General features: G+C 46.7%; 1 protein-coding gene across 1 annotated transcript; it reads right to left on the reverse strand.

Annotated features, from left to right (window-relative positions):
* Window positions 1-1,176: 1,176 nt before the first annotated feature.
* Window positions 1,177-39,257, reverse strand: ENTPD3 (ectonucleoside triphosphate diphosphohydrolase 3). The gene is made up of 11 exons (XM_049628957.1): window positions 39,188-39,257; window positions 38,189-38,240; window positions 32,665-32,792; window positions 24,852-24,969; window positions 16,016-16,166; window positions 13,296-13,455; window positions 12,074-12,307; window positions 5,725-5,997; window positions 5,440-5,550; window positions 4,743-4,880; window positions 1,177-2,502 (listed from the first exon to the last, which is right to left on the reverse strand). The coding sequence occupies exons 2-11, from the start codon at window positions 38,226-38,228 to the stop codon at window positions 2,266-2,268; spliced, it is 1,590 nt and encodes a 529-aa protein (XP_049484914.1). The 5' UTR covers window positions 38,229-38,240; window positions 39,188-39,257; the 3' UTR covers window positions 1,177-2,265.
* Window positions 39,258-71,841: the final 32,584 nt, after the last annotated feature.

Raw genomic sequence — 71,841 nt, forward strand, 5'->3', positions numbered from 1 at the left:
TTTAAAGAGTTCATGTGAGGAGAAAACGCCTACCTGGATAATCTCTCCGTTTTTAGGTTAACTGATTAGTGATTACATCTGCAAATCCCTTTGCCAGGTAACGACGTAATCTCCGGAGTACCACCAGAGGGCAAGGTGATGGGGGCCATGTGAGGCTTCTGCTTACCACAGTTCTTACTAGATAGGTTGTTACCTGTACTGCAGATTTCATGATGGTCCATCTGGTAAGAATTCTTTGATGCATGTCAGAAAGCCCAAAACACCTCATCAGCGTGTTCCAAAGCCAAAAACATTGTTCTCATGAAACCTTGGCCCTCTTCCCTGCACAGACATATCTGTTTTTTTCTTGCAAAATCTTGGTGATTTGGATGCTATTTTCATCTGATATCTCTAAACTTTATTGTCCACCCTTCACTCGTTTATGGAAATGACATCAATCAACAAATATGTTGAGTATAGTACATCCTTGGCACGTATCTAAATCCAAGCTCACGCCTGGCAAGGTGTTAGGCCCATCGTAAGTGGTTTTTGGATGTGTGTTGAATGAAGGAGGGAGTGATAAAGGGTGGGATTTGCCGTTCCGTAGCCTACTGTCTATTTTAGAAATAAGCCATGTGCACACATAAGATCAAGAATATAAACATTCACCTAACTAGTTTTTAAAAGGTGATCCAGGAGATAGATCATGTGTGTGTGTGTGTGTTTGTGTGTGTGTGTGTGTGTGTGTGTGTGTGTGTGTGTGTGTAGAGAAAGCTTTGTGGAAGAAGCAGAGCTAGAATTAGGCCTTGAGAAATATGCATTATTTGGACAGTTGGGGAGATGAACCACAGGCCAGGTGGGGCAAAGGTGGGGCACAGGCAAAGGTGCACTTTAGGAAGGAAGCAGCCATTCTGGGTAGGCATCAAGAACTGAGTGACGGGTTCTAACTTCCCCACTTTTGAGTGTCAAATAAGGTACAGAAACGTGTGACTCAAATATCTCAAGGAGCCAACGGCTTTTATCAAAGGGAAGCACTTTGACTTCTCGTGAATGAAGGTGACATTAAGGCATAATCTTCTTAGCTCAGGAAAGTCTATTCTTAAGCAAATTTTCCTCACTTTAAGAACTTCCTCTCATAAATGCCACCTTGGGTCCTTAGGAGAAAACAAAATACTGTTTGCAAGGTCACACACACGCTGCCAATAAAGAGTCCTTTATTCCACATGCAGCTAACAAACAACAATCTGGAATAACGTTGATTTTCAGTTTGTAGCCACTCGCTGGATTCTTTCTCATCCTCTATCGGAAGGAGATGTCCCTGCGGTCTCCTCTCCTTTCCCCAAAGTGAAGAAGGACGATGCTATCGCACAGAGGCCTGCCATCCAGGAAGGCGGTAAGCAAGGGGATCTTGGGACAGCGGCAAGTACCCGTGCCGGAATGGCGTATTGTAGCATACACACCATGACCCAGTGAGAAAACAGCCCGAAGCGAAAGCCTAGCAAAGGCAAAAAGATCTGGAACATGGTAGCCTCACTAGGAGTAAATGTTTTATAGGAGGACACAGCAACGTGAAGGGGAGGTGAGAATGAAGACACACACGGGCTGCAATCTACCAACCGGAGCCCTGAATGGGACTCCCACTGCGGTATCCTGGGAGACCTTCCGTGCGTCTCTGTCCTTTGGGTTCTGCCTGAATGACAGGGCCTGGCCATGGCCACTGTCCTCGGGGGAATGGAGTCTTCTCCCCCAGATGCTATTATGCTAGTAGACTGAGGGAGCTCAATGCTTATGGGATTGCTACGTTTTAGTTAAGAATCAACTGGAGGAAATCATAAAGCGTGTGAAATGCTATATGGTCAAATATCTATCTGTGTCAAATGCTTCATGGGTGCCTGCCAGCTTCCAAACTTGCCAGGAGGAATATGGCGTTTCTGTGAAAGGAGAAATGCAAACCGAGCCCTGAGGTCAATTCTTCAACATTAAACTGTCATAGTCTCAATTCACTGTTCCTCTAGGGCACTTGGAATAAAGAGCCTGACTTTGATGGCCTGTCTCTCCTCTGTTCCCCAGTAGGTCAACAATTGCGTGGTAGGGTCTTTGGAGGAATAAACAGTTGAGAGACTCCCCAAGAGGTGCTTTGGCATAAATTAGTTATCGGAGAGGCACGTAACCTAGGTATTTGACTTGAGTCGCATCTCCCGAAGATGGACATTTCGCCCGCGTTGTCTGTTGCTACCCAGGCTGGTTCCGGGCAGCCCTCAGGCTCCAGGAGCTGCTTCAGGAGGCTCACTCAGAATCCACTGTGTGGTCGAAGGCATGCTGGGAGCGCCTCTGCTTCCCGGATGAAGCGCACAGGTACACGAGGAACGTCAGACACAGCAAGGCCACTGCCGTGAAGAAGGCGAGGGTGCCCACAAAGGCAGGTGGGTCCATGGGCAGGCGGATCAGGGGGCTTTCGGCTGGGATCTGGTTGGTCAGGCTAAGCATGTAGCCCAAAGACCAGGCTATGCTGCTGTTCCCCACCTGTATGATAGAAAGATGGCTTCGTTCTCAGGACGGGGCTCGAGGCAGAAGTTACACACATACACCACTGTCATCCTCGTGAACCGCTCACCCGAAGCTGTGGCCTAGGGTCAAGGGACTTGCCCAAGTTCAGACACTGCAGAGACTGGGCTAGAACGCAGGTCACTGAGACCACAAAGGCTCAGGGCCCTACCCTCTCTGCACCGTGGAGAAAAGCCGTCAGCATCCTCCCAGCCTCGTCACAGCCAAGTGGAATGTCGGCACAGTTTATAACAGCAAGAGTGTTTCTACTGTTGGGTCCACAAGTGTCTGTGGCTAAAGAAAGAGGGTAATGAGCAGCTTACATAAATCTAGAACCAGTTTCTAAGCCCAGGGGGTCAGTTTAAACAAGCAGCACAGACTCTGGCCATTTCTTACATTAGTTCCATCAGTTTTCATTTCCATGTCTTCAGGCTGTTTTATTAGATACAAAAAAAGTCTAGAATTTACAGTCTTCAGAATGGACTCTGTATCATTATGTTGGAATCCTCTGTATCTTGAATGATCCTCTTAAAGACTATTTGGTCAGGTATTACAGAGCTCCACTGAAATTTGAAACAGTCAGTTCCACCCCTTTTCTTGGGGTAGTGTTTGCCTGATAGTTAAAGAAAACTTTTTAACTTTGAATCTCTCCATGTCCTTATGCTTAACGCCTAAGGGTTTTTCTTACAAACAACATATGCTTGATTTTTAAAAATCTGATCTGACAATATCTGTCTTTTCACCGGTAGGTTTAGTCCATTTATAATTATTTTGGTTATTGATATATTTGGGCTTCCGTCTAATGTCTTAGTTTTAAATTTTCAATCAGTGCTATTTTCCTATATTTATTTTTTCCATTCTTGCCTTAAAAATGTTATATATCTAAAGGCCTCCTTTACAAGATGAGCATTTTAGGCCACTGTTATGACCCCTTACCCTGCTCCCTTCACACTGGATATTAGCTATACTTGAATTTTGGGTTGTTATGGATGGTTTCTTCTCTTTTACTTTTCTTTGATGTAAGTTTTCTTTTTTTAAAAAAACTTCAAGGCACCATATCACTTATTCTGACTGCCTATATTTTTATAACATCCTCCTGGATTTATTTCTCTCCGTATTTATTTCCTCCACAAATATTTTGGATGTCTTTGTGTGGCAAATCTTTAAGTCTTTTTTATGCCTTTACATTTGAATGCTAATTTAACTATATATAAACTTCTTTATGAATAAAGGAAAGGGACTTGAAAGCTGGGATTCTGTATCCATCCAAACTGGTATTCAAGAGGAAGTCACTTTCCGTTCTCTTAATGTACTTTCCTGCTAATTAGATTCATTACAGGCAAAGCTTAGAGAGTGCATGCCATCAACAGTCCCTGTGTCTCCAGACAGCCTCATCTTTTGTGGGATGACTCAATTTTATTTATGTAAGAGTAGACAATCACAGGCCTCATGCTGGATATTGATTGGTTTATCCTAATTATCGCTAAAGCTAATATTGAACATACTGGCTTCAGGCTTTATATCAGCTATTCCTGAAATGAGAATATTTTCCCCAAACCTGAACATAGTGCTGCGTGGACATGTCAGCAAGGCTGAGTCCTGCCTGGAAACAAGGCCCGGAGGGTGACAGACCGAACAGTCACCTGGTAGCAGCTATGACTGCAGCTTCAGACCGTCCCCGGACACTTGACGTACATACGGTGACCTCAGGCACATTCCAAGAGAAATTCTTACTTACTGCTGCTATGAATCCCTAATACCCTCCGTTACCCTGACATCTGTGTAGAATGGAGAGCAGTTAGTTACTATCCTCTTTAAAAATTACTGTTATGTTTAAAGTTTCTTTTCAGTATGAAAGGTCTAATCCTTAACATATTTATTTATACGCTCGCCAAACATTTAAGTAAATACTTTCTAGGTTCTCAGTCCCGTGCTGAATGGTAGGAGTATGAAAAGAATGAAACAAGTCCTGCGCTCGCGGAGCTCAGGGTCCGTGGGCACCTGGCCTCTGACCGCTGCCTCGTCTGGAAGGGTCTCCAGCGACACCTCCTCTGAGTTCTCCACTGTCGTTTCTTTGGTCACGAGGGACCGAAGTCTCCTCAGCTTCCCTTCAGCAAACTGAAATCACCACTCCCCCTGTAAAGTCTACATTTCTTTCGCACGTCTACACACAAACCTTTTGAGAGCAAGGGGAGGAAACAACCCGTGCCTTGACTTACTTCTTTTTTAAAGTATATTTGGGGCCAGGTCTCCTCCGTGAATCTGTATCCATTCACCAGCAAGTGGTAGATATAGTGGGCGGAGAAGCAGTAGGAGCGGGCATATACCTCGTCAAACCTGGGCAGCAGCAGCGGGAGCTGAAAAGGAGGTTCCAAACAGATGAGGCAGGCGTGCTTGGAAAATGCATGCTCCAGAACACCGCGTTTTATTTAAAAAAAAAAAAAAAAAATTTTTTTAACGTTTATTTATTTTTGAGACAGAGAGAGACACAGCATGAACGGGGGAGGGGCAGAGAGAGAGGGAGACCCAGAATCGGAAGCAGGCTCCAGGCTCTGAGCCATCAGCCCAGAGCCCGACGCGGGGCTCGAACTCACGGAACATGAGATCGTGACCTGAGCTGAAGTCGGACGCTCAACCGACTGAGCCACCCGGGCGCCCCTCTCTTTCCTTTTTTTTAATGTTTATTTATTTATTTTTGAGAGAGAGACTGAGCGAGTAGGGGAGGGACAGAGAGGGGGGATAGGCAATCTGAAGCAGGCTCTGCGGAGCTGGAGAATCTGTGCTGTCAGCAGCAGAGCCTGACGCAGGGCTCGAACTCGTGAACCGTGGGATCATGACCTGAGCCAAAACCCAGAGTCTGGCACTTAACCGACGGAGCCACCCGGGCACCCTGCCCCTTTCTCTCTAAATACTGACCTGGCTCCAGCTCTCTGAGCAGAAATCCCAGCTGCTTGAGTTGAAGGCACTGAGGGAGAAGCTCCCTGAGAGATTGAAAGCGCTGGCTGTGTAGTAGAACCCTGCAAATGCCTGGAAGGATGTAACACAGAAGGAAGTTAGTTCTCAGAATGGGACACACCATGGAGCCTTCAGGCTAGGGGAATAAGAGAGGGGGAAGCAGGTCAACAGAAGAGAAACAGAAAGGTGAGAAGTAAATACTCACTGGGGGGAAAAAGGACGCTTTTGGGCGGGTTTTGCTCTTACCACAAATGTCCCTTTAACTTTTGGCTGATAGACCCCATCAAAGGAACAGGCTTCCTGGTCACGGCAAGCTGTGAAGTCAAACAGGGAAGCCACCTTTTCCCTACACAGCGATGGGTCCCCGGTTCCTCCAACAGTGATGATGTCGTCAGGGTTGTAACTGACAGGCCTCAGGTCTGCTGTGCACAGGCTGTCAAATATGTAGCTCCCGGTGAAGGTGGTGAGATAATTCCGAGGGTAGCAGGGGTTGATGAGATTGGTTTTGGTGGGAGAATCCTGCAGGTACAAGAGTGAGGTGTCAGAAACCACTTTTTGGTGGGGGGGGGGCAAGTGTTCCCCTCTTGCAAATTCTCACTATTGTTACCCTCCAGTGCCAAGAGAGAAATGGATGAAAACATGCCATTCTGGGTCAGCCCGTGCCTGAAGGCAACTCCCAGGTTGCCTCGATACGTCCAGTGGGGGTGGGTGAACAGTTAGCCCTGCACCAGCCACCACGCTGGGCTCTCGCTCACGTTACCGGACCCACGCCCCACGACAGTCCTGTGAAGCAGGTTTTAGGAAATCCATTTTGAGGAGAACACAAGACATGTTGAGATTAATTGATCATTTGGAACAGAATATGATCTATCCACCTGACAAAATGACCCAGAAGTTTGCAAATAAGTGTATTGTGAAAATGAGGGCTCCCTCCCCACCATGTCTAGCCACGAGATCCCCTCCTTAGAAGTAACTACTCTTGCCAGTTTTTGTGATTTCCTACCGGAGATTTTGTGTATACTTCTTGTACGCATACACAAATATCTTATCTTCTCCTCCCTCTTCCTTCTTCTAAAAACTATAAATGGTAGTACTCTATACACAGTTACACCCTTTGCTGTTCTTACTGAAAAACGTATCTTCAGATCTTCCCGTTCACTGTACATATAGAATGGCCTCTTCTTTTCAGTAGCTGCATAGCCCTCCGCTGTACAAATTACAATTTATTTAAGGTATCTCCTCTATGTGAACATTTAGATGGTTTCCGATCATTCTGCCATTATAAACAACGCTGCAACAAATATCCTTATTCATAAAAATCTTTGATCCACTTGTAATTTATTTGGCGTAAAGACTGTTGTAGAGACCTGACTTTACTTTTTCCAAATGACTATCCAATATTTTACTTACTGGTGAAAAATGCTCCGTTTTATCTTATGCTAAATTCCAAAATGTGTAGGGTTCTATTTATGGACTCTCTTTTCTAGGGAATTGTATTTGAACTTTGCCCAATTTCAAAACCACTCATTTTGACTCAGTCACATTTTGGCTTCAGACAATGTTTATTCCAACTCCTTTAATTTACTGATGAGGAAATTGAGGCACGTATCAAGGTAATGCAATCATTTAACAAAGGTCAGCGACAGGACTTCACACAAAATCCTACAGAAGTCCAACACTCATCCAGTATAACTCTAATGAGTGTCCTCCAGAAAGATCTTACTATGACTGAATCTGTGAAGGCAGCAAATAGGTTCCTCTCTGCTTCAATGGTATGAAAAAAAATCCATGGTTTCCAAAAATTGTTATGTGTAATTTGTAACATGTCGCACCAGGGTCACTCTGTGGTGGAAATACTATTTTAAAGGGAAAAAGAAAAGAAAAGAAACTAATACCCGGTTATTTAATTTCCCCCTCCAAATCTGACATGCTTTTAAGATACTTAAAATAAAATACATTATTTCTGGCGTGGCCTGGACAAGAAGCAAGATATAAATTGTTTCTGGCTTGGAACATACAAGCAGCTCAGGAAAGATGATTTCTGTGCTCTTTTTGGAGTTCGAATTATTTGTTATGCCTTCTTTAAATATAATTTGCCAATGGGCCAAGCTGTTCAGGCCCTCAACATGGAACAAATCTCGCCTGAACTTAGTATTTGCAGGACATTGGCACTAAAGGGTCAATCATTAGGCTTGAGAGCAAAAAAGGCCACTGGAAAACTATAGCATAACTTGATCTTAGGGTAAATCCTATGAAAAGTGGAAAAACAGTGATAGGAACTATTCTTAATATTGATAGAAACTATTAAAAAACACATAGGAAACTAATTTAAAAGGAAGGTACAGGACCCATAATGAAAACGATAGGTTTTACTGAAGGATGCAAACCAAGAACTAAATAATTGGAACAATATTTTGTAATTCTACACAGAAATTCCTAGTATCATTAATAAGCCAGTATTTTACCAAACTAATTTGCAGTCAATGCAACTGCAATCATAATCTCAATGAAAAAAAAGTTCCTCTTTGTTGCCACTTTAAACGATTTTGAAGCTTAAAATAAATGTCTGAGGGGCGCCTGGGTGGCTCAGTTGGTTGGGTGGCCGACTTCGGCTCAGGTCATGATCTCGCGGTCCGTGAGTTCGAGCCCCGCATCAGGCTCTGGGCTGATGGCTCAGAGCCTGGAGCCTGCTTCCGATTCTGTGTCTCCCTCTCTCTCTGCCCCTTCCCCGTTCATGCTCTGTCTCTCTCTGTCTCAAAAATAAATAAAAAACCTTAAAAAAAATTAAAAAAATAAAATAAAATAAATGTCTGAGAGTAGAAAAACAAACTTTTGCAACTAGAATAACATGATACTGGCTCAAGAACGGAAAAACAGGTGAATATAATAGGGAATTCAGAAGCAGATCCTCATTATCCAAGGACTTATTAATGGAATGGCTCAGGATCCCTAAAATTCTCAGATTGCAAAAGGTCATCACAACATTGTTGGTGGGAATCCGGATGGTTTTGTGTTGGAAGATTGCCTATTTATCCACTTATATGAGAAATATACTTCGATTTTATCCTCTGGAAGTAAAATCAGTAGTTCATAAGGTTACGTGCACAAGAAGGTTTACGGTGTTATTGTTGCTGCAGCAAAACAGGACATAGCCTGTTGTCCATCAGGATCGGAATGGTTGACAAATTGTGAAATCTTAAAGGATCAAGAAAATAAGTTAGATATTGATCTGGAAAGTCTAGAATAACAATGTATCAAGCTGTGAACAGTGAAGACATTAGGTGACCAGCATTGGAAAGTCATTTTGACTTCAATGCGTTTTTTGCATGCTTTGACAGTTTCACAATAAAAATGCACTTTCTTTTATAAGCAAATGACCTATCTCGTTTTTCTTTTTAAATAATGGTGCCTGGAATATTATGCGTCCATAAAAATAGTAAGTTCAGAGGCTACTGAGCAACACAGGCGATTGTTCATGATATATTGTTAGGTAAAAGAAAAAGCTGGAGGGGCGCCTGGTGGCTCAGTCGGTTAAGCGTCCGACCCGATTTCGGCCCAGGTCATGAGCTCATGGTTTGTGAGATCAAGCCCCGTGTCGGGCTCTGTGCTGACAGCTCAGAGCCTGAAGCCTGTTTCAGATTCTGTGTCTCCCTCTCTCTGACCCTCCCCCGTTCATGCTGTGTCTCTCTCTGTCTCAAAAATAAATAAACGTTAAAAAAATTGTTTTTTAAAAACAGAAGAAAACGTCTTAAAGAGGGGAAGAAAGCAAGCGAATGCGCGTCCTTAGCATCTACAAATGCTGTCACCCTGGGGCCACTGGAGGCTTGTTCATATGACAACAGGCTGCAAAGTATGGCTCCGGGTACCATCCACACCAGACTGGGACACATGAGGAAACCAGATCCAGACCTGGTGGAATTTACTCAGCCAGTGTTCATGATGTAATAATCTTTGTGAACCTTCTAGGCCGGGGCTTGGCAACATGTATTTGGCACATGGAAGTACTGGCCAGGCAGGTCGGGACGTGCATTTGTGGGTGATCGTCAGCGCACTTGGATCCTTTCCCTCACCTGAGTCAGAGGGCTTTGCGGGCAGAGCCACCTTCTCAGGCATCCGGAGCCTACCAGGCAAGTTGGAGAGCTGCCCCTGTCCCTCTGAACGGACTGTCCACATTAGAGGGTGGGATCGCCCACCTCTGCCCCCAGGCCAGGCTCACACCTTGAGACCTACGTTCTCAAACCCAAGTGAGATCTCAGACAGGTGGAGTATTGGCTTCTCTACTGTAGGTTCTTGGATACGTGGATAATCATTCTTTTTTTTTATTTTTTTATTGTTTATTTTTGAGAGGAGGGGAGGGACGGGGGGGGGGGGAGGGGAGAGAATCCCAAGCAGGCTCTGCGCTGTCAGCACAGAGCTGGACGGACATGGGGCTCGATCTCACAAACCATGAGATCATGACCTAAGCCAAAATCAAGAGTCAGATGCTTAACTGCCTGAGCCACCCGGGTACCCCGACATAGATAATCATTCTTTTTTTTTTTTTTTTTTAATTTTTAATGTTTATTTAGTTTTGAGAAAGAGAGAATGAGCAGGGGGAGGAGCAGAGAGAGAAGGAGACACAGAATCCGAAGCAGGCTCCAGGCTCTGAGCTGTCGGCATGGAACCCGATGCAGGGCTCGAACCCACGAGCAGCGAGATCATGACCTGAGCCGAAGTGGGACGTTCAACCGACTGAGCCACCCAGGTGCCCCAATAATCACTCTTTAATAAACTTTGTAAAAATAAACACATGCACACATTTTCCTCAGGGCCAGTCGAATTTAAGAGGTTAGCTTCTCTGACCTTCACTCCCTCTGGGAAAAGGATGATTTCACCTGCCCCCTCTCCTGTTTCGAGTTCAGAGGAGCCCCCTGCCCTCTGCCCCCACTAGGGTCAGAACTGGAGGGAGAGGCATTAAGCATTGCCAGAAATAAAAGGAGATGGAGAAAAGAGGTGTTTCCAGAGTTTCTCTCCTGGACAGAAGAGCATGTTGGCTGAAGTACGTTAGCAAGCGATCAGGGATGAGTAGAGGTCATGGAGACCTTGCTAGGGAGGATCGATCCGGTTCCCTGTGGGGCTCCCTTTGGCCAAGTGGGGGTGGTGTGAGTCTGGGGTGGGCACTGGGTCTCCCGAGCCCCAAGGGCTGCCTGCAGGGTCCCCCACTCTGTCCTCCCCAGGCAGTGTGCAGCCTCTCCCAACAAGGCCTGTCACATTCATGTGTACCGGGGCTCCAGCCTTTCCTGCGAGGCTCAAAGTTTTGGGGAGCGGCCGGATCCGGAGGTGAATTCTCACGCACATCCCTGCATGACTACTCAGTAAATGCAGGGGTCTGAAGATGTCAGTTTTGCCGATGGCACTTTGCTGAGCCAGCCCATTGTTCCCTCAGGCTAGTGGCTGGTGGGGGGGGGGGGGCACTGCTTCCTTCCTCAGCTGCCCAAGTAGGCGGGAGGGGTGGGGATTAACCAAGGGTGCTGTGTCCACTATGTTCACAGGCTGACCCAGCCCTTGTCCCCTGCCCCTGGGTCTCACCAGAAGCCAGGATCTGTGGCCTCTGGCTGGCCTCATGCCCCTCTAGGTGGTCAAAGTCCCTTTCTTTCATTTTCATTTTCCCTGCTCAGCCATGCGTGGTTGAGACTGATGTCCCCCGAGCACTGGAATTTGGGGTCTAGGGTATCCCTGGAGTCAGTGCTGACTGACACACACACCACACTAACACTGAGTTTTTATTAACGACAACCTCGGGGCGCCTGGGTGGCTCCATCGGTTGGGCGTCCGACTTCGGCTCAGGTCATGATCTCACCATCCATGGGTTCGAGCCCCGCGTCGGGCTCTGTGCTGACCGCTCGGAGCCTGGAGCTTGCTTCAGATTCTGTGTCTCCCTCTCTCTCTTCCCCTCCCCCACTCAAGCTCTGTCTCTGTCTCTCTCAAAAAAATAAACATTAAAGAAATAATAATTATATATTAATGACAAGCTTCCAGTTGATGCCTGAAGAAGCCGTCTGGGCCAAGGGACAGTTACCGTGTCAATTACTGACCAATGTGATGGCATTCGGTTACTCCCAAATCCCACCATACAAAGGGCATCAAACCTACCTAATATAGGCCCATCTAAAAGGAGGCCGCACCCGGGGAGGGCTCAGTCCTCTCCCCTGTCAGCAAGTATTTCTCTTGGGACCACTTTCATTATCTTGTCAGCACTCGGGGGAGTCACAAGATTCTCAGGTTTATTTAGCTGTTGGTTTCAAGCCGCTTGTGTCCGCAAAGGGATCCCAGGTCTTGCATCGTTTGCCAAACATCTGGTGCCCTGTAATTTCCCTAGACTTCGGACTCAAATACACTGGAAGTGATCAGTACAACACAGGGAGCGGGCGAGCAAGCTTGGACCCCCGTGAGTGAACTGGCAAACTGGTCTTGTTTCCGATCCCATCAGAAGATGGATGGGCAGACCCCAGAAGGCGCCCTCCCCTCCAGACCCCCAAAGGAACGCCTGCTGCCCGCCCCTCCCCTTCCCCTCCACCCGCCCTCCCCACCCCCCCATCCCCCCCGGCTCAGGTACCTGAAGAAGTATGGCCAGAAACCTCTTCTCAGCCTCATTGCGGCCGTAGCACTGGAAGCTATGTGTGTAGAGCGAGTACACATAGCCGTAGAGGGACACTTTCATGATATGGCTGCTGTTCAGCCCCACCTTGTCTCCGGCCGCGAAGGATATTTGGGTAGAGGCACCGCCTAAATCCAGGGCACCTGTGGTCTCCACTCCATTCGGATGCACCCACATATGCCACAGGTTCTTCTGCACGGTGGGGAAAGGAAACAAGAGAAAAGGCCAGAGGCACCATCTCTGTTTGCCCGGGACTCTCCACCCAAGGCCCAGCTCTTTTTGCTAAGAAGTCTGACATGAGCATCTGGAGGCCAAAACGCTCTTTTATTTCAAGGGTGGCGAACTCAAATGCTTCCAGGGGCTAGACAGGCAACATGAACGAACGAGGTAGGTTAGGTGGGGACGACAGGGAAGGTTAGGTGGGGGACTGTGGCAAACTGGGGACCGCACGAGCCACGTTCTGTTCCGGTCTAGCCACACTCTTCCGGTTGGTTATTGCCAACGTGAGCCCACTGGGACCAGTGCTTCCAGCTTTTGCGGGTTGTGGGGGTCAGGGAAAGCTAGAAATGTGCATTTGTATGTGACATTTCTTTGTGTGTGTGTGTGTGTGTGAGTGTGACATTTCTAAAATATGAACTGTTGGCAATTAACTAAAATTTAAGAATATATTTGAGGGGGAACAAGATAGGTGTTGGACTGGATACGGCTCATGTCCTCTGTAACATGGTGATTGTCCCTGGGGGTCGGCTTTCCTTTGCACAAGGGGCAGGGCAGGGTAAGGGACCCGGGGACACAGGATGGTTTGGGAAGCAGACTGCCTGAGGGCTCTGGAAGTTCCAGAGGGCTGTGGAGCTTCTTAGAAGAGTCATTCTCCAGCTACCCTTCAAAACACCCATAGCCTTTAGATTTAGATCCCCCCACCTCCAATTTCTTATCAGCTAGTAAAGTGATGATATTCCCTCTCCCCTGTGCATTTGGTCCTATTTACGATGCAGTGTTTTTGCCCCAGCTCTATGTGTATTTTCTTAGCTACTGGCTCATCGTTGTTTCCTCAATGCAGTAGATGATAGGGATGACACAGGACAGATGCCCCTGTCAGCATGCACCTCTGCTTAAGTGACCACCCACAGGGGACGGGATAGATAGCAAAATTAAAAACCATGCATTTGTTTTCACACACCTCCAGGAAATTTCCCATTAAATAGTTGGCTGTAATCCATCCATATATCCCTTCCTCTTGCCCAGAAATGATTTGAGCACCCCTAAAATCAAAGGGCTGGGACTTGAAGTAGTTTTGGATGCTGGCAAGGACTTCATTAGCTGCTGTTTCATTTTGTAACCTATGCAAGGCACAGAACACAAAAGGCTGAGTGCCTGGACAAGAGAGTCTTCAAATAATGTCACTCAGGTGAAAAGGCAAACCTCCCCACCCCTCTGCTGGCAGGGATGATTTTCCAGATGTGTGCAAAACTGGCAACGTTTCGCAAGTCAAAACCTCCCAGGCAACCAAGGAAGATGCCCTTGTTACCTGTCACACCGCCAAGCAGACAGCTTTACGTAAAAACACCCCTTGTTCTCTCCTCCCCTACCTGTTCCTGTCTCGTTCGCTAGCAACCAGCTGGTCAAAAGGGCCTTCTGCTTAATCACCATTGCTCTGTCTCAGATCAGCACAGGAAAGGGGGTTGGTGAAGGCATAGGGGTGGCATAAGGAATCCGCCGGGGGCATCATATAGAGGAGCCCTCATCAGGCCAGAAGGAAGGGGGATCTTTAGGAGGAGGGGGGAAAGAAAGAGGGTTAGGCATTCAGCAGTCTCTGCTTTGCTCTCAGGGAAGGCTTCATCATGAGGGTATATAACGGCTATCATGGCCGTCATTGGATTGGAATCCATCAGTGCGCTGACCCACGGGAAAGTGGAAACATAGTATTCTAATATCACCCATGACGGGGCATTATACTATTGTTCATTGGCTGCCATTTTACCTTATGGAAGCACATTCACTTGGGAGGGTACCTCCCCTTTCATCACGGGGTTAAGAAAACCAGGGCACTGGCTCACTATTGGCTCAAGGAGGAGAAAGAGCCATGCCACAAGCTGAGGTCCATTCTAATTCAGCCACAAGTGATCACTGTTTGCAAAATAATCCAAGAATCTTCCTAGTTTTATCAGTTCCCCTCCCAGAGGATTCTCATTAAATGCTTTTTTTTTTTTTATAGTTGACTTTTCTCTCAATGGAAACATCAGCTAGATCCTCAGAAGGAATGGATTACCATCAGAAAGTTTTACAAGGAGGAGTTAATATTTAATTTATTCAAATGGGACATTCACTGTTTTCCCAAGTGGCGAACTTCCTATTCCACGGTTTTTGTCAGGGCCTGTAAGTCACAGAGTCTTCTAATTATTCCTCACTGAGAGGAGTGGGAGAAAAAGCAACTAAGAGAAAGTCGGATGCTTTGTTTCCATAAAAAAGGAAAAGGCAGAAGGAAGGCATTTCTGTATCATTTCTTTCAGGTAAACGCAATCATTTTGAAACACCCTGCAGATTCCAAGCGGGGCAAAGACATGCAACTTTCTCCCACGTTCTGTTCGGTCAACGAGGATAGAGGGATAGAAACAAGGAGAGGAAAACCTCAAGGAACAGGCCCAATCCAACCGAGTGATTTCTTTTAATCATCATGTTGAAGTGGCCCTGTTTGTTTGTTTCGGCGTATCTTCTTTATGCCCACACATACAATTTTATGTTACTGGCACCACAGACAAAGTGGCTTTGAAGCAATATGAGGGTCATCTTTGGGGGATAAAGCCTTATTTTCAAAGTTCAGAGCAGGCTTTACCCTGGGTAGATTTAAGTTTGATTTTTTAAAAAAAAACTATTTTTCTTGGGGCGCCTGGGTGGCTCAGTCGCTTGAGTGTCTGGGTCTTAATTTCGGCTCAGGTCATGATCTCAAGGTTCGTGAGTTTGAGCCCCACATCAGGCTCTGTGCTGACCATGCAGAGCCTACTTGAGATCCTCTGTCTCCCTCTCTCTCTGCCTTTCCCCTGTGAGCTCTCTCTCTCAAAAATAAATAGACATTAAAGAAAAAGAAATATATTCTCTTAAAAAATAAAAATAAAAACTATTTTTCCTTTATTTCAAGGTCAAGGAGCTACAATAATGGGGGAAAAAAAGAGAGATCGAAAGGGCACTTGAACACAATGCAACTGGGCTAAAAGTCATGGCTACAAATCTAGAAGGAACTGCTAAATTGAATGAAATGAGCTGTTTGTTTCCTGATAGCTGCAAAGGCTTTGCCTGAGGTGAAGTGCAGAAATTCCACTGATTTTTTTAGAGGGAGGAGAGGGGCAGAGAATCCTAAGCAGACTCCACATCAGTGTGGAGCCTGACATGGGGCTCGATCTCACAACCGTGAGATCGTGAGCGGAGCTGAAATCAAGAGTCGGACGCTTAACTGACTGAACCACCCAGGCGCCCCAGTGAAAAACCACTCTTGTAAAGCAGATTGCAGCGAGATCGTGTAGGTGAGTAGACGCCACGTAACTATGGGTGGCACTCAGGATGGCTGCTAGCACACCGGGGTCAGAAGACCAGGCATCCAAAACAGTTTTTACTTTTCTAAAAAACTAGAGGTATACCCCATGGGATTTTACGTCACCTGCCTTTTTTTTCCCCAGAGTTCTCGGGAAAATCACCAAGGTGGAGGGAATCCATTTTAGAGCAGTTTCTTTCTGGGTATTAAAATAAAGACTAAAAGCGTCCCAACTTTTAAAGGCTAAATTTATGGCAGAATATGGGCTTCTTTCTTTCGGATCTGTCCCCAGGCAGAGAGTTACATTCTTGGCAAGGCTCCACACATTCTTGATTTCGGTCAGATGGGCTCCGTGGGGCCACCCCAGCCCTTACCTCAGCAAGCGCATCCCCGCCGTGGCCCCCAGGTAAATGCGGGTGGATCTATGGAGGTGGGCTGGAATCTGCCCCTGGACTTTTTGCATGCAGTCCTCAAAGGCTTTGGGCACATCTTGGGGGTGTTTCCCATAGCTGGAGATCCCAGAGCCTGAGGAGCAAGCAGTCAGCACTTCTTAGCATTCCCAGGAACCAACAAGAGCAACACAACTTCGAAATAAACACCAAATCGGCTTTGGGAATCAGTGGGCTCGAGTGGGGGGATGTGCTGAGTCCCGTGTAGTCACACTGAAGTGTCAACTCCCCAAATACGGAAGGAAGGAATTACAAAAGTGAAAAAATGAAACAGGAGCCGCTTAAGAAAAAGGTCTCATTACGGAAATTTCAAACATCAATAAAAGTAGGGAAGAAGGTATAATGGACCCCCTTGTACCCACCTCCCAGCTCTCACAATGATCACCTCTGGTGTCGTCTGTTCTCTCTCCCCACAGAGCGAACTGCAGAGATGGTATCATTTCATTCTTTTTTTTTTAAATTTTTTTTTAACGTTTATTTATTCTTGAGACAGAGAGAGACAGAGCATGAACGGGGGAGGGGCAGAGAGAGAGGGAGACACAGAATCGGAAGCAGGCTCCAGGCTCTGAGCCATCAGCCCAGAGCCCGACGTGGGGCTCGAACTCACGGACCGCGAGATCGTGACCTGAGCCGAAGTCGGACGCTTAACCGACTGAGCCACCCAGGCACCCCTCATTTCATTCTTGAAATACTTCACTATGTTTCACTAAAATATACAAATAATTCTTCTTCTTCTTTTTGTTCAGCAATAATCATATCTGCTTTTTGCCTCTCTAGTCTCCTTTCACACGACCTGCCTTTTGGAAAGTGTACTTGTGTTTTGGTTTGTTTAAAGATTTTATTTAAAAAAAAAATTTTTTTTTTAACGTTTATTTATTCTTGAGACAGAGAGAGACAGAGCATGAACGGGGGAGGGGCAGAGAGAGAGGGAGACACAGAATCGGAAGCAGGCTCCAGGCTCCGAGCCGTCAGCCCAGAGCCCGACGCGGGGCTCGAACCCGCGGACCGCGAGATCGTGACCTGAGCCGAAGTCGGACGCCTAACCGACTGAGCCACCCAGGCGCCCCAATTTAAAAAATTTTTAATGTGTATTTGTTTTTGAGGGAGAGACAGAGCATGAGTGGGGGAGGGACAGAGAGAGAGGGAGACACAGAATCTGAACCAGGGTCCAGGCTCTGAGCCGTCAGCTGTCAAACTCGGGAACAGAGAGATCATGACCTGAGCCAATGTCAGATGCTCAACTGACTGAGCTACCCAGGCGCCCCTAAAGATTTCATTTTTAAGTGATCTCTACATACAACACAGGGCTCGAACCTACAACTCCAAGATCAAGAGTCACATGCTCCACTGACTGAGCCAGCCAGGTGCTCTAGTAAATTCACTTCTTCACAGAACTTCCCCCCAATTGGTGCTGAGACACACAGTAAAAGGTGGGACAGGAAAAGTGAAACAAAAATTCAAATCTATTCCATGCATGCAAACATAGAGGGGAAAAAAGGAATCTTGTCATGATTTATCTTCAGGAAACGTTGTGGCATAACTATATGTGACTTAAGATGTTATCCTAAACATTAAATATGAAAGAGTACCAAAAAGTCCACGTTTATCGATGTCGACAAGAAATAACACAGCTAGAGAGACCTATAACTCAAACAAACCCATGACAGGGTTCCTCGGCTTGGTCAGAAATCTCCATGAAGCTGAAATGAACGATCACAGAAAGAATTGAAAGTAGTTAGGCAAGAATTCTTTTAAAGCAGCGTGAGCCCCTGCCTGCTATGACGCCTGTAGAAATGAACACAACCAAATTCTAGTTAAGGTGCCCGTTTTCTCCTTTTCCCTCCCTCTCTCCCTCCCCCCACCTCTCTCTTTTTCTCTCCCAGTTTGTTTGAATTCGAGTCCAAATAAATTCCATCCATTCCAGTTGGCTTGTGTGTCTCTTGAGTCTCTCTTTTTTTTTTTTTTTTTTTTTTTAAATTTTTTTTTAACTATTTATTCCTGAGACAGAGAGAGACAGAGCACGAGCAGGGGAGGGTCAGAGAGAGGGAGACACAGAATCTGAAACAGGCTCCAGGCTCTGAGCTGTCAGCCCAGAGCCCGACGCGGGGCTCGAACTCACGGACCGCGAGATCATGACCTGAGCTGAAGTCAGACACTCAACCGACTGAGCCACCCAGGCACCCCTTGAGTCTCTCTTTTTTAAAAGATTATTTATTTATTTTGAGAGAGAGAGAGAGAGAGAGAGAGAGAGCGTGCACGCATGCACAAGTGGAGGAGGGGAAGAGAGGGAGAGGGGGAGAGAGAGAGAGAATCCCAAGCAGGCTCTGCACAGCCAGGGCACAGCCCCATGCAGGGCTCAAACCCATGAACCCCGAGATCATGACCTGAGCCGCAATCAGACGCTTAACCGACCGAGCCGCCCAAGGTGCCTGGGCTCTACTTTCAAAATACCTCTCAGATCTGAGCACTTCCTCCCCTCCCTCCCCAGCACTGTTCTAGATCAGTTTCTGCACGTTGCCACTACCCCCGTTTGGGGCCGGACAGTTCTTTGCTGTGGGGCCGTCCTGCGCACTGCGCAATGTTTAGCCGCATCCCTGGCCACCACTAGATGCCAGAAGTATCCCCAACCCCAGTGGGGACAACCAAAAATGTCCCCAGACATTGTTAAATGTTCTCTGGGGAGCAAACTCGCCCCACGCTGACAAGTACAGTCTCCGCCAGACCACCATCACGTCATAACTTCATGACATCATAACTCCATGACGTCATAATAGCCCTGGTGACCCTGCTTCCGGTCGCAGCCTCTGACTCTATGTTCTACATCCAGAATGCTCCGTGAAACGTAGAGGTCATATCCATGTTAGTCCCCTGACCAGAATCTCCTAGTGGCCTCCCAGGATACTCCGAGGAAGCCGCATCTGAGCCTCACTGCAGCTCAGGGCCTCCACGAGCTGGCCTTGGCCGAAGTTCTGGCCTCATTTCTCACCTTCCGTCCTCCTATTCATCCTGCCCCAGCCACACTGGCCCCTCTGCCTTTCCTAGAAAATGCCGAGCGGCTTCCACCCCTGGCCTTCTCCCTTGCCGGGCCCTCTGTTGAGCACATTCTTCCCTCAAAAATGTGTACGGCTCACACTTTGCCTCTGCGTAACTGTCCCCTCCTTTGTCCTTCCCTGATGATCCTGTCAAAAACAGCAGGACCGCTCTCTGTCCGCCTACCTCGCTGCTTTCTCCGTACAGCACTTCTCTCTGACGTGTTTCATACCCATTTATTTCTGATCTATCGCCTCGATTCGAATGCAAGTTCCACAACAGCACAGACTGTATATTTTATTTACCTATTTATCTTTTATTTTTAATTTATTGTTATCTATTTTTTTTCAAGTTTTTATGTTTATTTTTGAGAGACAGAGAGTGCGTGAGCAGGGGAGGGGGAGAGAGAGGGAGACACAGAATCGGAAGCAGGCTCCAGGCTCTGAGCTGTCAGCACAGAACCCGACGCGGGGCGTGAACTCATGAACGGTGAGATCATGACTTGAGCCGAAGTTGGATGCTTAACCGACTTGAGCCGCCCAGGCGCCCCTATTTTTTATTTACTTTTAAATAAGCTCTGTGCCCAACGTGGGGCTTGAACTCATGACCCCAAGATCAAGAGTCAGATGCTCCACCGACTGAGCCAGCCCGGTGCCCCTGTATATTTCAGTTTGGAATCCCCAGTGTCAAGAACAGTTACCAGCAAACAGTTGGCACTCAATACATATTTATGAAATAAATGAATCAATCAATCAGTCAATGAGATTTTCAAACCAGTATGAAACTCTATACTAAGGGGATCATGCAGTTCAATCTGGATCGGCCAGAGCTGGTCTCTGGAAAGGGACTGGTTAGGAACCTTGCTGGAATGTCAAAACTTGGGGTATCTGAGCATGTCACCTGAGACCTATTTGCATAAGGTCCCATAAGCCTCCTAGAGGGAAGACGGGATTGGGCTCATGGGCTCATGGGCTCATGGGATCCTGGGATTCACAACCCTAAGAAAGGAGGGTTGGAACTGCTATTCCAGTCTGGAGAAAGGCGGCTGGACAGATGACACAAAACTTACTCGAGGATATGTACCCAAGCAAAGGATGCTTTCAAAACTGTAATGGCCAGGTCCCCAAAGGAACTCCTTAAGGCATTTCAATGGAGGAGATGGCTACACTTAGGCCCCAGTAGAGTTCAAGCACTGGTTTAAAGGGAACACGTGAATGTCCTTTTGTGGGAGGAGATAGCAGCAGGCTTGAGAACCGCACACCGCAAAAGACAGGAGGGGCGTGTAGGGGACCGGTGCCCTCCAGGGAATGGCTTTACGACAAGCAGCCAGAGCTTCAGACACCAGCATGGGGACCAGCAGCTCAGGCAGCACCCGGTGAACTCAGGAAAACAGCGGCAAGTGAGGAGTGATGATACGCACCAGGTCCCTCCTCGCCCACAAGAAAGAAATCTCCAAGAGCCTGGGTATCCGGGAAACACTGCAGGGCAAGCAAGCGTTCACCACCCCCTCAGACTGGCCAAGGCAGGGGAGCCCTGGGAAATTTGCAACTGGGAAACCAGAAACCCAAATTATCCTTGGAGAAGCCACGTGTCTTCAAGGCGATGGCACTTGCCAAACTTCAAGTCTGTATTTTGCGATTTAGTTTGTGGTCTTCTGGTCATTTGGAGTATATATATGGATCCCCGAGGCTACTACGATCAAAGGGAAGACTCATTTATGGATATGGTGTGGGTTCCATGACCCTGCCCCTCCCCTAAATCACATCCTGGGTGGCCAAGGGCCCCTCCCATGAAGGTCACATCTCCCCCTACAGCCAGAAGATCATCAGGACTGACTTGGCTGAATTGCTCTCCGGGTCTAAAGACAGATCTGGGACAGACTAACTTCGTGGCAAGAATATCCAGGAGCTCTAAACCGTGCCATGAATAATAACAGCTAACACTTACTAAGTGCTTACCACGTGCCACACATTTGCTACCTGCTTTGCACATATCACGTCATTGAATCTTCAAATGATTCCCAGGGGATGGGCGTTACTACTCTCATGCTTCGTATTTTAGAGATGAAGAGGTCAAAACTCAGAGAGGTCAGAAACATCCCAGAACTCACACGGGAGGGATGAGGTGAAGTCTTAACGACTACCCTACCCGACCCTCTCTTTTCTGGAAGTGGCTGGTGTCACCTTTCAAAATGAACATCCGGCTGCCCTCTTTCACGCTTGAAGGGGAGGAGATGGCTCAGAAGTGAGGACAGCAGAGAGGGGATCTCCGGCTGAGCTCCGAGCAAGGCCGTGGCCACCCGTGTCTTGTGGATAACAACGCAATCGGTACTCAGAAAACATCCAAGTGCCCCGTTGTGAGAGAGGCCAGGCAGACGCCCCTTCAAATAAAGGCTTAGGGTCTCCGCTGTCAGCTCCTTCATGGTTTGCCTTGGCTGCAGACAGCTGCCTGGCTCAACATCTTGCTCTTCCCAGGATGCCGCCATCCGACAACTGAGGGCAACCGGGGTGTCGCAGCCCAGCCAATTTGGGCCATGCAAGATAACTGATCGCCCGGAGCTCCGTCAGGCCCACGTGGCAGTACGACTTCTCTTTCTGGCCAGTCCTCCTCCTTCCCCCTTCCCCCCACAGGTATGGATCTCTCACAATTACCTTGCATCCCAAACTCTGTCTCAATATCCGCTCATCGACAACCTAACCTGGACACCTAGGTACCGGGGTAGGTGAGCTCCTGGCTGCCCTCCATTGAAAGGCAGATGATCAGAATTCACCCTGTTATTCAAAGATCTCTGTTAGTCTCCCTGTGGGAAAGGCTAATTCTGCTTCCCAGCTTTTTCAATGCCATGACCCCCAGAGATGATTATCTTTGGGCAGATCATGGAGGCAAATGAAGGAGGCTGCTTGGGGCCGGGGGAACCGGTCCAGGGTCTCTAACCTGTTGTCCGTGGGCTGAGGGTATACCTCAGTAACACATTCAGGATGTGTTAACATCCTGGTCAGGAAGCTCCAGGCCAAGTCAGAGATCATGATGCTCTGAAGAGGGTGGTTTTTAGAAAGGCACACACATAAAGGATGGATCACTGGGTTCTACTCCTGAAACCAATACTACACTGTGTTTGAATTTAAATACATAATTTATTTAAACAATAAGTTATTTAAATAAATACATTTAAAAGAATAAAAAGGCACACACAGACACACACTCACTAACTGGGGTTGGTTATGTGTACCAAAGACTTAATTGTGGGGTACGTGAGTGGCTCAGTTGGTGAAGTGTCTGACTCTGGGTTTCAGCTCAAGTCATGATCTCACGGTTTGTGGGTTCGAGCCCCACACTGGGCTCTGCACTGACAGTGTGGAGCCTGCTCAGGTTTCTCTGTCTCCCTCTCTCCCCGCCCCTCCCCCCACTCGTTCTCTCTTTCTCCCCCCCCCTTCTCAAAAATAAATAAACCTTGGGCGCCTGGGTGGCTCAGTCGGTTAAGCAGCCGACTTCGGCTCAGGTCATGATCTCGCGGTCCGTGAGTTCGAGCCCCGCGTCGGGCTCTGTGCTGACAGCTCAGAGCCTGGAGCCTGTTTCAGATTCTGTATCTCCCTCTCTCTGACCCTCCCCCATTCATGCTTTGTCTCTCTCTGTCTCAAAAATAAATAAATGTTAAAAAAAAAAATTAAAAAAAAAAATAAATAAACCTTAAATATAAAAGACAAGATTATAAAACTTTCACTGAAGGATATCTTTATGATCTCAGGCTAAAGGATTTCTTAAATACACAAGAGCAAAACCATAAAAGAGAAGACTGATAATTGTGCCTACATAAAAAGAACTCCTATTCACCAAAAGACACAATGAAGAGACTTAAAAAGACAAATCATTAGCTGTGAGGAAATATGAGAACAACATAATAATGATGCTAGCTGGGCACTCATATTCACAATATGTATAAAGAACTCCGGGGGCGCCTGGGTGGCTCAGTCGGTTAAGTGACCGACTTTAGCTCAGGTCATGGTCTTACGGTTCATGGCTTTGAGCCCCACGATGGGCTCTATGCTGACAGCTCAGAGCCTGGATCCTGCTTCGGATTCTGTGTCTCCCTCTCTCTACGCCCCTCCCCCACTCACGCTCTGTCTCTCTCAAAATAAATAAACCTTAAAAAAAAAAAAAGAACCCCAATAAGTCAATGAGAAAAAGTCAATAGGAATTTCACAAAACCAGAAATGGTCATGTGACATATAAATATAAAATACATAAGCATATTTATAACTTATAATGTTATAAGTAAATTAAAATATAAACATACTCGGGGCGCCTGGGTGGCGCAGTCGGTTAAGCGTCCGACTTCAGCCAGGTCACGATCTCGCGGTCTGTGAGTTCGAGCCCCGCGTCAGGCTCTGGGCTGATGGCTCGGAGCCTGGAGCCTGTTTCCGATTCTGTGTCTCCCTCTCTCTCTCTGACCCTCCCCCGTTCATGCTCTGTCTCTCTCTGTCCCAAAAAAAAAAAAAAAAAAAAAATATATAAACATACTCAAACTTATCCCTTCCATAATCATGGAAACACAAATGCCCATCAATAGGGAAGAACGTATGAGCTTCCTCTCCTCCCTATTAACACACATGGATCTTAAAAACCCGATGTCCATAAACGAAACAAATTACAGAAGAATAAATGTTGACTCCATTTATGTGTATACATGTTTGATCCCGCTTTCAAAAACAGGAAAAACTAAACGCATAAGGATGAAACTGTAAGAAGGACCAAGGAAACAGTGAATGTAAAATTCAGGCTATGTTGTGGAGGGTCATTAAAGATGCCGAGAATGTTCTGTCTCAAGGGTGGGCATCTCTCAGGCCAAATCCAGTTCATCACCTTTTTTTTTTTTTTTTGTACAGCCCGTGGGCTAAGACCGTTTTTACAATTTTAAATACTAGGGAAAAAATTAAAAGACTATGTTGTGACACTTGAAAACTATATGAAATTCAAAATTTCAGGGTCTATAAATCAAGCTTTACTGGACCCGAGCCATGGCCGTCTGGTTATGCCTTGTCCATCTATCTCTACCACCGCCAACCCCCACCCTGACATACATGGCCAATTAGAATACAATTCCCCTACTGGAATACAATTTTCCACGACTCCCTCATGTTTCTGCATGTCCTACGAGCAGAAGCCCCGACTGCCTTTGCTCCGGATTATACTTTCAAGGCTCAGAAGATAGAGACAGTGTTTGCCCCCAGATCAAGAGGCAGGCATTATAAATGTCTCAGATTCCCTAATCTCGGGGTTCCTCTTCTGTAATACGACCCACCGTGCGAGCAGATACTATCTGGCCCTCCTTACATCACCTGGTGCAAAGTGAAACTCAGAGAACCAGCACAAGAAAATGCTGATACTCTGCCTACTGTTATTACTGTGAGTAAGAAACCATCCTTTGTTCTGACCCAGGAGACTTGTGCCTTCCGTCAGCATTCAAGCAAGTGTGGCAGGGTAAGATCTCACACCACGCACCGCCATGTTTTAGACATGAGAAAACTGAAGCCCAGAGGAAGGGGGTGACTGGCCCAAGGTCACTGCATGGATGGGGAGTGCCACTACCATTGGATGACATATGTTCCTGACGCCCAGTGCAGTGCTCATTCCTGCCTCCAGGCAGCTTCTTGGGATCCCTCCAGGCCTCCGAAGGCCCTTAGGACTCTCCCTTGCTTCCCTTTGGGCCTCCCGCACACAGTCCGGGCCTTACCTTTCACACTACACTTGAAGGTTTGACTGACCACTCCAGTATTATTCTCCTTCTCCGCTGGCCACTGATAGACGTAGACGGTGGTTCTGGAAGACCCGGCATCGAGCACGATTCCATACTGAACAAAAGGGGGAAGGGAGAGTCAGAAATGGGCTGGGCCTCTCTGAGGACTCTTTTCCAATGGGCCACCGAGAACCCCGAATACTCCCCAGAGGGTAATCCACACTGCTTCATTTGGGGAGGGGCTGACCAAGGGAAAAAACCGAGTTTCTCCAAACCAACTTTGTCTCCTTGGGCTGTGGGGGAAGGGGATGGGGATGGGGTGGGTCAGGTGTTCTGGGGCATGGTTCTCACTCTTGGCCCACATTAGAATCACTTGGGGAGTTTTGGAAACTCCCAGGGCCAAGGCCACATCCCAGACCCATTAAATCAGAATCTCCGGGAGTGGACCCAGGCATCCGCAGTTTCTAAAGCTCCCTTGGTGATTCCAATATGCAGCCAAGGTTGAAAATTAATACTCCGAGGATCTTACTTGTTCCCTGATTCTTCCTCTTCCAGACCTCTGAGGTGGGGGACAGAAGCCACCTGGGCCTCAGGAGGGAAATGAAAATAGTCGCCTGCTGCCCTCTGTTCTTCAAACTTCCAGGCCAATAAGCCTGAAGTAACTATAGGAAATTCTCACAAGGGTGACACACGTCAATACCCGCACTGGCCTGCAGAATGAAGGTATTCACAATTAAGGAGAAAAACCCCAAAATGCCAACTAACGCTGACATACTGTCCCCCTTTGGTAACACGGTACATGGACAGACAGGGGGGTCTGCCAGAGCAGTGCCAGGACTAGCTGTGCTCAGGAGAGCAGGCTAGGAGTCCTGGACCATGTCCCCACCTTGAGGCAGGCACCAGGAAGCTTCCTCCCCTGAGGGTGTGGCCCAGCCCAGGCCCTGGACCAAGCCTGAGCAGGAAAGGGCATGCGTTAGCAGCCTACGGGGATTGGAATGAGTAATGCTGACCTAGGTCAGTATGTGCGTGGGCCCGGAGTCAGCCCAGGGCAGTGGAGGCTTCTGGAGCTTTTCTCCAATTCCACTGCTGTTGGGTTAAGCTAGCTGGTCTCAGGGAGGAAGATGAATTTGGGTTCTGGAAGCAGGTCGAACTCAGACGGATGCTTGCTTGCTTTGCGACCCTAGGTAGCAAGAGGCCTAACGTCTCTGGGTTTCCTCATGGGCAGACAACTTAACTTGCAGAAGTAAACAGACCCTATGCCTAACACTCGTGGCTGCTCAATAAACACAGGCGATATGGAAAGATCAACAAAGCAAAATAAACAAAACCACAAAGACCAGAGGAAAGAGAAGTAAATAACACCCCTCAAATCCCACCATTGTTATAACACCTTGTTATATATCTTTTCTAATGGCCGCCTGTGCATACAGCTACATATATGAAAATGCGGTCAGACATATGTTTTCAATTCAACCCAGGATTACACTGCACGTAGACTTTTCCAACGCTCTGTTCTTACATAAAAAGTGTATCGTGTACATCTCTCGCCGCCAATAAAAATACTGATATCGCTTTCAATACATTCCCCACCTCTTCCGTGAGATGTACAACAATCCATTTAACCAATTCCCTGATGCTAGCCATTTGGGAGAGCTCCAGCTTTCTACTGTCAACAAACGCTTGTTTCATTTGAAACAAGGGGACCGAATAAAAACGGGTGGCCCTAGCTCCTCAATCGCAGCTTTCCCATTATATTGAGACGGAACATCCTGCGTCCGTCGGTATTTGAACTTAGACACCCTACTAATCTCAGCCTTCAGTCTGACGAATGCTGACGGGGATCCTGACATGACACCCCCCGGGGGAACAAGGAAGGCATTGTTCACAGCCTGCTCACCCGGAGATTAACGCACAGGTGGCACTGAAGGAAACCGGGCACTCAAGCGATCTGAGCCTGCCTACCAGTCCGCTTTCTCTCCTCCCTCCTGCTGCCGACCCCCCACCAGCCCAGCACCGGCCCCTGGCCCCTCCACACTGGGTCCTGACTACAGGAGGGAGCACACGTGAGCAACCACTCTGCAGGGTCCCCACCCTTCCCAGATCTGCTGGATCCCAGCTCTTCACAAAGAGTACGTTTTCCCTATGAAGGAGGCTTGGGGCTGCTGTGCCAAGCTCAGGAAGGAGGAAGAAGGGCCACTTTCACGTTCATTGTCATCCCAGCTGGCATCCAATGTTCACCAAGGTGGGAGCAGCTGGCCCTCCCCTCGGGCACCTGCCGGATGTGCTGACAGGGACCAGCCCTGAGCCCGGGGCTACTCCTGAGGACTAGGTATCCACCCCACCACTGTTCGCTGACGTTTTCCAAAGTGGAAAAGTTGGTCTTTTCGAGAGCTCCCTTACCTAAATCAGCGGAACTCAATGTGGTTTGATGGCGTGGGTGGGATGGGGACTGATTTCATTCAGTTCAGCTGGGCAGTGAGTGACCCCCTGTCCAACGCAGTGTCAGAAAAGAACGTGGCTTGAACGTAGAACCGGAGACACACTCAGTGGGTTAACCGAAAGGAAACAGTCTTCCGGGAGAAGCCCATGATCCAAAACTTAAGGGATGTGTGAGCTTCTAACAAAAGCAAAAGTCGTAAGAACAGTTTTCTTAGATTTGTTATTAGCACTGTCATCATCATCCATGGCCATCACCATCATCATCCCTCTTGGCATAATAAGAGGGATCCTAGCAGTAATACACATTTGTGGAGCACTTCTAATATGCCAGGCATTGCCCAAAGTGCTTTAGTGTTGCATCTACAGGGCAGGTGTGGTCATCCTTCCCACTCGACACATGGGGAAACCGAGGCTCACAGAGGTAAATCATTGCCCACAGTCACAGACTTGGGCCCGAGCTTGGTTCTAACTGGCCATCAGACCTCTACACACAGCCCCCATGCTTTCACTGAGTTCCAAGGAAACCAGGTCTAACAGGGTTGACTGTTTAGTAATGAGGTGCCTAGGGTGCCTCAGTAGGGAGTCGGTCGAGCACCCAATTTTGGCCCAGGTCCTGATCTCACAGTCTGTGAGTTCGGGCCCCGCCTTGGACTCTCTGCCGTCAGCTCAGAGCCTGCTTCAGATCCTCTTCCCCCCTCCTCTCTCTGCCCCTCTCCCACTCACATGCACACTCTCTCTCTCTCTGTCTCTCAAAAAAAAAAAAAAAAGATGCCTGGTGCGTAGAGCAGACTTTCTTTGTTCAGACAAAAAGTCCCTCAAAAGCAAGCTTGTAGCTAAGTAGTGTGCAGATCTGACTACAGAGGAGGTGGACCGATGTGATGAAGAAGCCACATCTGTCTGGAAAGGAAGAAACTAATTATCCAACTTTCGCTCTCTAAGGGGTAACCAGGGAGGGCCACAAGGCACCAGAGATCCCGGCTGATGACTGATAACCAATGAGGGTTACAAGGGAATGTTTGTTTGTTTGTTTTTGAGAGACAGACCGAGAATGCAAGTGGTGAAGGATAGAGAGAAAGAGAGAGGGAGAGAGAGAATCCCAAGCGGATTCTGCACTGTCAGCGCAGACCCAGGGCGGGGCTTACACCCACACAGCATGAGATCATGACCTAAGCCAAAATCAAGAGTCGGACGCTTAACCGACAGAGCCACACAGGTGCCCCTACAAGGGAATGGTTTTAGCACAGCCTGGTCTCGTGGTTGTGCTTTGGAGAATAGCGGCCAAGCACGGGAGTGTGACTCAATACGGCGATCTCATGGGACCTGAGCGGGACTACGTAGGCCCCTCTTGGACACTGATGTCCTGTGGCCGCAAGGGGCAGCGGCAATGGGGTACTGATCATCCTGGACTGAGAAACTCCAGGGCTTCTAGACAGTTGTGATTGGGGCTGGGGAGGGAGAAGTCTCGAGAGGAAGAGATTGGACTTCATGAGAAGGAAGCAGGTGGGGGGCCGAGTGAAAAACAGAAGTGATGCCACCATGTTTACCCTTCAGGCTGGTGGAGCAGGTTGGACCAGCAACAATGAAAATGGCACTGGGCACGCGTTGACCCTTGACTGAGTTTTGATACTTCTGCTCTTAAACTCCGATAGACCACGGTTAGGTAAGCCAAGGTTGCATGTAATAGCCAGCTATCATGACCTTTCATTAGGGTCTTAAGGAAAATTCCAGCCCCCCCCCACCCCCCACAGGCCATTGTGGAGCCGGCTCTCGTAACCAGCTGTCATTTTTACACAGAGGCAAAACAACGTTCAAGGTTATGAAAACACAAACATCACAACATAAAAGCCCTTGAATTCATTCAGCTTCACTTCCACAACTGCCCTTCCCACCCCTGGCACACACCGAAGAGCCAAACACAAGAGGCTTGTCCTCAACCTGAGAAGGGCTGCATGTGGAATGTTCTTTCAGGTGGCCGTTCTGCTCCCGGTACCCCCGGCTCAGAACATCTGTCTTTTCTCACATTTAATCCACCCAGCTAAGCAGAAGGAGTCCTCTGAGTCAACATTCCAGGGTTATACAACCTCTTGTCCCCTGCAACTGTGACTGGGGCCTGGCAGCGCGATTCTGAGCAGATTACAGATCCCCTCTTTGAACGAACTGTCTGCTAATTGGCGAGCGTGGTGCTTCTGGTCCTTCTAAACCCTCGTCCGAGGCCCTATTTTCTGTTCTCTTTTGTTTCTTAGGTCCCACGTCTGCCGTTTCCAGTGTGAGCAACGGTGAGAAGCGACCCACCCTCTCTGCTCCTCTGTTCTCACCCGTGAGTAATCATATCCACGTGGAATAGTCCTGGAGGGTTCCCTGCCCACACTCCTCAGGCCTTACCGCTGTGCTGTCCAACCATGCGCTTTCCACGCGTCTAAAGCCTTTCTCTAGTGGCCGAACCCCCCTGAGCATGCAGCGTGCCAGAGATACGAGGGGGTTAGCGTCTCCCAGGGAGCAGCCACTCCGCCAATGACTAGTGGAAGTCATGTCCTTGAGTCATGTCCATGTCGTGTAAGTATGTCCTTGAGTGGGATACCCGTGAAGCGGGTGTTCCAGATGCCCTTTGGTAGAGGACTCACCTGGGGATGAGTTTTACACTGGCTCCCAGACTGAGAGTCCTCCCCAGGACTGAGCCCCCACTGCCCACGGTGGTAACCTGCTGGGTGGCAGGCCCTCCAGGGGCCGCCTTCCCTCCTGTCTCACCTCCCACCCCCTACCTGTGTTTCCTCGGGTCATTCCCAGATGGCCTGCTTTCACTCACATCTTTGATCAGGGGAACCCACCTGACCCAGGAGCCTGAGACATGTGTGGTCCTCGCTTTCAATGGTAGCCTCCTTACTGCCCTGGGGTCTACTTTTCTCTACTCAGTTTCCTCTTCTACTCTTCTAATCCCTCCACGCCTCTCCAGTATGAACAGAGGACTTCCCTCTTACCTCCTAGAACAAGTGGAAGCTAGCGGCTGTCAACTGCCTTAACCAAACCATCCCAAACTTCTGCAGGGCCTGAGGGAAAATTTTTTAAATGAAGACTTTTACTCTCCCTCCAAACTTCCACCCGTCCTCACCCCACACCCCTGGCAAATCCACAGAGCAAAGAGCCTCACGCACCTGTATGCTGACTATAGAAGGTGGGACAGCTCCGACCCCATATCCACGCCCTGTCTACACTTCCTGCAAATGGCTGCCCCTTTGCCACCCCTCAGATCACTGGTGAGGCTGGTCCTCAGGAGGAGGTCCACACAGACCCTGGCTTCTGGAGTCTCAGGCACCATAGCACATTCTAGAAGGGGACGCATGACTCTGGGTGGGCACATTCCCTTGCGCCATGGAGAGAGATAAACCCGGAATACAGCTAGAGCTGGTTCCTCTGAAATATGGGGTGTAAGAGTGGTTCCTGGGGTTTAAGAGTGGCATTAGTCTTGCCCCCAATTGGGGGTACTTCCATCCCCCCGTTCAGCAAGCCTTCCTGCATCTACACCCACCCTCCCCCACCCATCCCTCCTGTGCAAAGGAGGATAAGTTCTCTAGTCAAGGTCAGTACCTCCTCCTGGGTCCCTCATTCTGAACTTAGGATCAGGGAGAGGAGGGAGGTAGTGAAGAAAGCCCTGGCCTTGGGAACAGGAGGGACAAGGTTTCAGTTCCCGTCCTGCCATCCACTGGCCAAACCCATGGTTCCTCACTTGCAAAGTGGGGGTGACAATGCTTGCTTTGTCCCCCTGCTGTCGCTGCCACAAGGGTTACATGAGATAATTCAGGGAAAAGTGCTCACCAAGCTGAAAAGTTTACAAAGCATAAGGAGATGGTGATTCTCCTGGTTGCAATCCTGATTTTATGCAGTTTAGAGAGGAAGACAGTGCCCAGAGGTTGGGAAAATGGCTTCTCTTGGCCTTGGCTATTGTCTTTAGACAACCAGATAATTTGGTTTTCTCTCGTCACTGGACAGTTGCATAAGGTTTTTTTTTTTTTTTCTTCATGTTATTCATGGGGGCCTGAGATCTTTTTAAGTTTATTTATTTTGAGAGAGAGAGAGAAAGAATGAGCAGGGGAGAAGCAGAGAGAATCCCAAGCAGGCTTCATGCTGTCAGCGCAGAGCCCAACTCGGGGCTTGATCTCATGAACCGTGAGATCATGACCTGAGCTGAAATCAAGAGTCGGTTGCTTAACCGACTGAGCCACCCAGGCGCCCCTGGAGTGGGGGGGGGGGGGGGACTGAGATTCTTAAGTAAAATGTCTTATAAAAGAACCAAATGCCATCATCTAAAGGAGTTTTACTTTGATCCTTCAGAAGAGCAGCCTCAGAATGGTGGGTCTAACTCACCCACACAGCCGAGGCAATATTAGTTTCTTTTTTATCTTGTAAAATTAAAAAAAAACTTCTATTTCAAATACAGCCTTTGAATAGTCACTAAGAGCAGGAAGATGTAGACAGGATTCTTGAGATCAAGGGTAAAGGCTAAATGAGATTCAAATAACAGTTGGTTTTCTTGGCTCCTATGGCCCTATAGCTAAGAAGGGTTTGTACATTTTTAAAGAGTCATAGGAAAGAAACAAACAAAAAAAGATACGTGACAGAGACTATAATGACCTTTAAAGTCTAAATATGTAGTACTTAGCTCTTTACAGAAAAATTTTGCCAACCTCTACCCAAAATGACTGAAGGACTCTTTTCCCCTTCGTCTGACAGTCTTGCACAGGATCACCTCCCATCACCCTTACATCCAAGGCTGGGGTGATGTATATGGTTCTCAGACTTTCAGACATCATTTGAGAGGTCATTTGGGCACTTATCAAAAGGGCTAAGAGTAGCCTCTGAAACTGAGCACGGGTCCTGAGTAATTTTTCAAGGGGAAGAGTCAGAGGGATCATGGCACACTTTTAGACTCAAGAGAGGTTGCACAAATACAGCTCAAGGGGACCTTTTCAAGTCATTGATGTCTTGTTTACCAGATCAGGCCAGAAGAGGAGGCTGGGTCTCCCTGTCTTCACTCATGGTCAGGGTTGTGTGGTCTTGGGAAATGTACAAGCTGCTAGATCTCTGGCAGCCTTCTGGAATCCTTGGCTACAAGGTCTAGCTTGGGCTCCAACAGTCAGGAGTCAAAGCAAGGCCACACGGTCCTTGGAGAAGGGTCACCATTATCAATCTGTAGTGTCAAACAGCACAAAGCCAGTATGTCCAGAGCTTCTCCCCTGGGTCTTATGTCAAGGATCCTTGGGCTCTTCCTTGGGTCTTCCCCCACTGGAGATGGGGTAAAGGGTTTTCTTCTAACTCACGGCCTTAGAATACCTGACGTCATAGCCCATCCCTTCAGTGCCAATCCCTTCACACTTACCTTCAGTCCTGGAAGGAGGACCTCTTTCTGGTGAAACTGGATGAGTGTGATGGTCACAAGCACCACAACACTCAAAATCAAGACCACCAAGGCGATGATGGCTGGGGTTCGGGAGAGGGCCTTGAGGCCTAAAATGGAAAGACCCAGAAGACACATGAGGGGAAAGTAGGAACAAGGCACTGGCCTTCTTTGTAGCATCCAAGGACTGGGTGCACGACTGCATGCCTACAGCACTTCCTCTGGCTTTAGTAAGGCCAAGACTTTTTGAGGCAGAGGAGTGATTGGGCTCCAAAGCCCATTTATCTTTTCTCCAGAAAGGGAACTAAAACGCCATTTGCAGAGAAGGGGTGCGTGGTTTAGTTTCCTGGTATCTCCCGAAACGTGTTATGCATATTATCGGTCAGCCCTGAGATGCTTTACAATAACATTTACTTCAATGTAGATGAAAAAATATGGGTTTTCTATTAATGCCAGCGGTATAATATTTCATTTAAAAATAACATCAGACAAAGAGAAGTGAATACTACGCTTCAGATATAGTCAATGATTATCAGGCTCAGTACTCAGTGACATACTGTCAAGGAAACAGTAACATGTATGTATTTCTGAAATATTTGAGTTTCCAGTAAGACGTCAACCTCAGCCATTTTTCCTGTGTCTTCAGTGAAGGTATAGGGTCTCCCCTACATTCACAAAGAATCACTAGACCCACGTGTTCACTCCCAAAGGGGTCATGTCATCTCTGGTACTCGTAGTTTATTCACAACATGGAAACTATACTCATTTAAAAGCAAAACAAAACAAAACAAAAAGAAGCAGCATATGAATCATCTTCATCTAAATACATAGCCTCTGAATAAAGATAATTATATCTGTATTGTATAAAGGTACATGATTACCATAATGGACTAATGATTAACTAATATTGCTTAACTAGATCACTTAAAAAATGTTTTTCATGCTTTATTTATTTTTGAGGCAGATCGTGAGCTGGGCAGGGGCAGAGAGAGGGGGGAGACACAGAATCCAAAGCCAGCTCCAGCACAGAGCCTGACGCGGGGCTCGAACCCACAAACCATGAGATCATGACCTGAGCTGAAACTGGATGCTTAACCAACTGAGCCAACCAGGCGCCCCACTTAACTAGATCATGTTGAGCAGATATTTACTTGGGTCGTAAGAAACCAGTATGGGCTAATGGAAATTTCATAAATGCAGTAGCAACAGATTTTTTTTTTTTTTTAAAGAAAGAAACAAATACTGTTCTGTACCGAAATGATTCCATTCACGGGAAGTTCTAAAACAGGCAGGTGACTAAGATGAGAACAGTGACAGTCTAGAGGGCTGGGGCAGGGGTTCCCCGGGAAGGAACACAGGAGCACTGTCTGGGGTAATAGAAATGCCCCATATCTTCACAGAATTGTGGAGTATATGGGTGCGTGCTTTTGTCAAAATTCATCAAAACTTTCAAAGTCCTTTGAGGAAAATGTGAAAATTAAAGTAACCAGCTCCACACTTTACACACTGTATGTTAGCCAATTTGACAATAAGTTATATTAAATAAATAAATAAATAAATAAATAAGTAAGTAAGTAAACCCTTCTGGGGGGAAATTTAAAAAAAAAAGCTTTAAGAAAAATAAAAGACTGACAGAATTCCTCAGGGCAGAAAATAAACAAACAAAACAAACAAATAAATAAAGTAAACCACTCCTTAGGTATAATTTCCCTTAAAAAAAAATTTTTTTTCAATAAATTGCCCCATCCTGGGGTGCCTGGGAGTCTCAATTGGTTTGATTCTTGATTTTGGCTCAGGTCATGATCTCACGGTTCATGGGTTCGAACCCTGTGTCAGACTCTGTGCTGACAATGTGGAGTCTGCTTGGGATTCTCCCCCCCCCCCCCCTCCCCCCCCCCCCCCCCCCCCCCTGCTTGTGTTCTTTCTCTCTCTCAAAATAAATAAATAAACATGACAAAAATTAAAAAAAGAAATTGTCCCATCCTAAAAACATCCCCTTTTGGAAGACAAGGGTACCCAATTTAGGGGCACAACTTAAGATCTATCCATTTCACTGTATATAAATTATACTTATTTTTTTTTAAACATAAAAAGGCATTCAATTAAAATATTGACTTGGGGATGCAAGCTGGTGCAGCCACTCTGGAAAACAGTATGGAGGTTCCTCAAAAAATTAAAAAAAGAACTACCCTACGACCCAGCAATTGCACTACTAGGCATTTATCCAAGGGATCCAGGTGTGCTGTTTCAAAGGGACACGTGCACCCCCATGTTTATAGCAGCACTATCGACAACAGCCAAAGTATGGAAAGAGCCCAAATGTCCATCGATGGATGAAAGGATAAAGAAGATGTGGCATATATATACAGTGGAGTATTACTCAGCGATCAGAATGAAATCTTGCCATTTGCAACTATGTGGATGGAACTAGAGGGTATTATGCTAAGCGAAATTAGTCAGAGAAAGACAAATATCGTATGACTTCACATATATGAGGACTTTAAGAGACAAAATAGATGAACATAAAGGAAGGGAAGCAAAAATAATATAAAAACAGGGAGGGGGACAAAACAGAGGAGACTCTTCAATATGGAGAACAAACAGAGGGCTACTGGAGGGGTTGTGGGAGGGGGGATGGGCTAAATGGGTCAGGGGCATTAAGGAATCCACTCCTGAAATCACTGTTGCACTATATGCTAACTAATTTGGATGTAAATTAAAAAAAATAAAATTAAAAAAAATATTCACTAAATAATAGTCTTGGTAAAACTACTATGACATAAATGTCAATGGTGATACCCAATTGGCTGAAATATGATAAACACTAGCATCACAGAAGGATCACTGGATTCAGATAATCCCAATATGTCTCTTATCAATTGGGCATTCTATTTATTTATTTATTTAATTTTTATTTTTTTTAACATCGTCAAGTTAGCTAACATACAGTGTATACAGTGTGCTCTTGGTTTTGGGGGTAGAGTCCCATGATTCATCGCTACATACAACACCCAGTGCTCATCCCAACAAGTGCCCTCCTCAATGCCCATCCCCCATTTTCCCCTCTCCCTGACCCCCCATCAACCCTCAGTTTGTTCTCTGTATTTAAGAGTCTCTTATGGTTTGCCTCCCTCCCTCTCTGTGTGTAACTATTTTTACCCCTTCCCATCCCCCGTGGTCTTCTGTTAAGTTTCTCAAGTTCCCCACGAGTGAAAATATATGGTATCTGTCGTTCTCTGACTTATTTCACTTTGCATAACACCCTCCAGTTGCATCCATGTTGTTGCAAATGGCCAGATTTCATTCTTTCTCATTGCCAAGCAGTATTCCATTGTATATATAAACCACATCTTCTTTATCCATCCATGTGTTGATAGACATTTGGGCTCTTTCTGTAATCTGGCTATTGTTGAAAGTGCTGCTGTAAACATCACCAATTGGGCATTTAAACGTAGATGAATTAATCGGGGCACCTGGGTGGCTCAGTCGGTTAAGCATCCAACTTTGGTTCACGTCATGATCTCACGGTTCCTGGGTTCGAGCCTCGTGTGGAGCTCTGTGCTGACAGCTGCTTCGGCTGCTTCGGATTCTGTGTCTCCCTCTCTCTCTGCCCCTCCCCTGTCCGTGCTCTGTCTCTCTCTGTCTCTCAAAAATAAATAACCATTAAAAAAAAATAAATGTAGACGAATTAAAATAAAATTAAAAACTCAGTTCCTCTGTCTCACTAGCTACATTTCAAGTGTTCTATAGCCACATGTGTTCCTATTCTAGAACATTTACTTGTAGATCATATAACCTAGGCTTTGCTTCTTCGTTGTTTCTAGGAGACATTTTTCTGGCAAGAAAAAAAGGCATGTGTATAAAACTGTATAGAATTAGGTTCGGTCTCAATATCCGATTATATCACAGTACTGAGTAGCTGGCAAGGCCAGTCACGTAGTGCATCTCTGTAGCTCAGAACAGCCAACTCTCTTCGCCCTTTCTGATTTCCCTGAGGTACAGACACTTCCTGTTACTCAAGATGGTCACCCAACACCTAATTCTCCTACCTTGTCACTGGGAGTGTAGACCGGCACACCATCAACGGAGCGTGGTTTGTCAATGTTTATCAAAGTTCCAGAGGTGTGTGCCATCTGACTTGCAATCCCACTTCTGGGAATTTATGCCACGGAACCAGCCCCGTGCATGCAAAACGACTTATACCTAAAGTTACTCACTGCAGAATTGTATGTGACAGCAACTGGAGGGAGGCCAGCCACTGTGAAGTTGACCTTCAGAGCCTCTAAATGGGTCCCAGATCACTTTTCTGTGATTCCAGATAAAAGTACATGAACTAGCCAGAAACCAGTTTATCCGCGGACATAAGAGTCTGCATCAACATTTAAAGAATATGTCACATGTCAGTGTCAGCTTTACAGGTTTAAGGCACTTTCCGCCCCCCTAACAAGACACGGGAGAACTTTAATTTGCTAAATTAAACAGTGCAACAAGTTAGCCTGATGTGTGGTATTACAGCATATGTGTTAAAATTTGAAAGCATTTTGGGGGAAAACCTGGAAATCAAAGTAAATTAGCTCTTTAGGTACAATTTCCTTCTACAGAAAAAGGTTTGTATAAACTGCTTCTACTATCCTAAAATCATATCGTTTTGGAAGACAAGAATGCCCAGTCTCGGGACGCAACTAAGGATAATCTGTCCAGGGCAGGGAGGGGGGTGATACGTGAGCAGTGGCTGACCACACTGGACTCCCCAGTCCTTCGCCTCAGCAGTTTTCAGGTAAAAAGCTATGATCACCCTTAAGCAGACCTTTGCCCCAGCAGAAAAGCGTATCACAAGGCAAAATGGACCAGACCAGGTCTCATTCATTTAGGGGATACAGCCCAGAGCTGTGCTGTCATTAGGAGTGAACAAACCCCGTAATTACAAGGTGTCTACCTGAGAGTAGAGAGGCCAGACCCTTCTGGGCTTCTACACGAACAACCGCAAAACATACTCCAGAGGCAGGCAGGCAGGGCAAGCTTGCAAGCGGGTGTGTGAGAGTTCTGCACATGTGCCTCCGGTGTCAGGGGTAACAACGCTGACCTAGGGTGGGGTGGGGAGCGCCGGGTGCCGTAGGTGCTGTGCCAGCAGCAACACTTGGGTGGAAGTACAGGAGTGATCTGAGTACCTCGCAACTCATCACAGAATCAACAATACTCTCAGGCAAACCTTCACACACAGGTTGGTAAGGGAAACCACAAAGGGCCAAATTAGTGGATTATGCAACCCGGAAACACCATTTAAGCAAAACATGCACGTTACGTTAGTCCTCGTTTTGTGTTAACTTTGATGGAAAGCCTTACTTCCACCTGAGGCATGCCTGGTGGTGAAAGCCTGGCGAGCAACTGAGGCTCAAACCAAAGACCTTAAAGTCATTGGCAGGGGACAGGCGTTAAAACACTGTGGGCTGAAGCCGGGATTGTGCCTTGTCAATATCACACTTGCTGCCTGTTCGGAGATACTAACCTGCTTGCTCACAGGGTTGGCGGGTCAGCACAGTGAACATCTTTCCTCCCAACTGTAGGTGAGAGAACACAGAATGACAGTGTGTCCGTGGACCCTGACTTCAGTTCCCCAAACGTGCAGTGTCAAACCCAATTTGGGGGCGCCACTAAAGAACATCTGTCCGGGGGGCGGGAGGGGGGTGATGTGGAAGCCACTCAGCTGCCTCTTAATCCTGTTTTTCAGATAAAAAGGCTATGATTACCTTTAGCAAAGGAATCTCACTGGTCCCAGCAGAAAAGCCCATCACAAAGCAAAACCCGCTTTCCAACCCACTTCACTTCTTCCAAATCAAAACCTTCCGGGGGACACATACACCTAAGATCTTCGGCCCCAGACCCAAAGCTCGGCTGAAATTCTAGCGTCCCCTCCCCAGACGCGAGGAAAAGACCGGGTCTGCCCAAATTTTAAACTGAAAATCTTCAGAGAAGAAGTCAATCACTTCCTGCAGATTTTTCCACCTGCGCACACCGCCCTGGGCAGAACGAATCTTCCACCTACTGGTAACATTCACAGGGCTGAGGCAGGGCTCTCCAACTCACAGCAGCAGGGCAGGTTCCTGTGGGGGTCGGCGACCCGTGAACTTGGAGTCGCCCCTGGAAGCCCCGGGAGGTTTATTTTTAGCTGCCGGCTGGAACCAACTGCAAGGGGATCCAGGGCCCCCCGGCTCCGGCGCCCCAGGATCTGGGAGGCCCCGCTCTGGAACTGCGTCTCCGCGCAGCCAGGCTCTCTGCGCGCCGGCGCATCTCCGGGCCCACAGATGCGCTCGGGGAAGACGCGGCCACCTCTCCCCGCTTGGCACGGACCCCTCCCCGCCGCCCGAAGGTTGGGGCGCGCGTCCTACGGTCCCTCCCTCCCTGCCTCTGCGGAATCCGATTTCGCCTCCTTCCCTCCCAGCGCCCAGCGCCACGAAGCTTCCAGCGCCTCCCTCGGCGGCGGGGGCGCGGGGTCCCCGGTCCTCACCTGCGCGCGGACGCTCGGCGGAGGGCGAGCTGCGCTGCCGCAGTGGCCGCCGGCCGCCAGCTCGCGGGAGGCTCTGCGGCGGCGGGGGAGGCGGGGGAGGCGGGGCTGCGCGGGCCGGGGGCGGGGCCGCCGCGGCCCGGCGCCGCCCCCTCGGCGGGGTCAAGGCCCAGCACCTTTCGTACACACTTCTTCCAGTGCCCTCCGTCCCCGCCCCGCCAGCGCTACCTGGAGAAGGTGAGGAGGGTGTCGACTGCCCGACTCCCTCTTCCGTCAACGTCAGGGCCAAGAACGCTTGGACCTCTCTTTCGGTTTCCTCCACCCTCACCCCAAGCCCAAGTGGAGGGGGAGTGGGGCCACGGAAAACGCCTCGCGGGTGCGCACAGGTGAGCCCTGTGCCCCATCTCTCCGTGCAGTGGAAGCCGGTAAACACCCGTAGTGTTGAGCGTGAGGCCAGCAGGCACCCTGGTCCCTGAGTCACTTGGGCCAGGAGAGGAAAGTAATACAGAGACGTTTCCTGGCATGTATTTTAGAAGAACTAGGGTGACCCTGCCCAAGGACCCCCTCACTGGTTACTCAGCAATGCTCTACCCCACCGCAGTTCATTTCTTCCTTTCTTATCTATCTGTTTTTCCTACCTCATTTTATATGGGTATCATTAGGTTATGATTCAGGGCAAGCTCTTCCTGGAAGAGGCCAAACAGGACAGAAATGCAGCGATTCAAATGTCCCAGGAGTCTGTTTTTAATGCAGCAGCAGGCAGACTTTTGGCTCTACTCAGCGACCTCAAGGACTCTTGGAATGATCCAGCAAAAGGGTTAAGTGGGCTTCTGTTTGACCCCTCCTAGTGGCTCCAGACTACCTGGAAGGAAGAGCTAAGGTCTGGGCTGTGTCTGCCTGTTCTCCTGGAGAGCTAGACCCTATGTGCCACTAGGTTTCCTGTCCTGTGCAGATGGGGCCAAACCCACTATTATGGGGCCCTTTAGAGAAGAATGCCCTCATTTGAGACCTCTGAGCCCAGAGACAAGGGCTCCAAGCTAGGCGTGTGCATTTGTGTGTGTGTGTGTGTGTGTGTGTGTGTGTGTGTAGGAGCATCCGTCACTCTGAGTTGTTTGAAATGGGCCCTTCTGGGAGATTTGTAGAGGGTCTTCGAAGCGGATGTCAGACAATCAGTGAATGCTTGTTGAATTACAAGACTTACTTTCTTTGAAAGCTTTGTGCCAATGAGAGACAAGACACACGACTGAGAGCTGATCTCTGCACCCGGGGGCCGTAAACCCACAAACAGCTGCTGATGCTGCACTGACACCTGAGGTCAGTGACTTTGGGCTATGGAGTGAATGACTGACCTTAAGATCCTCAGTGATTCCCCAGGAGCTGAGAGAAGGTTCCTGGGCCTAAAGGGCTTTGAAATACGGTTGGTGCTCGTTCTAAAGATAACAGAGACCTGTCCGTGTTGCCAGCTTTCCTCTTTGCTTCCCTCAATTTAGAGGCTTTGGAAATGTGAGCACCAACCTCCTTTGAGGGCCCAATGGTCTCCTTTATTTTCCAAATGTCCCTGGAAACTCTGCTCCTGGCACTGTCTCAAATTCCTTTGCAGGTCCCAAACTACTCCTAGTCATTCAGAGGCACTTCTCCACCAACCTTCCACGTGTAAGAACACACACACACACACACACACACACACACACACACACACTTCCCTATCAACCCTCCACAGGTGCATACACATTCATACATATGTAAACCGTTATGGGTTTTCCTGATTATAAAGTAATACAGATGTGCACTACCAGATATCAAACCATAACATAAAGCTACAGTAATTAAAGCAGGTGGTTTGGGTACAAGAATATATCAAGAGATCTAAAGAACAAAAGAGATAGGCTGATATTGGGGCGCCTGGGTGGCTTGGTCGGTTAAGCGTCCGACTTCGGCTCAGGTCATGATCTCACGGTCCGTGAGTTCGAGCCCCACGTCGGGCTCTGTGCTGACAGCTCAGAGCCTGGAGCCTGTTTCAGATTCTGTGTCTCCCTCTCTCTGACCCTCCCCCATTCATGCTCTGTCTCTCTCTGTCTCGAAAATAAATAAACGTTAAAAAAAAAAATTTAAGAGATAGGCTGATATCAGATTAATGGCCTATGGGATTTAGTTTAACATAAAGAGGGGATTGAAAGATGACATTTCTCAACTGAATTGAGAAAAAAAAATCCCAATTACTCATCACAGACAAAACTAGATTTTAGTCAGATTAAAGGTTTAAATGTAAAAAAAGGATTTACTATCCTAAGAAAATATAAGAGAACATTTTTATGATCCTTGGAAAGGAACAGCATCCTCCAGCATGAAACCAAAGCAAGAAGACAAAGTTAACAATCTTGCAAAAACCAAAAACCAAAAACCAAAAAACACCCCCCCCCAAAAAAAAACGTGAAACAACTGCGTGGAAAAAGACATCTTAAAAGAGAAAAGAGGGGCACCGGGGTGGCTCAGTCGGTTAACCATCTGGCTCTTGATTTGGGCTCAAGTCATGATCTCACGGTTGTGAGCTCAGTTAAAAAAAAAAATTGTGTAGCAATATATAAGAATGTGACAGCAAAGCGTGAAAAATCAAAATATATAATGAGGTCATACCCATCTAGAAAAATAAGAGTATCTAGAAAAGGAAAATGGACAAATGACATACACTGGCCAATTCACAAAAGAAGTATAAATGGCCAGTAAATATGGCAAAGGTGCTTAATCTCATTACTTACCCCAAAATTGCCAATTAAAATTTTGACATCTTTGGGGCATCTGGGTGGCTCAGTCACTCGAACGTCTGACTCTCGATTTCAGCTGAGGTCAAGATCCCAGGGTCGTGGGATTGAGCCCCATGTGGGGCTCTGCACTGAGCGTGGAGACTGCTTGGGAGTCTCTCTCTCCCTCTCTCTCTCTCTCTCTCTCTCTCTCTCTGCCTTTCTCCCTCTCCCCCACTTACACACACACACTCTCTCTCTCTAAAAAGAAAAAACAAAAACAAAAAACAAAAAAAACCTTGACATCTTTAAACAAGATTTTTCTTGACTTATCAGTTTAGCAAAGCTTTAAAAAAAACTCTGTAGGTGCTCTGTGTTGGAGAAGGTGTGGGGGAAACACTTCTTGAAGTTTCTGGGAGGTGACATGCCCCTAGTTTTCTTCCTGCCTCCCCAGATGCTCTCTAGATGCTTTTTGCTGGTTTGTGCTCCTCTCCCAAGAGTTTCTCAAGACTTTGCCCGGGGCCCTCTTTCTTCCAAACCCTGTACCCCCTTTCTCGGTAATCTCATCCATGCCTGTGGCTCCCGTTTTATTCACAGAAGCCTCTTTTTTTAAAGCTTATTTATTTATCTTGAGAGAGAGAAAGCGTGCGCGGGAGAGTAGTGGAGGGGCAGAGAGAGAGGGAGAGAGAGAATCCCGAGCAGGCTCCTCACTCTCAGCACAGAGCCCAGTGCTGGGCTCGAACTCACAAACCTTGAGATCGTGACCTGAGGTGAAATCAAGTCAGTCGCTCAATCGCCCCACCAAGGCGCACCGAAGCCTCTTAAACGCACGTGTCCTGCTCAGGCTTTTCCTCTTGAGCCGTGGACCCAGAGAATGGCCTGTCTGATTTCTTCTGGATGGCTCAGGGGCGTCTCAGTTTTGTCGGGCTCCAGCCGAGCGCCTCATCCTCCCCCAGCAAACCGTCAACTTCTCCTGCGTGTCTTGTCTCAGTGGATGGTAGCCTCACTCATTCAAGTGAGCAAGCCAGAAAGCGGAGGGTTCCCTTTGCTAATCGTTCCCTCTTCCCTCATCATCCACCAGTCACCGAGCACGGCTGACTTTCCCCTCCTAATTCTCCCTGCAGTGTGCGCCCCGTCTCCACCGCCACCACAGTCGGAGCCAGGGGTTCTCAGTCTAGGCACGATTTATATTTCCGGCCAGGTAGTTCTTTGTTGCGGGAACAATCGTGTGTACTATAGGGTGTTTATTTAGTAGCAACCCTGACCTTTAGCTGCTAAATGCCAGTAACATCCTCACGCACGGTGTGACTATCGAAAACGTTTCTAGAGATTGCCAGGTGTCTTCCGAGGGGGCAACATGTCCCTGGTTGAGAACCTCTGGCATGAGCAACCATTCTCTTTCTCCTGGATGCTGGCAACGGTCCCACCTAGTTCTCGGTGTCTACTTTCTCCCCTTCAGATCCATTTTTCCCACCACCGCCGGCTTCCTCTTGTCAAAACACAAATCTCGCTGTGTCAGCGCCTCCTTAACAATCGCTCCTGTGCTGTCCATTCCTCAGTCGATGCAGGTTTCAATCCTTAATGTGACCTAGAAGGCCCTGCACTGTCTGGTGCCTGCTTCCCTCTCCAATCTCTTTGAGCCACATCCTTCTTCCCACTTTATACCCGGAGGGCATAGCAGCCTTCTTTCAGTTTTTCAAATATGCCACAGGGCCTTTGCACGTAATTTCCTTGGCCTGTGGTGTCTGCCCCTTCTTCCACCCTTCCTTAATTCGTGCTTGTGTAGGCTTTCATTCTCAGCTCAGAACTTCATTCATAGCCCCTGACACTCCCCAGTCTGGGTCACACATCCAGCATGGGTCAGGCCCTCCATGACATGTGTCCTCGGCAGGCATTCCTTTCCTCCAGTTAGTGTTTCATTATGATAATTGTCGGGTGAGTGGCACCTGTGGCCTAACAGCAGGGACAGGAGTCCCAGGATGTCAAACCACTGCCTAGTTTGCAGGTGTCGAGGTTGCCAGGAAAGACATGACTCACGCGGGCCCTGGGTGGAAGGACACTTCACTCACGTAGAGAAGAGACAGAGCAAGATCGGCTTCAATAGCCGTGTTTGTCTCCCACGCACGGCCAGCGGGTCTTTACCTCACAGCCCACACAGGGAGATGGTCCGCACGCACCCCCTTTGCACTGCAGGCCGAGGACCCCATGCCCTCCCCCTTGGGGTCTGAAATCCAGAAAGCTGAAGTCAGGCCCGAGGGCCTTTGACCACTCTTAAATAGAACAAAGAACTACGTCTGTTCAAACGTGGGATGGGAAAAGATATTCCAGAGCCCAGAGCTATACCCAGCACAGGTCATAAGGGCTCTTTATCACTTTGTAAGGGAATGTTCCAGGCCCAGGGCCGCCCTCCGATGCAGGAGCCTAGAAGCTGCACGTGACTGCCTTTCCCAATGGCGATTTCAGATTCATTTGTTTCTGCCCACTAGACAGTGAACTCCACGCACGGAGAAACCGTGCTATTCTTACTCACCATTGTGTTCTTAATGTCTAGCACAGTGCACCTGCTGAGCACTGAATAAACGTGTTGAATGAACAGGACGCTCTTTTACAAATTAAGGATATTAACCCTGTGACTCTCCGACGGGACAAATACTTGCCCCTAGCTTTCTATTTAAGACTCAATGTTTTTTCCTTCCCCTCCCTCGTGGTCTTGTGTTAAGTTTCTCAGGATCCACATAAGAGTGGAAACATATGGTATCTGTCTTTCTCTGCCTGACTTATTTCACTTAGCATAATACCCTCCAGGTCCATCCGCGTTGCTACGAAAGGCCAGATTTCATTCTTTCTCATTGCCACGTAGTATAAAAAAAGGTTAGAGAGGGAGGGAGCCAAAACATAAGAGACTCTTAAAAACTGAGAACAAACTGAGGGTTGATGGGGGGTGGGAGGGAGGGGAGGGTGGGTGAGGGGTATTGAGGAGGGCACCTGTTGGGATGAGCACTGTTATTTGACAATAAATTTCGTATTAAAAAATTTTTTTTTGAATTTAAAAAAGACTCAACGTTTTTACGGGTGACTGCTGTATGTTGAGGAATTGTAGTATCTGAGGTGAACAGAGCATATCTAATTGAAGACAGCAGATAGCTAACAAGGATATAGACCAGAGGGAAAACCAGGTTATCCGAGAGAGTGCTAGAGTTCTATTGGGGAAATCTGGCTTCTAGTCTCAACTCTGCTAAATTACCAGCAGATACACGTCCCTGGACACATCTCTAGGTTTCTAAGCTCTTCAATGTTATGATCTGTGAAATGAAGGCACTGGGTGGCATCATACTATCTATGTTTCCATTATTTTTGAAAGCTCAAGGCTAGGGATATACATCATTAGCACACTGGGAAGGGCTGGAGTTTGGAGACTAGAGGCGACCAAGGGTAAAGATCTAAGAGTGGAGTCTCGGGGTGGAAGTCATGTTGCCAGAGATCATGAAGAATGCACGAGGAGGATGTGAAGCAGGTGTGTGTGTGTGTGTGTGTGTGTGTGTGTGTCCATGTGTCCCCGACAACCCAAATTCCTGCCCCCCTCCAAAGCAGTCCTCACCTCCACCATTTGAGCCAAACTTAAGTTCTACTGAAATTCATTACCTCGTTTTCCCTGATGTTCTTTTGTTGATTTAGCAAATTTAATAAAGCACGAGAAGCATGTATTCTCTGAATTTACGACATTGGTCACATCTGTACCACTTTTGTAGGTGAAAGGCCATGGACAAAGATCATTTCTACTGCTGTGGAATCAGCAACAGAATCAATAGGGGATAGAGAGATCGATAGATCAATCAATCAATTGTGTGGTTATGGAGGTTGAGAAGTCCCAGGATCCACACTGGACAAGCTGGAAACCCAGGAGAGCTAATGGTGTATTTCTAGCCTGAGTCAAAGGCCTGAGAACCAGGAAAGCCGATGCTGTGAGTTTCAATTTGAGTCCAAGTCTGGAGACCGGAGAAAACCAAGTCCTACCTCCAAAACAGGCACAGTGAGTTTGCCTTTCTCTGTTAAACCAGATATCTGAGCATGGGATGATACAGTCAGGTTGACATATAAAATTAACTCTTCTCAAATCCAGTTGCCTTTTCTTGCATGTCGATCCTGGCCCCGGATCCACATCTTGCCTGGGCGGTGTCACATAGGCAAGCCATTCTTTGCAATAGAAGTTCTGGGCCGGGAAAAGCTTTGTCCCAACCTGCTTCTGTGGAGACGTTCAGGAAGACTGACAGATGTGCTTTGTGGCAATGGCTCAAGAGTCCCATCTAGAAAGGAGAAAAGGCAAATCTGGAACAAGATCAGTGAAATTGAAAAGTGAGACCATTGCACACTTCTGGGCTATTCTTGCCCTTTAGTAGGGGCTCCCTGCACGTTTCCATCCTTCTAGACCTGTCCCCGGGGCCAGACCCCACTGGAATGCAGCCAGGTTTGATGCAACAGCTTCTATCCCCCTTGATCCTCCCTTCCTTCCTTCTTTCTTTCTTTCTTTTTTTTTTTTTTTAATATTTATTTATTTGAGAGAGAGAGAGAGAGTACAAGTGAGGGAGGGGCAGAGAGAGAGACACACAGAACCCGAAGCAGGCTCCAGGCTCTGAGCTGTCAGCACAGAGCCCGACGCGGGGCTCAAACTCACAAATGGCGAGATCACGACCTGAGTCAAAGTCAGACGATTAACCGACTGAGCCCCCCGGGGACCAGGATCCTTTTTTCTTTCTAACCTCATAAGCCCACTTACTGGACCAGCCCAGTATATCCCAGTTCACTGCTGCTTCCCACGCCAGTTCCATTTTCCATTCATTTAACAAATTAGACTTGGTGGCCTCTGTATTCCAGGCACTGTGCTAGGGGCTGGGGCTGGGCAGGAAATGAGTCAGATCGGGTTGTAGGGCTGAGCTTCCCCTCTGTCCTTCACACCCTCATTCCAGCCCCGCTATCATTGGATCAGACTGCTGCAGCCTTCAGACATCTTCCCTCCTCTTCCCACTCTTAGCCGTCTTATTTTTCACTTTTCTTTTTCCTTGGGGCCTTGGACCCCTTTGCCAGTCCAGTGAACCTTATGAACATTCTCAGAATCATTTTTTTAAACGTATAAAATGAAACACAGAATTACAAAGGAAACCTTCATATTAAAATGCATTTTTGAAATGTTTTAAAAATCAATTTTGAGATGTAATATATATGTGTGTTTTAAAATTTTTTTTAGATGTTTATTTCTGAGACAGAGAGAGAGAGAGAGAGAGAGAGAGAGAGAGAGAGCGTGAGCAGGCAAGGCGCAGAGAGGGAGACACAGAATCCAAAGCAGGCTCCAGGCTCTGAGCTGTCAGCACAGAACCTGCTCTGGGGCTCGAACCCACAAACCAGGAGATCATGACCGGAGCCAAAGTCAGATGCTTAACCTACTGAGCCACCCAGGTGCCCCTATGTGTGTTTTTTAAATCAATTTACTAAGTAATGAGATCCAGCAGCAGATCTAAAGCCTACTCTAATTTCCAAGGGTGATGAGTAGAAGGGTATTTAAAGAAATCTACCGCAACTATAATGTGATAGGAAAATATCTGCGGTTTCTGTTAGGGCCAAAGTCACAGTTCCTGCCAATAGCACTGTGTTTTGTTGACTACACTTAATGGAAGGAAACATCCCATTTCCTGAAAACAAAGATAAATTTCCCCCCAGGCAAGGACACAAGCCCCCTGACTTCTGTCTGTGGACCTCAGGTTAAGAAACTGCCAGACTGATCTTATAGCAGAAGTGTGGGTTTCCTGCTCAAAATCTTTTGGTGGTTCATTCATTCAACAGTGAGCTCTCACTGCCTGCTAAAGTAAGTCCAAATTCAGCCCGACATTCAGAGATTTGCTTCTACCAATTAATTTCTTTTCTAACTTGAGAAATTATGTAAATGGTATTGTATATGGCTCTTCTCTTCTGCCAACCTGCCTTTCCCATTCAAGAGTTTTTTTTTTTTCCCCTGAGACTCACCCGTCATCTATAGATTTAGTTACAAGTAAGCTGTATACTATTTTATTAAACAAATAAAGCACAGTTCACTCATGGTTTTCCACAGTTATGGATATTTGCCTTGTTATCATTTCGCATTGTCTGTGAATGATGTATTGAATTTATTATTGTTATTTTTAAGTGAATAAAAATTTTTTTAATTTGAATACAGTGAATATCGGTAGCTAAAATCCATGAAAATAAAAGCCGTTTGGGGTCCTGAGAACTATTCTAGGCCAATTCTGCCTGCGCCACAGATCGGCACATACTCAGCCCTTTCTTAGGATGGGGCCCTGTCTGTGCCCAGGACCAGGTGGGCATGGGCGGACCTGGCCAAAACCTTTCAGGTGGACTGAGATCTAGAAACAAGTTTGGGGTGCCTGGGTGGCTCAGTCAGTTAAGCATCTGACTTCGACTCAAGTCATGATCTCGTGGTCCGTGAGCTCGAGCCCCGCGTTGGGCTCTGTGCTGACAGCTCAGATCCTGGAGGCTGCTTCGGATTCTGTGTCTCCCTCTCTCTTGGCCCCTCCCCTGCTCATACTCTGTCTCCCTGTCTCTCTCTCTCAAAAATAAATAAACATTTTTAAAAAATTAAAAAAAAAAAAGAAAGAAAGAAACCAGTGTTTCTCCTGGGGAACGAATTTTAATTGCAATCTTTCTCCATCACTTGATTTCAGGGAATGAACTTCTGCACTCCGAGCTGGAATATGCCTGATTTCCTTTTCCACGTGACTGGCTTCAGTGTATCTTTTTTTCTGCCTGATTGGATTCTGCATTCTTTCAACAGCTTTCTTGGCTGGCTGGCAGTCGCAATTCCATTGTCATTTTATTACTGTCCTCTCTGCAGTGTGCCTTACTTGCCATCGCAGCTAGTTTTGTTCTTATTTTTATTACTTCCTTCTTTCCACTTTTTAAATTGTCATTGTCCATTTTGTAACTCCTTGAGCCAAAGGGTTACTTTATTATTAAAAAAATTGTTTTCTGGGGCTCCTGGGTGGCTCAGTAGGTTAAGCATCTGACTCTTGATTTTGGCTCATGTCATGATCTCATGGAGATCAAGCTCTGGGTCCGACTCCACAGTGAGAGCAGGGAGCCTGCTTGGGATTCTCTCTCTCTCTCTCTCTCTCTCTCTCTCTCTCCACCCACCCCCCGCCTCTCCCGCACTTGAGCACAAGCACTCTCTCTCTCCCTCCCTCTCTCTCTCTTTCTCTCAAAATAAATACACAAACAAAAAAAAAATTCCTGTCTTCTCTGATTATGCTCTTTACTCCAAAGGCCACTTGGGCTGTGTTCTACACGTTTTCACATTTAATGCTTCTGTTATTATTCTGCTTGAAATATTTTATGGGTTCTATCATGCTATTCTTTTCCCCATTGATTTTTTTTTTTTTTAACATGCATCTTCTTAGTTTCCAGAAGGATAACGTCTGGGAGCTAAATTTTTATAACTGATTTAGAGTTTTATTGGACTGTAGTTAGAAGATCTGTGTGTGTAATATGGATCTTTCCTGGTTCTTAAGATTCCTTCTGTGACCAGGCACTTGGTCAAGTATATATTTTATTGAACTTCAATAGACTATGTTCTTAAAATTCAATTTAAAAGTTTGTTTGTAGGCAGTAACATTCCTGGTTTTGGTGGTCGGTTCAGTGAGTTTTCGCGGATGCATCGGGTCGAGTAAGTACCTACCGTGATGGGACTAGAGTGGTTGTCATCCTCCACTGCCCCCCTGCCCCCCAGCTCCTGGCCATCTCTAACCTGTTTTCTGTTCCTTTAATTTTGCCTCTTGTAGTCATATTAATGGACACGTAGGTATGTGACCTCTTGAGTCTGGCTTCTTTTATTCAGCATACTGTGTTTGAAATTCAGCCACATTGTTACAAGTAACAGAATTTCATTTCTTTTTATTGTTGAACAATATTCCCCTGTGTGGATATACTGCCATTCCTTTATCCATCCACCAGCTGAAAGGAATTGGTATGGTTTTCAGGAACACTGTATATTTTATTTTATGTTTTTTTTTTTAAGTTTATTTATTTGTTTTGACAGGGGGGCAGAGGGTCAAAGAGAGAGGGAGAGAGAGAATCCCAAGCAGGCTCTGCACTGTCAGCGGGGCTCGAACTCATGAACCGTGAGATCATGACAGGATCTGAAACCGAGAGCCAGATGCTTAACCGACTGAGCCACCCAGGCACCCCAGGAACACTGTATGTTTTAAATTATTGGGAGTAGAATACTCTCTCTATTTTTTAAAAGAAGCTTATTGTGTTGTTTAAATTTTCTGTAGACTTAGAAAATTCTTGTCTGCTGCCTCCATCACATTCTGGGAGAGATATGTCAAAACCTCCCACTATGATAGTATATTTGTTATTATCTCCTTATAACCCCTGTGGTATTTTCTTTATATACTGAAAAGCTTATGTTGTTGGATTCATATAGCTACGACTGTTACATCTTCTAGATGAATTATTTGTTCTACCATTATGCAAAACCCCCTTTCACGCCTAATAGTGCCTTTTGTCTTTAAAGCCTCCCCCCACCCCAGTCCTTTTTAAGTAGGCTTCATGCCCAGTGTGGAGCCCAACGTGGGGCTGGAACTCATGACCTTGAAATCAAGACCCGAGCTGAGATCAAGAGTTGGACGCTTAACCGACTGAGCCACGCAGGCGCCCCATAGCCCTTTGTACTGAGCGTGAAAACTGCCATACCTTTTGCCCCCCTTCTCTTCTCTGCCTGGCGCACAAACTGTCCCCCCACCCCACCCCAGACTCTCTTGCTAGCTGCCTGTGGTTAGGCTGCCAATGGGAGGCAGGAGAGGTAAGAATGGAGAAGAGAGGTCAGGTATTCCTTCCCTCTTCTTCCTCACTCCAAACTGCATTATATGGCAGAAACGACATCCTTCCACGACTGTAGGGCATGGAGACCCCTCCTCCAGGACTCTGACATCCTCTGAAGTCTAGCAAAACTGTCTTCCCCAGGTCACTTGTCACCTGAGAGTATCAACAATTTCTCTCTGCTTCTCATCCCTGTTTTATTTCCTGAATCTTCCTCTACCTCCCTCGGTGGGCTGTCCCTCTGTGGGTTGTCCCTAAAGTCTTTTGAACCGTCTGATTTGGATTCTACTGGAACCCAGACTGATTCACCTGGTAGATTTTTTTCCATCCTTCGACTTGTTCTGTCCCTAGATTTCATGTGCCTCTTAAAACCTTTCCATTTTGGAGGGGCACCTGGGTGGCTCAGTCGGTTAAGCGTCTGACTCCTGATTTTGGCTCAGGTCATGATCTCACAGTGTGTGAGTTCGACTCCCACGTCAGGCTCTACACTGACGGCACAGAGCCTGCTTGGGATTCTCTCTCTTCCTCTCTCTCTCTGTTCCTCTCCTGCTCAGGCTCGCCCTCTCTCTCTCTCTCACAATAAATGAATATACTGAAAAAAAAAACCACTCCATTTTTAAGATGAATTGGTGATTACTAATATATTTTCATTCATTTTTCTACCATCTTATTTAACGACCTTTATGCACTGTGCTTTAACTCTCTCTCCTCCCTCCTTTCCTTCCTGCCTTCCACTAGAATTTATTGAGCTTTCTTTATTCCCTTATTTTCCATCCACCAGTTTTGATTTTTTTAAATGTTTATTTGCTTTTGAGAGAGAGAGAGAGACAGGGCATGAGCAGGGGAGGGGCAGAGAAAGAGGGAGACACAGAATCCAAAGCAGGCTCCAGGCTCTGAGCTGTCAGCACAGAGGCCGACACGGGGCTTGAACCCACGACCCGTGAGATCATGACCTGAGCTGAAGTCGGATGCTTATCTGACAGAGCCACCCAGGCGCCCCATCCATCCACCAGTTTTGAATGCATACATCCTATTTTTATTCTTTTGTTAGTTGCTATGACAGCAAGATACACAGATTTGGTTTCTAACCCTGGTTTGTGACCCAGAGCTCCCAAATGCCTTGGAATTTCTTAGGTGATAGAAGCATACTTTGTTCTAATGAGACAATTCTCAGTGGGCTCCTGGATGGGGACTGCTCACCAGAAAAACCAAGCATTGTTAGAAGCTTGAAGCTTTCAGCCACAACCCCCATCCTCCTAGGAGGGGAAAGGTGCTGGAGACTGAGTTAAAAATCAATCACGCTATGTGATGAAACCTCTATAAAAATCCCTAACCTATGGGCTTCAGACAGCTTCTGGGCGAACCTGGCCATGTGCCAGGAGGGTGGCTTATCCCAAGTTCACTACACATAGAACACTTCTGGGTCTTGCCCTATGTGTCTCTCCCTCTGTATCCTTTCTCCCTTCGTTCTCTCCTTTATAATGAATCGATAAACGTGTTTCCCTGAGTTCTAGGAGCAGTTGTAGCAAACTATTCAACTTGAGTAGGGGCTTGTGGGAACCCCCAATTTGTAGCCAAGTAGTCACAAGTGTAAGCGACAGCCAGACACCTGCGACTGGCTGCGGAAACAGGGGGACAGTCTTGTAGGACGAAGCCCTTCGCCTGTGGGGACTGCACTCACCCCAGGTAGTTAATGTCACATTTGGATTCTAAGACACCCAGTTAATGTCTGGAGAGTTGGAAAGTTAGTGCGGGGGGAAAGCTGTCCCACATCTGGTGTCAGAGGTTAAGAGTAGAGCAAAACAGGTGGGGTTTTTTCCTTTCAGTGACTCTTCAACATGTGCACTTGTTACAACAAAGATGTAAAATGCATGCTTGATGAAGGTAATCGGTAACTTTATTATCTTAGCCCCAAACAATGCACAATCCGTAGATGGCAATCACTCTGTTCCCAGCTTCTGACTTCCGCTTGCCACTTCTGTTGCCATTATTGGGTCAGCTCGGATCACCATAACAAAATACCACAGACTGGGTGGCTTAAACACCAGGTATTTATTTTCTCACAATTCCGGACGCCAGAAGTCCCAGATCCGGGGGCTGTCAGGCTTGGTTTCTGGTGAAATCTCTCTCCCTGGCTTCTACACGGTCAGCTCCTCACTATGTCCTCACATGGCCTTTCCTCTGTGCATAGGCAGAGAGACAGAGAGAGAGAAAGAGACGGGGGTGGGGGGGGGTATCTATGTGGTTTGTTCTTTAAAAACAAAATCTTTCTTTTTAGTTTATTTATTTTGAGAGAGAGAGAGAGCAAGATCAGGGGAATGGCAGAGAGAGAGAGGGCGAGAGAGAATCCTAAGCAGACTCTACACTGTCCGTGTAGAGGCTTGAACTCACGAACTGTGAGAGATCATGACCTGAACCGAAATAAAGAATCAGACACTGAGCCTCCAGGCACCCCATCTGGTCTCTTCTTATAAGGACATCAGTCCCATTGGATTATGGTCCCACCCTATGACATCATTTAACCTTAATTACTTCCCTAAAGGCCCTATCTCCAAATATAGTCAAATTTAGAGATAGAGCCTCGGGGCACCTGGGTGGTTCAGTCGGTTAAGCATCCGACTCCGGCTCAGGTCAGGTTCTCACGGTTTGGAGCCTGGAGCCCGGAGCCTGCTTTGGATTCTGTGTCTCCCTCTCTCTCTGCCCCTCCCCCACTCATGCTGTGTCTCTCTCTGTCTCTCAATAAATAAATAAACGTTAAAAAAAAACAACAACAACCCTAACTATGCCTGATATTGATTTAAGTGAACTAGAGTCAGTATTACTATGACATTACCTTTACATCTGTATTTTTCACTTCCTCAGAAGTAGTGATTTTTCTAAAATAAGCTTTTTATTTTAGAATGGTTTTAGTTTTACAGAAAAGTTGCCAAAATATCACAGCGTTTCTGTATTCCTCATACCCAGTCTTCCCTAACATTAACAATACTATGGTACATTTCTCAGAACTAATACATTGATACAGATCATGAATTCAAGCCCATATTTATTCAGATTTACAGTTTTTACCTACTGTCCTTTTTCCGACCCAGGATCCCATCCAGGATGCCATATTACATGTGGTCATCATGTTCCTTTTAGGCTCTTCTAGACTGTGACAGGGTCTCAGATTTTCCTTATTTTTGATGAGCTTGACAAATTGGAGAAGCACTGGGCAAGAATTTTGTAGATTGTCCTTCAGTTTGGGTTTGCGTGACATTCTCAGGGTCAGAGAGGAATTACAGGTTTGGGAGAGGAAGAACACAGAGGTGAAGCGCCCTTCTCATCACTTCCTGTCAGGGGTACCAGCTGTCAACATGACCGTCACTGATGATGTTGACCTTGAACACCTGGCCAGAGCATGTTCATTAGTTCTATCCAAACATACTCTTCTTTTCTTCTTTTCCATTGTGTACTTCTGAGAAGGAAGCCTTAAGGGGTGGGGAGTTATTTCCACATCCTAGAGGGCAAAGCATCTACATAAATTATTTAGAATTCTTCTGTACAAGAGATTTCGTGGCTTATTTTTTCATTCAGTTGTTATGTTCACCAGTTTCTTTGTGCTCCATTGCTTCTTTTTAAGTAGTTTTTATTATGGAAATTTTAACCATATACAGAAACGAAGAAAATAGTGTCATGAACTCCTATAAGCTAGTTTCGATAATTAACACTTCGCTGTTTCCATATTCTCCGGCCAACACTTTTTGCTGCTGTATTTTTTAAATTAGTATGTGTTGTACCATACCCATGATCTCTCTTATTTGATTTTTTAAAATGTTTTTTATTTTATTTCTTTTTGAGAGAGAGAGAGAGAGAGAGAGCGTGAGGGTGAGCAGGGGAGAGGCAGAGAGAGAGGGAGACAGAGAATCCCAAGCAGGCTGCACACCTAGTGCAGAGCCCAACACAGGGCCCGATGTCACCACCCTGGGACTGTGACCAGAACCAAAGTCAAGCGATGGATGCTCTACTGACTGAGCCACCCAGGTGCCCCTGTTTTCTCTGTTTCTAAAATTAACACGTTTTTATAAGATAGAAAGCAGATTATAATGGAAGAAGAAAGCATCCCTCTTCTTAGCCCAGCAAAGCCTTGGGTCCCCACCTTGCACTCCCCAAAGATCTAAGTGTCCCCTCAGGAGGGCTGTTAGCCCTTGAACGTGCCCACCAACCTCCCCACTCCCCCCACCCCGCCCTGCCCTGCCCCGCCCCACCCCACCCCACCACCCCTCTGTAACATTGGTGTGGACAATAAAACCCAGGATTGTAATTCTGGGAGAAAATGGTTCTGTTTTTTGGGTTTTTTTGGTTCACAATTTTTTTTCTTTTCCTTTTTAATATTTTATTTACTTTTGAGAGAGAGACAGAGACAGAGAGAGAGGGCAAGCAGGGGAGAGAGGGAGACAGAATCTGAAGCAGGCTCCAGGCTCTGAGCTGTCAGCACACAGCTTGATGTGGGGCTTGAACTCAAGAACTGTGAGATCATGACCTGAGCCGAAGTCTGATGCTTAACCGACTGAGCCACCCAGGTGTCCCTGTTTCACCATTTTTTAACTTCACCTGGTAGTCAGAGGATGGGAACATTTGCAAAAAGTTTGTATAAAGGATTTGTTTTTTATGAGGCTATATAGTTTTAAAAAATGTACATATTGATGCTTTCTGGTATGATAAGTCCCCAGTCCTATGTCCTGATTGTTTCTGGGCACCTAATGGTATTTTGCCTTATCAATACCCCATATAAGCCACGTTTAGAGGCTTTATCATTCTTCCTACTACTTCTTCTATAGATGCAGTGGGTGTGTGTGTCACTTACATGACTCACCCTCAGGGGTCCCCACCTCCCCAAGTCTAGTCGCAGGGTTTCACATCTCCACCCCTGTGGCTGTGCGGGGGCCTCCCCGGATTTAGGTGTTCTCGGGACAGTATAGGGTGGAGTTGACCGGAACAGGGATCTCCGACTGGAATGGAACGAAATCCACTGCAGTGGTGGTTTTTGCTCACTTGAGAAATCACCAGGTGAAGGTGGAGGCAGCCATGGTGAGATCCCGACCTGAGAGGTTCTCCTGGAGAAGGTGAGACGTTCACCGGGTGAGACCTCAGCCCTCCGACAGGGCCTCCCGCAGTGATCCTGCACAGCACAACTGCAGGGCGTGCCCTTCACGTGGAGGGCCTTGTGCAGTGCGCAACCTACATAGCCGAGCATGTGGCCTGGATGTGGCTAGGTGCACAGGCTTCCAGGGCATCAGGGCCCCCTTCCTCCCCGCTTCTTGCTTTTTTGTCTCCATAACTTGCACAAGGTCAACTCCCAAGCTTGGGAGTTCCCGGCGAGTACCTCCCCTCTCCCCTCCACTCATCTCTGGGGCTGTTTGAGGATTAAGTTCTTCCTGCCTTTAGGAACTGTGAACCGGTTGTTGGATGTTAATGGTTCTGTTCCCCTACTGATGGGCCATGAGGGTTATCGCGCTGAAATACAGATAGAGAGCCACACACACACATATATAGGAATTAATGAATATAGCGTAGAGTTTTTTGTGTCCAAGGCTAAGGGAACACGGGAAGGTAGCAGGCTCAGTGACTATAGCCCCTTTTTACAGATGCGGAAGTCACAGTCTAGAGAGATTAAGTGATTTGACCAAGAACACCCGGCTTAAAGTGTGGTAAGGGTAACTCCTGGTTTGCGAGCCCATCGTGGTGGAATCATACATTACCCGACCAGTGGTTTCTAGTGAGGTACAGGAGTGAGGCACACTTTCGATACAGTAAACACACACATCTCAAGTGCTTAGCCGACCTTTCACTGTGCAGACGACTTAGTTCAAGGTATAGAAAACATTTCCATCCCTTCAGAATGTCTCCTCGTGCCTCCTCCCAGGGGCAATCCCTATTCTGACACCTGCCACCATAAATAAGTTTTGCCGGTTCTGGAACTTTACCCAGATGGAATGGCGCGGTAACGGGCCGCCCTGTGTGGTTTCCTGCTCTAGGTAATGGGCGTGTGCGGGCTAGCACCGAGTCCTGTTTGCCCTTCTCGGCGACACGTTAAGTACAAACCCAGAAATAAACAACAGGCCCGGTGAACGGCTGAGCTGAGTCATGGATGTGCTGTGGATCTCTAGTTGCTGGGTTTGGGGGAAGGCACCATGTCGGCGGAGGGCCTGCATGTAGGTTTGCTTCCGGCTCAGTGACGGAAATCATCGCCTCCGTGAACTTCACCTGTTGGCTTAACAACGTCTGTTCTCCAATCACATTAGCTGTTCATGGGAAAACAAAATTAAGTCCGTCAGGGCTGCACCTGGTTGAGTAAGTGCCCATTGTACCCGAATGTTGACTGGAGTGGGTATTGTGGTCTCGAGCTTTCGAAGGACGGGGACACCTCCTATCTCTCCCATTTCTTTGTAGCGCCGCGCTGGGTAAAAACACACCCGAAGGGAAATGAGAGCTGCTCACTGCTGGGCTGGCGTTGGGCAGGAAGGGTCTTGCTTTTCCGCTTCCTCTTCGCTCCGCTTTCATTATTGTTCCCGTGAGCGTTGGCACAGGCCGACAAGGTAACTACCGCACGTCCCACAGGCCGTCTTTGCTTCGTGTTCTTAAAGGCGGTGAAACTAGGTGGCACACACTCAGGCCGTTGCCATTTGCTGGTTGTGTGCCTTTGGGCAGGTGACTCATCCTTTCTGGGCCTCCATCCCCTCAGCTGCAGAACGGGGACAGGACGGGCACCCGTGTCGCAGGGTTGTCGTGGAGAGTAGATGAGCCGCGCATTTATGCGTGCCAGCGCCGGGCACACGACAAGCCCTCAGTCAAATACAAACTAATTGCAAGAACAGCGCTGAGAGCCTCTGAAAGCACATGAGCATTTCGTGCAAATATCTGAGGCTTGAAATAACACTGACGGGCTCTATATTATAAAAGGAAAACTGCAAAATAAAATCAATAAATATTAGATAAGCTTTGCGGCAGGGACACTTACTGCTCGTGAATAACCCTGGGCTCCCCTGCGTTTCTCGGTTTCTTTGCAGTAAGCACTTTGTGGCTGGTTCTGGCCATTGGCTATGACTGGAAGTGGCCTCTGTCCCTTCTGGTAGGAAACACTTAAGAGCCACTTAAGACTCTCCAACTTACTCCTTCCCGGCTATAGAGGCTGGACAGGTCGTATGTTTCCATTGGTGCAGCTACAAGACAATGATGCCTTCTGAAGTCGGGGTTCCCAGGGGAGCAGAGCAACTCCGACCTACACTGGACATGCAGTGAGCCAAAAATAAACTTGAGTTCTGTTAAGCCACTGAGATTGAGGGGATTGCTTGTTACCTCTGCAGAGTCTAGCCTAACCTGACTAATGTAAGCGTCTACCTAACAGAACGTGCCAACCATTCAACTATACTTAACTCAACCTGACTCCTCCATAGTCGTATTTAGATTGTATCAAACAAAGGTTCTACGATGGTAGGGATCTTAGTTTTGTTCGCTACTGTATGCCAAGTTTCTAGAACAATGCCTAGGGCAATCGATCCTCAATAAATATTTATGACATGGATGGATTTTAAAGGATTTGATAAGAATATAGGTGGGGCTTTCAAAAGTAAGAATGCTCAGGACCTAGAAAGGTCTTAAGATAGCTCAGGTGGCGTTGGATACAAAGGTCTTAAAACAACTCAGATCGGTATAGATGCCCTATAACCAGAGATGCTGTTTATGTTACATGTTGATGAGATAGAACTCTGATTCTTTGGGGTCCTACCCCAAAGTCCTGCTGCAGACATAAAGGAGATAAACTTCAGAGGTGGATGAACCACATTTCATCCTCAAGGCCTCTCTTGTGTTCTTCTATTTTTAAATTCCTGACTTCTATTGTTCTTTATAAAGAAGAGGACAGACCTGAATCCATCTTTACAAAAATTTTTTTTAATGTTTATTTATCTTGAGAGAGAGAGAGAGAGAGAAAGCACATGAGCAGGGGAGGGACATAAGAGAGGGAGAGAGAGAATTCCAAGCAGGGTCCATGCTGTCAGTGCAGAGCCCAACTCGGGGCTTGATCCCATGAACCATGAGATCATGACCTGAGCCGACATCAAGTCAGATGCTTAACTGACTGAGCCACCCAGGTGTCCCTGAACGCATCTCTTTCTACAGCATCATTTAAAAATTACTCCAGGGGCGCCTGGGTGGCGCAGTCGGTTAAGCGTCCGGCTTCAGCCAGGTCACGATCTCGCGGTCCGTGAGTTCGAGCCCCGCGTCAGGCTCTGGGCTGATGGCTCGGAGCCTGGAGCCTGTTTCCGATTCTGTGTCTCCCTCTCTCTCTGACCCTCCCCCGTTCATGCTCTGTCTCTCTCTGTCCCAAAAATAAATAAAAAACGTTGAAAAAAAAAATTTTAAAAATTACTCCAGAGCAAAGTCATAAAATGTGATGTGTAGCCTACCAGCCTATACTTCTTGAAAAAAATTTTAGTTTTAAGAGTGAGATAGTATGTTGTTTTTAAATATAGAAATCTCAAGCATTAAATTATCACAGTAAGATGACACTGGCAATTATACAGACAGCTTCAGATATTAGCATGAACTCAATACCAAAATAAATCAGACCATGGATAATAGGAATCAAAGAGGACAAACAGTGTGACTAACAAAGTGAATATATTTTGGCTCTGTCTTTCTTCGAGTTAGTTCTCATTTTGAAATTGTGAGACCATCTTGCTCTTCTGATACAAGGAAAAACTAAGATGGACCAAGGGAAAGGCATTTATTGGCTTTAGAAAAACCAATGAAAATATGAGATCTGGAGAAAATTTCCACCCTCCGTTCTTATAAGAAAGACAGAATGACATAATCATATTCAAACATGGACAATATCTTTTAGTATCTTTTCATATTTTATTGGCCATTTGCTGTTGTTTGTTCGTTTTGGTGAACTGGGAGTACGTAGTCTTTATTTATTTTTTCTATTAGGTTGTTTACCTTTTAAAAAAATTATTATTTGAGGGAAGGAGAAAGAGAGTGTGAAAGCATGGGGGAGGGACAGAGAGAGAGAGAAAGAGAGAGAATCCCAAGCAGGCTCCACGCTGTCAACACACGGAACTTAATGTGAGGTTCGATCTCATGAACCGTGAGATCCTGACCTGAGCCGAAATCAAGAGTCAAATGCTTAACCCACTGGGTCACCCAGGCACCTCTAGGTGGTCCATCTTTTAAATGAATTTCTCTGAAAAGATAAAGGATTAAACATAAGGTTTGTGTCCAGAGCCCCTGGACCTGCTGCAATCTTTGGAGCACTTGACCGTCCTAGGCTGTGTGTTGCACGATTCAGGGTAGACATGGCCTGATCAACGACAACAACCACTTCTGGTCTTGGCGGTCGTGATGTGGGGCACCCAGCCCTGGACTTTGCAGGCAAGAACTGACCTTCTCCTGTCCACAGGGATGCCAAGTGCCACAAGGGAAAGACTCGAGGACCAGTTGCATGAGTAGTACAGCCCCTGAAAAGACACTGCCTGTTCCAGGAAGCCCCCGATGACCTGTCCGGCCCGTTCAGACTCACTGGAGCCACATAGAGAGACGGCACCCTCCCGCAAACATCCCTTCATCCTGCACACCTATGCCCTTCCCTCCACCTGGAGCAGGATTCAGCAGGTGGACCAGCGTGGGCGCCGGGGGCAGGTGTGGATGTGTCGCTGCATGAAGAGGACTGTCCATACTCATGGGAAAACTGTCACACCTGCTTCACCTGCACGAGCAGTGGCTGAGGGCAGGGGGTGGGTTGCAGGACGCACTAGTGCCGGGTGGGGACTGCCTGAACCTCCCCTTAGGTTTCTACTTCCCCACACCCGGCATTCTGTGCAATGAAGGGGATGGTTGCTGCAACCAGATATGGTTTGAGCTGCCCCAGAGAACAGGGGAGGTTCCGTGTCGTAACAGTGCACTTAGGCTGTGCCCCATAGGGCCGGCCTCTCTGGCCCATCCTGCCCCTGTGGCTGCTCAACTGAACAATTTCTCCTTCCTGATGCTGGGACATCCCAGGTTGTGCAGCCCGCAGCTCCCAGACTCTCAGTTCCTGCTTGGCGGTGGGGTGTCTGGCAGGCGATTGAAACAGACGTGCCTGCTGCCCACACAGAAGTCTTGCAAAAGGTTGTGTGAGGGAAAGAAAACCTCCCTCCAAAGATATGCTGTATTTCAATGGCTTCTTGTTAAAAATGGTAACTTGAGCAACATTCATAGTGCTCGTCTGAAAAATGTCCAGATTTGGGGAGGAACTGAATATTCCTATCTCTTTCTTGACTGTTAATATTTAAAGTTTCTCTCTTGGTATACTGATTTCTCCCACAGAATTACTCAACATACAGTTGCCGGTGCCCTTTTACATCATAATGATGCTTTGCACCTTTTCCTTTCGGCGCCCCTTGGGCTGGGATATCTGAGCATCAGGTCCAAGACCCTGTCTGGTAAATGTCACCTTCCTGTGAGTTTCACCTCTCATCTTCCTGCCCTGTGCCCTGACCCCTGCTCCTTAAATTCTTCTGATTTGGTTTCATTGTTTTTTGGTTTTTGTTGCTGTTGTTTTGCTTTGTTTGTTTTTTGTTTTGTCTTTGCTTTGGTTTTGTTTTGTTTTTCCCAGAAAGCATGCCCTTACCTGCTTTACTGTTTTTGTTTGGGTTTGGAGAAAAAATAGTTTTAAAAAATCGGAGTAAATTGTGATGTCTATTTTAGGAAGGAAAACTGCCTGAGAACACTGAGAAAGTCAATGGAAACTGGCTAATAGTGATCACATTTCTCCCAAAAGGTGTGATATGGGCTTGACTGAGGCTCATAAGGGAGCACTCGGGAATGTTTTGAAGAGAGCCTTGCCTGAAGGAGAGGGGAGGCCCGATGTCTGAAAAGGGTCAGGCTGGTCCACTCAGTTTCCTCTGACCAAACCCTTCATGGCTTTACCACAGGAAGTTATAGATGGGTATTCTCAGCCTCTCCTAGAAACGGTCTAGATTCTGGGAGTCTGGTTTGGAAGATTCATTAGATGCCTGGTGATGACTGAAGACCTCAGCTCCAGGCTGAATGGTAAGTCTTAAATATGAACCAAAGCCAAGGCTGAGTAGAGAAAAGCCACCAACGTGCATGACCGAGTGGGAGACAACAAGGAACAACAGCCACAACAAAACAAATCGGAAAAAGGGAACTCAGAGAAAGCTAAGATGATGCAAATAACAGAAGAAAATATAAAAAGCAAACCCCCAACAACCATTCAGCTTCTCAGACGGACTTGAAGGTACTAGATCCATTACGCAAGAAAGAAATTCTTTGGAGCAGGAACTGCCAGAGCGTAGGAAGCCCTCTGATGGGCATTTATGACAGGATAGACAAGTGAAGAATATAACAGATTGTTTGGAAGATAGAGATGGAAAAGTAATATATATTTGTATGTCACGTAAATGTATAGTATTAGTATTATAAAAAGATACAGTTATGGAAAATGGGACAGAGATGATAAGAAAATTAGAGGCTCAGTCCTGGGAGTACAGCACCCAATAAGGAGTTCCAGAGATAAAGCAGAGAGGGTGAGAGGGAAGAGATTATCGGAGAAGTAGTACAAGAAAAATCCTCAGAGTTGGAAGAAAAGGAATGTCCAGACTGAAAGTGCTGACGGAGTGCCTAGCACCACAGATGGGAAAAGCAACGAAGACATTTCACTGTGAATTTTCAAAACACTGGTGATGGAAAGAAGGCTGGGGAGAAAGGGAAGGAGAAAGAGAACTTCTTCTCGGTTCTGTCCTACCCCTATGCCACATAAGCCTGACTTGGTGTCTTTGACAATACGGTACATTCCGCACCCACCGTGAGCCTGGGCACAAAAACGAATCCTTGTGCACTGATGAAGCCAGCTTTTTACATTCAAACGTGTTCTGATGTGAATAGGTGAATTTACACCTTGAGCCCCACTTACCTTGTGAGGCAGGAGAGGGATTTCAGGGAAGAACATTCAGGATGTTCTGGCAGCCCCTGGAGAGGTGGACATATCCCTGGAGGAAACAGAATTCAATTTATCTTTTTCCAAGTAGGACTGTGGCTGGTAACACGGTCTCGGTCTCGGTGAAAGCGAGCGGGAACAAAGGAGGCTCTTAGGGAGGGAGGGAGTCCCCTTGGGTGCTGCTGTTGATAACCAGAGGTGATAATCACAGGATGGGGAGAATGAAAACCATTCTGAGGGGTCACTTAAAAAAATTCCACGGAAAGTTAAGCAAATAAAAACTAGGGAAAAACAGACCACTATAAAAGGAAGCAAACCATAGTGTGAGACTAGGTACGAGAAGAAGCACTGAACGGCTTGAAAGCAGGTGCTTCTAGAAGGACAGGGGGAGTTTGGGGGTAGGGGTAGGTCAGGGAGAGAGCTGTCTTTCATACTACTGATTGTTAAATGCTGTGCTGGTGTTATTTGACCTGCATTTTTTAAATGTTTATTTATTTTTGAGAGAGAAAGACAGAGACAGAGCATGAGCAGGGGAGGGGCAGGGAGAGAGAGACACAGAATCCGAAGCAGGCTCCAGACTCTGAGCTGCCAGCACAGAGCCCGACGCGGGGCTCAGACTCATGAACCGCTCATGACCTGAGTCAAAGTCGGTCGCTTCACTGACTGAGCCACCCAGGCGCCCCTTAGCTGCATTTTTTATAATAGAAAGTATTTTCAGATGTTTCAAAATTCAAATGGCACAATAAAATGTCTCCCTCCTTCCCTGCCTCCTTCCACCTAGTTCCCCTCTGCAGAAGTGACCAACATGTTTTGCCTCATGTGCTGTTTCAAGGATAATTTGCTTATACCGTTTTTTATTAAAATAAAGATTCATTTTTTAAGTTTGATTTACTTAAGTAATCTCTGTCTCCCACGTGGGGCTTGAACTCATGACCCCGAGATCAAGAGTCAGGGACTCTCCCAACTGAGCCAGCCAGGCGCCCCCGAACACTTGTGACTTTCAAAGGAGTTAAGGCAAAAAGAAGATCTGGTAAGGCGGGCATCCGTGAAATAAATTAAATCTCAATGCAACAAAGTGACTCTTGCCGCAGATTCGTAGAATGTCATCATTCCTTGACATCATCGATCGTAGTCTACACTCTTGCTTTAACAACAGTTTTTCTGGAAAAAAGAATCATGTCATTAAATTAAAAATCAACAGATTTACAATAACTACAACTTCTCTTTCTTTCTCAGAGGCATGGGCCCAGCTTGTAATGTTCCTGGATTTGCTTCCACTTTTAGAATGAGAGGGAGCTGACTTCAAGCCAAACATTCTGCCCTTAGGCTTGACATTGGATCCTTCTCCCAGAGCCAGTGGTGAGTTTAGCTGCTGGTTTGCTTAGAAGTCAATTACAGATATTGGTAAAGACAAGATGCGATTTGGGGGCAGGCTAACTTGTTATTAAGCACACTGTGTTTTGTCCAGTGCTTGCTAAACACTTTTCCCCCCGGGGCCCTGAGGAGTCATTCCCAAGCATGATATCCAGCAGGAAGACGAGAGCGGGATGGGGGCAGGTTGGGGCAGAGGAACACCATCCCAAGGCTGCCTTGTTTATTTATTTATTTATTTATTTATTTATTCATTATTATTTTTTTAGTATATGAAATTTATTGTCAAATTGGTTTCCATACAACACCCAGTGCTCATCCCCAAAGATGCCCTCTTCAATACCCATCACCCACCCTCCCCTCCCTCCCACCCCCCATCAGCCCTCAGTTTGTTCTCAGTTTTTAAGAGTCTCTTATGCTTTGGCTCTCTTCGGCTGCCTTGTTTAAGTGTAGAGGAGGTGAGAGAGGCCCAGGCTTCGTAAATCCTTATACCTCAGTGATCTTTGTGTCATTGACCGCGTCTGTGACAAAGCCGGCTCCAGAGAGTCTGGGGAAATCTGTTGTGTATTTGTTCAAACATCAAATTTTATTCACCGCCTGCCATGTGTCAACACTGGGCTGTGTTCAGGAATTACAGAGGGGAGGACTGAGGCTGACAGGGGCTCACTGGCAAGATGGTCTGTATTTTTCTGTGACGCCAACTAAATAAAGGACTTGATGGAATCTTAACTTCGGTCCCTTTGTGGCGCCTGGGTGGCTCAGTTCGTTAAGGTCCAACTCTTGATTTCGGCTCAGGTCGTGATCTCATGGTTCAGGGGTTCGAGTCCCATGTCGGGCTTCTCACTAGGAATGGAGGCTGCTTGGGATTCTCTCTCTCCCTCTCTCTCTCTGCCCTTCCCCCATTTGTTCTCTCCCCCATCTACAAAAAAAAAAAAAAAAACTTAAAAAAAAATAAATTTGGCCCCTTAGAAGTTATTTTTCCAGGAGCACCTGGCTGGCTCAGTCAATAGAGCACACGACTCTTGATCTCGGGGCTGTGAGTTCAAGCCCCACATTGGGTGTGGAGATTATTTAAAAATAAAACCTTGGGGAAAAAAATAGCTATTTTTCCAGATGGGGCCCAGTGACATTAAGAGACTGGCCCAAAATCTCACTGGTATTTGCAGCACTGAGATGAAAACCAGTCTCCAACCTGGTTGGGGTCCATGCAGTAGATTAATATTAAAGGTGTGAAAGGAGTATAGAAATTCTGCATCTCTTATGATAGGAAGGTTCTGGAAAATGCATGACTAAAGGGGCACCTTGACTTTTCACAGAAGGAACAACTCAGTTGAGCATCTTTGCCAAGGAGAAGGGAACTGCTCCCGAGGGTCAGGAACCTCTCTGGCTCTGAGCTGTCAGCACAGAGCCTGACAGGGGGCTCGAACTCCACAGGTTTCTAAGAGAATGGAAAGGATCGTCCTGGAGGGAAAGCGTGTACTGTGATATACTCCACACAGGCTCTTCTCTAGTTATACTTTCTGAAAGAGAGAGAAATAAAATCCGTCTCACACAATTTTCAAAAGAATTAGGAGCCTGAAACACGAAAACATGAATTAACAGCAGAACATACTCATTAGCTCAGGACTGATGCTGATTCAGTCACGGGGGTGCAGGGGGAGGAAAGAACAGAACAACAGAAAGAGGAGGGAATCAGAAAGTGGGAAGGGGGCAGGGCAGGGGCGGGGAGGGATAGGATTTAGACAGAAATAAGCAGAAGAAAAAGGGTGGAGGGCAGAGACACAGCGAGAAAGGAAAGGAAAGGTACAAAGAAGAGAGATTTCAAAAGAATAACGTAATGATTCCTCATGTCGGCCGCTCTCCCTCCCCCATCCCATAGTTGTGGGGTCCAAGGTTGCTGGGTCACCATGACTCATGCAGGTGAATTGAGCCCTGCAGTGTTCACCCCCACCTCCAAGAGATGGTTAAAATCTCTATTTTCTTTAGCCAGTGCCCATCTTCCCAGATTTCCACTGCACTTTTCTTCAAGCTCTTGGGCCTAAAGCATACATCATAACTGTGCACCTTCACACAACTTTTTAAAAATAATTTATTGTCACATTAGCTAACATACAGTGTATGTACAGTGTAGTCCTGGCTTTGGGAGCAGATTCCCGTGATTCATCGCTTTCATATCATACTCAGTGCCCATACCCAACAAGTGCCCTCCTCAATGCCCATCTCCCATTTCTCCCGCTCCCCCCAGCCCCCACCCCCATCAACCCTCTGTTCTCTGTATTTAAGATTTCTTATGGTTTATCTCCCTCTCGTTTGTAACTTATTCTTCCTTCCCTTCCCCTATGGTCTTCTGTTAACACAATTTTAAGTTAACACCTACTTTCTTCTCGTCTTAAGATTAAATAAAGGATAGAATCCTGCAAAGGACAGAATCCCAGTGTGCCCATATAACATATGAATCTTAAATATATCTTTGTCAAAACACTGTGGTTGCAGACTTAGCCTGTCTAATTTATGGAAATGCCTGGGTACAATCCAATCAGCCACGCCAGTCCTCATGGTCAAACCCAACCAGCAGACTGGCTTATTTTTTCTAGAAGTTGCTGCATTTAAAATTCAAATAAACATGTTACGCTTACTCCTTTACAACCGCATCACTATACAGAAAAAGTAGGGCCAGAGTCTCTCCCAGGAGGCGACGTGCTCTTTGCGTTTCCAGTTTTGGGGTGCCCTGTGCCCCAGCATAATTCCCTTTGGAAGCTTTGGGGTGTGTGAGACTTGAGCCTCTTCTACAGTAGAAGGAAAAATGGCAGACAGCAAGCTTCTTCTCGGAGAGCTCTGTGTGAGGAAGGAGTTCATAAAGAAGGCAAGGTTCTGGAATCCTGTCTGCCCTCAGAAACCCCTTGGGACCACCCAGGACATAGTACTTGGCTTTGATGATGGCCACTCTGCTGCCTTGTCTGTGGCTTTGCCATGCTGTGTACCTCTCTGTCCTTGACGTGGTCACCACCGTTCTCCACTTCCTGAAACGCTGTGTGGATGTCCTGCCTCAACCACTTCTGGGAATGTTCTCCCCACCTCCTTGCCTTTAACCCCAACCCCCTCATGTCTACTGGGAGTGCTTCCCCCGCATGACTTTTTATTCTCTTACAATCCAGGGTGGGGAAAGGATTATTGTTTTTCACCCCACCTTCTCATAAAACCTCTGCCGTGTGGCTGACAGTAATACAATGCGGGACGATCTCTATTTGGTCAAATGGTTTTTTAGCATTAGTGAGATGATAATGTATTTCCCCTTTAATCTCTTACTGTACTCAATTAGAGTAATAGATATCTTAATGGTGAATCATCTTTCTATTTCTAGAATAAATTCATAATACATTATTCTTCTAAATCGTTGCCAGACTCAATTTGCGAGTATTTTATTGGGATATTTTCCCACTATGTTCTTAAGCAGAATAGACCAATCACTTTCTTCTAATTCACTAATTTTGCTATCAGATTTTTAGGCCACAATCCTAAATGAGTTGGGGACATATCCACCTTTTTCTCTGCTGTAGGAATATTTATGTGACATGGAAATTCTTACCTTGTTTTAATCATTTTACCTCAGGTGCCTTGTTTAGGGTAGATCTTTGACTGCCTTTTCTTTTCTGGTTGTTTTCTTTCTCAAACCAATTTTTTATTATCTGTATTACTCTGGAAAGCAATCCATTTCCTCTAGTTTTCCAAATCTATTCATACAAAATTTCACATAATTGATTTATCCCTTTCAAACTCTTCCATGTTTGCAATCATTTCTTGTGTGTGTGTGTGTGTGTGTGTGTGTGTGTGTGTTCTCTTTTTTCTTGATGACACTTGCCAAAATATTTCAAATTTTAATTGATGTGTAATTTCAAAATTTGGGGTGTGTTGCTATAGGGGGCAAACAGTTGCCACTCTCAAATAGGATAATTTGAGAGGCGTTTAGCAAAGAACTCTACGAAGTTGTGGTCAGGGTACAGGGAAATGCCAGGGGCTGGCATTGGTGGGGGCATTATCACTCCTAGACAGGAACGGGTGAGGGCAGGAAGCAGTGACCAACACCCGGAAGAGGAGAACCCTGGCGGGGCGGGGGGTCCGCCTTGGAAGGAGCTCTGATTTGACAATGAGATACACAGGCAGACACAGTCTGAAGAAAGGGACATACATGGAACAAAGGAATAAAAGTTTTAATCTGACTCTTTTTTCTCTTCCAACACAAGCTAGCGCTCCCCAGTGGCCAAACCCGATCGGAGACCCCTGGACACCATACACAGTGATCAGTATCTCACTCAGGACATAGAATCTGGTGGAGAAGGTGAAGGCTCTCGAGGGACAAAGGGAAGATGTCCTTTAAAGAACAAGCTTTTCAGGGGTGTCTGGGTGGCTCGGTTGGGTAGGTGCCTGACTCAGACACTTAAGTTTTTAATAAACTGTAAAAACAAAGAACAAGCATTTCTTTTTTAAGTTTACTTATTTATTTTTGAGAGAGACAGAGCATTATCAGGGGAAGGGCAGAGAGAAAGGGAGAGACGAGATCCCAAGCAGGCTCTACGCTGTCAGCGCAGGGCCCCACTCGGGGCTCGATCTCCCCAACCTGGAGCTGAAACCAAGAGTTGGATGCTTAACTGACTGAGCTACCTCAGGGGAGCCCCTGAAAGAGCAAGCATTTGATTTGATGGTCCATGTTAATTTCCTATTTCATCTTTTTTTTTTTTTGCCTTTAAATTTATTAATTCCTTTCTTCTAATTTCTTTGCTTTGATTCACTTGCTCTCTTTTGCAGATTCTTGGGCTTATTTATTTTCAATCTTTTTCTGTTTTAATAAATTCATGTAATGCTCAAAATTTTCCTTTAAGTATAACTAGATTGCATCACAGGTTTTTATAGATCATCCTCTTATTTTTTAATATAATAGTGTTTAGTTTCCTTTTGGGGGGTGCTTAGACTAGGAATTACTTGTTTTTTTTTATTTTTTTATTTTTTACCCTGTATAATTCTGTTTATTTAAAGTCCAAAATTAAGCAAAACTGATCTATGGTTAGTGGAAGTTAATATATTGGCTAACTTTGGTAAAGAGGGGGATTGGGAGGGGAAATGATGAGGGCTTCTGGAATGCTGATAATTTTCTATTTTGACCCCCTTGGTGATCACATGGGTGTGTTTGCTTTGTGAGATGCATTGAGCTTGTGTTAGTCAGCAGCTTTGGTTGCCTTAACGAAGTATCACAGACTTAGTGGCTGAAACAATGACACTTATTTTCTGATAGTTCTTATTTTCTCATTTTCTAGGATGTCCAAGGTCAAGGTGCCAGCCAATTTGAGGGCCCTCTTCCTGGCTTGCAAATGGTTGTTTTCTTCCTGTGCCCTCACATGGAAGGGGGGCAGAGGGGAGAGCATTCTGATGTCTTCTCCTCCTCTTATAAGGGCATCTTATAGGATTAGGGTCCCTCCCTTATGACCTAGATGACTTATGGAATTTAACCTTTATCATCTTCTTACAGGCCCTATCTCCAAACACAGTCACATTGGGGGTTAGGACTTCAACATACGGAGGCATTTAGGGAGTGAAGCGGGGGATACAATTTAGTCCATAGCAGAGCTATTCGCCAATGATTTGTATGTTTTTCTGAATGTAAGAAGTGTATTCAGTAAAATATGGGCTGTTCTTGGTAGCTCAGTCGGTTGAGTGTCCAACTTGATTTCGGCTCAGGTCAGGATCTCACAGTCATGGGATCAAGCCCTGCATCAAGCTCTGTGCTGAGTGTGGAATCTGCTTAAGATTCTCTCTCTCCCTCTCTCTCTGCCCCACTCTCCCACTCATGCACTCCCTCTCTCTCAAAAAAAGCGTATTCAGTAAAATAAAATGAAAAAGAATATGATGAACATCAGATATCCAAGTCCCATGGTCACAACAACTCTTGGAGACACGTGAATCACAAAACCAACTTACAGAGATGGACCAGTGCTCATAGGCAGTGTGAAAACTTCAGTCTGGTCTCCAGGCCTGGGTTCTTTGCCTGACTGCCCATGGTGGACACACCATATCTCAGGTCAGTAGGGAAGTACTCACTGTCACCATGCAGAGTGCTGTACCTCATTGTCCCCCTGCAGTTTTCTCCTCCGTTGAGCTGCTGATCTCATAGACAGATCATGAACCTGTACTTACCATAGAAATGGTTGTTGATCTGATACGGACAACCCCACACCACATCCTCCAGGGACTCCTCTTTTCCCACAGCCTTGCAGCTCAGAACTCAGCATATCTCTAGCACAAAACATGGACTAGTTGTTGAGGGGGGGGGGGTTGCCAGCACGAGGTGGGCTAGGGAGAGAGAAGGGAAGAAGAAAAGGAAGTCAAAAAGTACTTTAAAATATCAAAGGGCAAAGATTTTTAAAAGTATTGTTTGGTTAATTTGTAATTATATTACACTGTTGTCATGAAATGTGACCTAGTAATTTCCACTCTTTGAAGTTTGCCAACATTCCCTGTGTGACCTAATACCTAGTCAAAATTTGCTAATGTTCCATCTTAGCATGAAGAATGCATATTCATTCAACAAATATGTATTGAGGTCCTACTATGTGCCAGGCACTGTGCCAGATTCCTAGGATCCGTCGGTGAATAAAACAAAGATCCTGCTGAGAGCAAACAGACGATAAGCAATACTCGCAATGCATAAGCAAATTGTAAAGTAATGATATATGTACATTGGAAAGGGACAAATGTTTTCCAAAATAATAGAGTAGGGTAAGTTGGATTGGGATGGCAATTTAATTGGGTGGTCAGGACAGGCCTCAACATGACGTGGAATGTGAGGGTAGAGGAGGTAGGTAGGTGTGTGTGTGCACGTGTGTGTACATCTTGTAGGGCTTTGTAGGGCTGTGTAAGACCCCTTGACTCCTGGTGAAGTGGGTTTGGACAGAGGAGTGTCATGATCTCAGTTTTTAAGGGCTCACACTGATAACTTTGTGGGGAATTGACTGTAGGGAGTGAAAAGTGGAGGCAGGGAGATGTCCAGGGGGATAATGTTGTTGTTCAGGTAGGACATGATTTGGATCACAGCAGTAGAGGTGGGGAGAAGTGATTGGACTGGCGATATAGATATATAGTTGAAAGTTTATTTTGAGAGAGAGAGAGTGCGCATGTGTGCACAAGCAGGGGAGGGGCAGAGAGAGACAGGGAGAGAGAATCCCAACCAGGCTTCACGCTGTCAGCACAGAGCCTGACGCGGGGCTCGAAGCCATGAACCTCGAGATCCTGACCTGAGCCGAAATCAAGAGTCAGATGCTTAACCGACTGAGCCACCCAGGTACCCTGGATCTGGGATATATTTTGAAGGTAGAGCCAACTGGATTTCCTGACCGATGAGCCACGGGGAGTCCAAGATTGGAGTCTAAGATCGTGTCAAGGTTTGTGCTGTGTGACTTTCCACAGTCGCCATCCGCTGAGATGGGGAAGACTGTTGACAAGTCAGGTTGGGGGGTAGGTCTGGAATTCAATGTCCAAAATGCTAAATTTGAGTTGTGTTGCGTAGACGATTGGATCTATGAATGTGGGGCTCAGAAGAGAGGTCAGAATGGAGATATAAATTTAGGAGCTGTTAGCAGGCAGTTAGTATTTATAGCCAAGAGACCAGACGAGGTTTCCAAGGGAGTGGATGTAAATAGAGAGGAGAGCTCCAGCAT

This window comes from Panthera uncia, chromosome C2 (genome assembly GCF_023721935.1).
Source record: "Panthera uncia isolate 11264 chromosome C2, Puncia_PCG_1.0, whole genome shotgun sequence".
NCBI classification, from domain to species: Eukaryota; Metazoa; Chordata; class Mammalia; order Carnivora; family Felidae; genus Panthera; species Panthera uncia.

Coding starts and splice junctions, on each gene's coding strand:
- ENTPD3 (XM_049628957.1), bottom strand. CDS start 38,228: ATGTTCACTGTGCTGACCCGCCAACCCTGTGAGCAAGCAG. Junction 13,456..16,015: donor GCGGGGATGCGCTTGCTGAG/GTAAGGGCTGGG, acceptor TGCCTTGCATAG/GTTACAAAATGAAACAGCAG. Junction 12,308..13,295: donor TAATGGGAAATTTCCTGGAG/GTGTGTGAAAAC, acceptor CCCACCGTGCAG/AAGAACCTGTGGCATATGTG.